Source organism: Amia ocellicauda, chromosome 22, assembly GCF_036373705.1.
Source record: "Amia ocellicauda isolate fAmiCal2 chromosome 22, fAmiCal2.hap1, whole genome shotgun sequence".
NCBI lineage: Eukaryota > Metazoa > Chordata > Actinopteri > Amiiformes > Amiidae > Amia > Amia ocellicauda.
In genome coordinates, this window is record NC_089871.1 from 3,846,913 (window position 1) to 3,919,001 (window position 72,089).

At 43.0% G+C, this 72,089-nt stretch overlaps 3 protein-coding genes across 9 annotated transcripts in view; 1 reads left to right on the plus strand and 2 right to left on the minus strand.

The window, feature by feature from the left end:
- The first annotated feature begins 4,117 nt into the window (after positions 1–4,117).
- On the plus strand, positions 4,118–11,929 carry LOC136717954 (galectin-9). 2 transcript variants are annotated; one of them, XM_066695535.1, is made up of 10 exons: positions 4,119–4,449; positions 5,668–5,756; positions 5,946–6,159; positions 6,378–6,497; positions 7,134–7,163; positions 7,836–7,871; positions 8,406–8,450; positions 9,963–10,051; positions 10,732–10,888; positions 11,530–11,929. In XM_066695535.1, exons 1-10 carry the CDS (start codon positions 4,411–4,413, stop codon positions 11,674–11,676), a joined length of 966 nt encoding a protein of 321 aa, XP_066551632.1. In that variant the 5' UTR covers positions 4,119–4,410; the 3' UTR covers positions 11,677–11,929. The 2 variants fall into 2 exon arrangements, with proteins under 2 accessions (XP_066551633.1, XP_066551632.1); XM_066695536.1 differs by lacking the exon at positions 7,836–7,871 and having other exon boundaries at positions 4,118–4,449.
- A 589-nt stretch (positions 11,930–12,518) lies between these two features.
- On the minus strand, positions 12,519–48,954 carry LOC136718406 (CUE domain-containing protein 1). Of its 5 annotated transcripts, none has more exons than XM_066696126.1 (12): positions 48,687–48,954; positions 34,050–34,227; positions 25,316–26,081; positions 23,792–23,919; positions 22,779–22,905; positions 22,405–22,636; positions 21,394–21,465; positions 19,475–19,564; positions 18,912–19,005; positions 18,762–18,820; positions 18,575–18,644; positions 12,519–18,200 (listed from the first exon to the last, which is right to left on the minus strand). In XM_066696126.1, coding segments are annotated over exons 3-12 (1,164 nt in total). In that variant the 5' UTR covers positions 25,607–26,081; positions 34,050–34,227; positions 48,687–48,954; the 3' UTR covers positions 12,519–18,199. The 5 variants fall into 5 exon arrangements, with proteins under 5 accessions (XP_066552223.1, XP_066552222.1, XP_066552220.1 ...); XM_066696125.1 differs by lacking the exon at positions 48,687–48,954 and adding an exon at positions 41,930–42,326; XM_066696123.1 differs by lacking the exon at positions 34,050–34,227.
- Positions 48,955–54,511: 5,557 nt separating this feature from the next.
- The window catches only part of vezf1a (vascular endothelial zinc finger 1a), a 19,123-nt gene continuing 1,545 nt past the window's right edge, over positions 54,512–72,089 (minus strand). Inside the window, exons 2-6 of one of the 2 annotated variants that reach the window (XM_066695109.1) lie at positions 63,601–64,436; positions 62,080–62,149; positions 61,686–61,851; positions 58,886–58,927; positions 54,512–57,892 (exon numbers count right to left, since the gene is read on the minus strand). In XM_066695109.1, the coding sequence (XP_066551206.1) occupies positions 57,519–57,892; positions 58,886–58,927; positions 61,686–61,851; positions 62,080–62,149; positions 63,601–64,436 (1,488 nt within the window). In that variant the 3' untranslated portion in view covers positions 54,512–57,518. The remainder of the gene's footprint in view (positions 57,893–58,885; positions 58,928–61,685; positions 61,852–62,079; positions 62,150–63,600; positions 64,437–72,089) is intronic. The other variant, XM_066695110.1, reaches the window with a different exon arrangement.

Below are 72,089 nucleotides of genomic sequence, written 5' to 3' on the forward strand. Positions count from 1 at the left end.
GTGAGGTGCGTTGTTAAGGTCCGCTCCGCCCTGTGTCCTACACAGTCAACAGTGTCAATCCAATCCAATCTGTAAACACAGACTCTTTCTGAGGTATACGCGTTGTATACAATTGCAAAAGATAGGGAAGACTTATGTGTTTCTTTTTAAAAGAAGGAAAAAAATGAAACGTTTTTCTTTTTAATTGGGGGGATGGGACGTTGTGTACAATTTGTATAGTATATGTGTGTGTGTGTGAGTATGTATATATATTTATATTATATTATACATATATATATATATATACTCACCTAAAGGATTATTAGGAACACCTGTTCAATTTCTCATTAATGCAATTATCTAACCAACCAATCACATGGCAGTTGCTTCAATGCATTTAGGGGTGTGGTCCTGGTCAAGACAATCTCCTGAACTCCAAACTGAATGTCTGAATGGGAAAGAAAGGTGATTTAAGCAATTTTGAGCGTGGCATGGTTGTTGGTGCCAGACGGGCCGGTCTGAGTATTTCACAATCTGCTCAGTTACTGGGATTTTCACGCACAACCATTTCTAGGGTTTACAAAGAATGGTGTGAAAAGGGAAAAACATCCAGTATGCGGCAGTCCTGTGGGCGAAAATGCCTTGTTGATGCTAGAGGTCAGAGGAGAATGGGCCGACTGATTCAAGCTGATAGAAGAGCAACTTTGACTGAAATAACCACTCGTTACAACCGAGGTATGCAGCAAAGCATTTGTGAAGCCACAACACGTACAACCTTGAGGCGGATGGGCTACAACAGCAGAAGACCCCACCGGGTACCACTCATCTCCACTACAAATAGGAAAAAGATGCTTCAATTTGCACAAGCTCACCAAAATTGGACAGTTGAAGACTGGAAAAATGTTGCCTGGTCTGATGAGTCTCGATTTCTGTTGAGACATTCAGATGGTAGAGTTAGAATTTGGCGTAAACAGAATGAGAACATGGATCCATCATGCCTTGTTACCACTGTGCAGGCTGGTGGTGGTGGTGTAATGGTGTGGGTGATGTTTTCTTGGCACACTTTAGGCCCCTTAGTGCCAATTGGGCATCGTTTAAATGCCACGGCCTACCTGAGCATTGTTTCTGACCATGTCCATCCCTTTATGACCACCATGTACCCATCCTCTGATGGCTACTTCCAGCAGGATAATGCACCATGTCACAAAGGTCGAATCATTTCAAATTGGTTTCTTGAACATGACAATGAGTTCACTGTACTAAACTGGCCCCCACAGTCACCAGATCTCAACCCAATAGAGCATCTTTGGGATGTGGTGGAACGGGAGCTTCGTGCCCTGGATGTGCATCCCACAAATCTCCATCAACTGCAAGATGCTATCCTATCAATATGGGCCAACATTTCTAAAGAATGCTTTCAGCACCTTGTTGAATCAATGCCACGCAGAATTAAGGCAGTTCTGAAGGCGAAAGGGGGTCAAACACAGTATTAGTATGGTGTTCCTAATAATCCTTTAGGTGAGTGTATATATATACGAAGCTCCCGTTCCACCACATCCCAAAGATGCTCTATTGGGTTGAGATCTGGTGACTGTGGGGGCCAGTTTAGTACAGTGAACTCATTGTCATGTTCAAGAAACCAATTTGAAATGATTCGACCTTTGTGACATGGTGCATTATCCTGCTGGAAGTAGCCATCAGAGGATGGGTACATGGTGGTCATAAAGGGATGGACATGGTCAGAAACAATGCTCAGGTAGGCCGTGGCATTTAAACGATGCCCAATTGGCACTAAGGGGCCTAAAGTGTGCCAAGAAAACATCCCCCACACCATTACACCACCACCAGCAGCCTGCACAGTGGTAACAAGGCATGATGGATCCATGTTCTCATTCTGTTTACGCCAAATTCTGACTCTACCATCTGAATGTCTCAACAGAAATCGAGACTCATCAGACCAGGCAACATTTTTCCAGTCTTCAACTGTCCAATTGTGGTGAGCTTGTGCAAATTGAAGCATCTTTTTCCTATTTGTAGTGGAGATGAGTGGTACCCGGTGGGGTCTTCTGCTGTTGTAGCCCATCCGCCTCAAGGTTGTACGTGTTGTGGCTTCACAAATGCTTTGCTGCATACCTCGGTTGTAACGAGTGGTTATTTCAGTCAAAGTTGCTCTTCTATCAGCTTGAATCAGTCGGCCCATTCTCCTCTGACCTCTAGCATCAACAAGGCATTTTCGCCCACAGGACTGCCGCATACTGGATGTTTTTCCCTTTTCACACCATTCTTTGTAAACCCTAGAAATGGTTGTGCGTGAAAATCCCAGTAACTGAGCAGATTGTGAAATACTCAGACCGGCCCGTCTGGCACCAACAACCATGCCACGCTCAAAATTGCTTAAATCACCTTTCTTTCCCATTCAGACATTCAGTTTGGAGTTCAGGAGATTGTCTTGACCAGGACCACACCCCTAAATGCATTGAAGCAACTGCCATGTGATTGGTTGGTTAGATAATTGCATTAATGAGAAATTGAACAGGTGTTCCTAATAATCATTTAGGTGAGTGTATATAATACTGATATTGGTTCATTAATATGATTCTTCATGAGAATTATCAAAGGATTATCTGTCTGTTTGTGCAGTCTTTTAGATGCACTGTAATGCCTACGGTAGGGCTGTTGGCCTGGGCTCGAGCACCTGTGTATTTGTTCAGGCCGTCCCTCCAATCCCCCCCACACCAATAAAAGTCATCACTTGATATCTGGTTAATTGTTGTTTGTGTTCATTATTTATTCTTGGAACTTTTCCTGCTTTGGGCTTTTATCTTATCAGCAGGTCAGTTGTAATCTAATATAAATTGATTACCAACCACGGGAAATGTCACACCTGGGAGTCCTGTCTCCAGGAGGCACATGGGATTATTTGTCCTTTTCCCCTGCAGAAACCAAGAAACGAAACCGAAAGTGTTTCAGCATGGGCCAGCTGAAATGTTCTCTTGATCATGTGGTAGATTTCATAAGTATTCACTCCCAAGGACTTTTGGACGGTTACGATCTGGAACTAAAATGGATGCAATTGGGATTTTGTGTCACTGATCTACACAAAGTATTACATATTGTTGATGTTGGAAAAAAACTGTTTAATTAACTACAAATAAAAAAACTGAAAAGCTTTGATTCCATAAGTATTTACTATGACACTTAAATAAGCTGCCCCCAATTGCCTGATCAATGCAGTGACTTCTTCTTTACCAGACTCTCTGAAACTCTTCATAACACAATGTGAAAGTCCTGGGGGTGTGAAAACTTCTGCAATCCACCGTTTCTGCTTTTCTTATATTGTATATGTCTCCACTGAACAGTACATGGTTTCTTTGAGCACACTAAGTATGAGCACATGCTTTTTACAGTGCCTCAGCAGATTTCACAACCCCAGCTAATGTTAGTGGTAACTCTGAAGGTCACGTCTCCAAAGTTTCAGCAAAGTGGATTAAGTTAAGATAGTGATAGAGCTACAGTAAGTTTTAACAGTGACAAAGAGTGTAACACCAACCTATAATCTATAACAGGACAAGGTCCCCATCAGAAAAATAACCAACACACAACAGATACAAAAAAACTAAAAGGTTTTGACTGCTTTATATAATGAAGTTGCCTGTTTTGTTTTAGTTTGGGGGGACTTTTAACTAGTGATACAGGAGCCGTGAAATGAGGACTTGAGAAACTAGAGGTAATATTTTAGGTGTAGCTGGGCTTTCATGACACCCCACCGCACCTTAGAAATAACCCCAACTTCATTCTTCCACTTCAGTGTTTGTAATTGAGAGTGCAAATATAAATCAAACACAAAATGACCACAAATTAAGAGATGTCCCATTCATCTTGGGCAGGAATACACCAGCAATGGGGAAGATGGTGGCAGACAACACTTACGGACATGAACCCTGCTGGAGCCATGAGTGACCCTGTTGACCTTGGGTCAGCTGGGACAGAGCCTGACCTGTCACAGTGCTACATTGTATGCCAGTCAGAGTTCAAACGGTGACCGCAGTGCGCCACATGTGTATTAATACCGTTTATGTTCATGTATGTATTTTTACTTGATGACACGTCTTCCCCATTCATTGCGATTAAGACACGGGTAGGAAGCAGCTGGTAGGCATGAGAAAGGAGAACAGAAAAGAAAGAAACGGAAAAGTTGGTTAGCAATAATGACACGGTGCCCGATTGCAGGTGACAACTGTAAAGAGCAAGACCTGATAGCGTGTGTTGTTGTTTTAAATCCCATATACCTCCAAGTGCTTGTGTGGGAAAACGAAACTTAAACGACTAGGATGTTGTTCCTGTTCCCACCCATTGACAAACTTCCTCCGTGTGAAATACCCGAGAGTGAGTGTCTCTGTGCTGCTGGAGCCACGGACAGGTCCGGACGCCATGGCTTTCTACAACCAGCAACAGCCCTTCTTCAGCCCGGTAAGTGCAGCGGTCTCATCGACCACTTCATTTGCGCTGGCTGGCATCAGTGTATCCACCGATGATGATGATGATGATGATGATTCTTAACGGAGTGGATGCCTTTTCACACGTCGATATGTGCGAGTATCTCCATGCGCGAATTCAGGGTGTAGTTTAATTCGACCTAAAGTAATAAAGTGTGCATTTCTTGTCGGCTGTCCAGTGGAAATGTTTCTATAGGGTTTTAATTTTAAAGATGTATGCATGCTATGTGTGTATTAGTTATCGCATTTGCCAAAGCGGTTTAAAAAGGCACAGCCTGGGGCTAAAACTAAGCGAAACGGCGGGCTCTGTTTGTTACTAATGTACACATCTGAAAACGTTTCTTTTTCTTTAAGGTTATAGCTAACTATTATGTGTAAAATAACAGTAACTATTTGAGTATTTACTTGGTTGATGTGCTCCACTTTGGGCGCAGGTGAAATTCAAATAAATTGCGAAGATTGTAGCTGATTTTCCTCTGGGATTTCCTACTTTTCGACTGAAGGAAAATATATTCCATGTTATTTGAAGCGGTTTTTCACTTTTTAGAGGCTGCAGGTGATACATTATTACAAGTAATTTATTCAAATCGTTACCTCTTTTTCTTCCCTTTATTTTTCACGACCGACTTCCTCTTCTGAACGACTTGTCTGCGGCTTCACAGGGTTTCTGTGTTTTGCAATGTGGGCACCTATGCATATATAATGTGTTTTTAATTGACAAGAACTTGAATTGGCATTTTTTGTGTATTTCTAATATCACATGAAAGGAAAGAAGATAAAATCGTCTAACAAAAACTAATACAGACCTTTATTAATCGCATTATAATTGTTCGTTCTACCGTGTAAGTCCAGGAAGAAAAATATATATTTTCACAGTTGTAGTATCATTTGATTGCATTAGCATTGTATCAGGATGAATGCGCGTACTAGGATATGGAAAGTCGAATGGGAATATTGCTTTTGCATTTTAATTTTGACCCAAATAATGCGTACATGAAGGGGAAATGAATGTGCAATTGTGGGGAAATGTATTTGCAATTCAATTGCGATCCCAAGAAAATCATAATGACATTCACATGAAAGTTGGGTAATTAGTACCCAAAATAAATAGTTGCAATATAACGTGAGGTCTGTGCATTGCTCACATGGAAAGATGGTCAGGTGACTGATCCTCAGGTGTCTGTTTCCCCAGCCTGTCCCCTTCACTGGCTGTATTCATGGCGGCCTGCTGGAGGGCAAGGTGATCACCATCTCAGGCCGGGTCCTTCCTGGCACCGAAAGGTGGGTCTTGTGGGCTGTGTTTGAGATTATTATAGATCACTTATATTATAAACCATCCATTCTTAAAGATAATACATACATCAGGTACTGATTGATTAGAGGGATCTGTGACCGTGGCAGGACGAGCAGGCCAGTCTGATTTGTGCCCCTCGGCTGTGGCAGTGACCCCCGTTCCTCTGTCGCCCTCAGGTTCCACATCAACCTGCAGTGCGGCTCGAGGCCGTATCCGAGCCCCGACATCGCCTTCCACTTCAACCCGCGCTATGAGCTCTTCCAGGAGTACGTGGTGTGTAACACCTACCAAGGCCAACAGTGGGGCTCAGAGGAGCGCAAGTACGAGATGCCCATCTCTCGGGGCTGCCCCTTCACCCTCACGATCATGGTCAACAGGGACAACTACATGGTGAGGGAAATTGTGATCTGAGATTCTGTTATCTATTAGGATCTGATTGGTACTTGATTACATCTTTACATTCCTGTCTTATCTGTCTGTCTGTTGTTGTGTGAATCATCAATCAGTCGTTTTTGAAATATTTTTTTCCACAAGGGTTTAATTATTATTTTGTTCTTCTTGTTAGTCTACATCCTGTTCTCAATGCACCACTCATTCTCCTTCGCCAGGTGTCCGTCAATGGGAGTCCCTTTCTGGATTACAAGCACCGCATCTCCATCTCCAGAGTGGACACCATCTCGGTGGACGGAGGCGTGGAGCTGAACTCCATCGCATTCCAAGACCCCACAGTGAGTCCAGACGCACGTCGCCCTGCTACACGGACACGCGTGTCTCAGCTGAACTCTCCTCATTGGAAGATGTGGAGCTAGGGTTTGTTTCCCACTGCTGGTCAGTCTGTTAGTTCACTTTCTGAGCTCCTCCAGCAGATCGGTGCAGCAACACAGGACACCGGACATCTCTGAGCAGGAATTTGTAATTAGCAAAGGGAAAGTGGATGCCATTGCAGTGATTTTCAATTCAAGTCCCCGTTTCCTGTGGCAGGATGTAAACCGTTTCCGTTCCTGGCTCCAGCACCCTCCCTGCACAGTGCAGCTGAGACACTCATCCCAGTAGCTTACGCAGACTTACAGTGCTGTACGATAAACAGGAGGTATTAGGTTATATCATATTTGATGTTGTTTGTACCTTACTAGAGAAGAATTGTATTTATTCTCCATCCTGCTCTCTCTGAGGGACATTTCCTATTGAAATAAATCAAAGATAATTAAAAGAATAGTGTGAGCTGGTGAACGCTGGAAAGCTTTCTGTTTGTTTAAGGCGACTGTTAGGAAGTTAAATAGAGCTTGATGTTTGAACCAATGTGATCACACCAAACGGAGCCGGGGCAGATTAACATTTTTGTTTGTTTGGTCTTTTACCTTCAGCCTCAATTTGCTGTGCAGCCAACATTCGCAGTGAGTATCTAAAAACACACACACACACACACACACACACACACACAGAGACTTGGCTAAATTAACATTCACCTTATCTCATGATCACGCTACAGAAGAAATGTCCAAACCTGGTCCTGCGGTGTTTCAAAATCTTCTGTTTTCATTCCAGACTAATTCTACCGATTCCAGATGTCCACACTAGCCATAGTTACTATGTCACAAGTTGTATTATCTGCAGAACTAATGTTGACTGTACTGTTTTAAAATGTATAAAACTGCAGCATTGGACCCTGCATGATCTGCATGACTATACAGCCATCCATAAAACGCAAAGTCTCTCTAAACAAAATCTCCATTGTTGATGGCGCAATCGAAATCCTTAACCGTGACTGTTGTGGAGGTAATGCGATACTGATGTATTTTACTTCAGAACTCCAAATAAAAAAAAAATACATATTGTTTATATAATTAGCTTCTTATATAAACTTCAACAAGTCTGAGCAGGAGTTATGATTATGGCTCACACGTGTCGGACGGACAGAGCAAAAATTGCTGTATGATGATCAAAATCATTAAACACCTTGATTGCAAGTGGACTCTGACTGGGACATTCATAATAAGTCATACCTATTAAGTAATTATTAACTGGCTCTCTATTTTAGTTCAGTTCTTTATTTTCCTGTTTTTAAGGCTCCCCCAGTGTTTGCTGTGCCAGGGTATGGAATTGTAAGTATAGATTTGTAGGTGTGTAGTTTCTTGGTGCAGTTTTACCCATCTTCTTCCTATATTTAACATAAGCAGTCTACTGTGTTTACAGCCAGTAACTTCCGTTGCCAAAAGTCCCTGCATCTACGCACTCTAGTTCAAGAGCGGAGTCAGTTTAGGGCGTTGTTGATGCAGAACATGGGCTTTATCTGATGTTTTGTGGTTTGTTAAAGGCAGAATCCGAGAGAATGCAGCTTTTTATATTTTTGTGTATCTTCGTGGCTCACCTCTGTGGGTATGTGTGAAGACCTGGGGTTAAAATAGGTGAAACCGTAGTTAAAGCACAATCATTATCCAGACGTCACAGCAGGTTAACCCTTGTGCTCTTCAGCCTGATATCAATTACATCATACATTTCAGCCACTGCTGCTGCTCTTGGTTTGATTAGTGTGCTTATGATAAGGAGCGAAGTTGTATAGTTTTACACAATTACAATATATATTAGTGTGTTGTTGAGCTTTTAAAAAAAATAACTGTCTTCTTTGCCTTTTTCAGCCCCCACCTGCCTACACTCCAGCCTATACTCCTCCACCATCTTATGTGAGAACCATTTATTAACTACATCCATGTGCGAGTGTGTGGAAATCACTCGACACTCGAGCTACACTTCCAAATCCAAGTGTCATGTCAATGCAGTTTAGAGATCGAGAGGACAAAAAATAGAATGTGTGTCAGCAGAAATCCAGTGGATAATGGTGATTTCCATTTAATTAACTCAACTGTGGCGGCCTGCCAAACTTTAATTTGTCCCGCCACAGTTTCAGAATGAAGAAAAAAAAAAAAATACTCTCATAATAAATATAAAAGATCACTATGTGCTGCACCGGCGCTTCAGCAATAAGCAGCTCTCACTCGCAGTAAAAACACCTTCCTGTTAGAAGACGCAGGGAAATGGTATGATAACAGCGATAAGCAGACCTGTCCGCTCTCTTGCATCTTATCAGACTCGTCGTATTATTATTGTTTGCCGATATTGTCACAATTTTTTGTGGTCGTCACAATTTCAAATTATCTATAAAGGTTGTGACTGTTTTTGATAAAGGTATATTTTACAATTACAGTTGTAACTGACCGACCAAAATGTTTTTTTTTTTTCAATTTTTATTTAATTTTCATTCAATAATAGTTTAGCAATGTGAGCTACAAGGGAAATGCCTTAACATTAGTGTCCTTTTGGCAACGTTTTCCAGTCATAACAGTGAAATACAAAATGTATTAGACTATCTATCTAGCTCATTTATACAATCTAGTTAATCTAGTTACTTTTCCATGTTTGCAAACCACACTCACCACACAGACTGCCAGTCTACTTTCGGAAACACACCTGTGTGTTTGGGTTCCAGTTAATACAAAATAAATACCACAAGCTGCTGTGTGTGTAGCTTAATAAATATTAGTGTGTTTGTTGCTCCTCTTTCCTTTTCTGTCATTGCTAGTGTCACAGAACAGTGTTTGTCTTTTATGTGGCTTTTAATGGCTTTTAATTGCACTGCACATATTATAGACTTAACGATGTTTTAATTTACTTTGTCAAAGTATTTCCATGCGGAACTTAAGGAAGCCATTGTTAGCGTTCTTGTAGCGCAGATGTCCACAGATCTGCGCAGATCTGCAGAATTGCCGCACAGATCTGCGCAGATCTGCAGAAAGCTGCACTACACAAAGGTACATTTTAGGGTACTGCATTACATGGCCCTCCTGTTCCTTATAATAGGGAGCTCATGGACTGTGTTTGGCTCTCGGGCCAGTCCTGCCAATCCATTCCAGTGCAGCTCCTGTTCTCATGTTATTGAATGGATTATATATTAGATTTAACACTTCAGATGGTTTCAAAATCCTACACTGGAATAGGAGTTTGGAGAGGCTGCTATTTAACCTTTCTTGTTGTAAAGAATGGGATATAAGTAGAGATTTAATTTGCATTTATAAAATAAAATCATTGTCTGTTGTTTTCAACCAATTCCAGCAAGTAGAAAATGGAAACTTATTTAAAGTACTAGAAAACTTGACCTCGCCGTAAAATGTTTCTCTCTTCTCTGCCCCCCTGTCAAGGCGGTGCCTTACAAAACGGTCATTCCCGGAGGAATGTATCATAACCGGACCATCACCATCCAGGGAAATCCCAACATATCCGCCACTAGGTAAACAAAAAATCAAGTATTTACCGCATTCAATTGTGATGTCTAGTCGGTAATTGGTGCTACTTTTTTCTGCCTCCCCCTGCACTTGCTGTGCCAGGGTGTGGAATTGTAACTTTAGTTTTGTTGATCTGTAGCTTCTTGGTATAGCTGAACCCATCTTGTTCCAGTGCAACATCCATTGTTTAACCTAACCAGTCTACTGTGTTTACAGCCGGTGACTTCCTTTTTAAAAGTCCCCGCAGTGGCAGTTGCGCTGTTTAGGGTGATGTCGATGCAGAACATGGGCTTTGAAGGTTTGTGGTTTGTTAAATGCAGAAACGGAGAGAATGCAGGTTTTTCATCCACGTGTATCTCAGTGGTTCACCTCTGTGGGTATGTGTGACATGGAGTTAAAATAATTGAACCAACAGTTAAAGCTCGATCATTATCCTGACTTCACAGCAGGTTAACCCTTGTGCTCTTCAGCCTGTCATCAATAATTACACCTGCTGCTCCTGTTCGACTAGTTTTGCTTATCGTAATGATGTGAAAGATTGCTCGTTTCATGCAGTTAAAAACACCAAAGAAAACCACCAATCCTAGCATTCTGATGGAGACCTACAGAAGTCCAGAAGCTGTAGTTGATTAAAGCATCTGGAGCTGGGCTGAGGTTCGAGTCACCCTGTTCCCATTCTCCGTAGGTTCCACTTCAATCTGAGGTGCACCTTGGGCATTGCCTTCCAATTCAACCCCCGGTTCGACGAGAACTTAGTGGTGCGCAACAGCTTCCTGAATGGTAAATGGGGGCAGGAGGAGCGTGGAGGGGGAATGCCCTTTCACCGCGGCCAGCCATTCATGGTAAGACCCCTGAACCTGGAAGTGCCCTCACCCTGGGAGCTCGGCTATCTCTGTGGGGGGGGGGGGGGGGGGGTGGAGAAGCATGCAATTCATCTGCTTTTATGATGTTCACATGATGTTTAGAAACCACACAAGACTAGTCATGTCTAATTACACGAATGACATGGTCTTCCCTGCTTCAGCCCAGTTTGTGTTTGAGACATATTTGATCACACTGGATCACACTACAAAGCTAAAACCTGAACACAAATATCCTGACCTTCTTTCAGATGATTTCCTTTAAACTTGGAAACCATAAGATACAATAGACTCTCCTTGGATTTCAAAGTGTCAGGTTGGCTTTGCAAATGTATCATCTTAAGGAGTACAATATTACAAATGTCATATTAGTGTTTCTCTGTGAATTAAACAGTGACAAAGGAAAAGGTGTTTCTATTTCAGCAGCTCAGTGTTTATTCACAGATCACTAGGGAGAGGTTAGGCTGGGCATCTTTGACACGTGATTAGCATCTGCACGCACTAGAAGAGCATCACAGCTTCTCCACTTCATTAACAACTTGCAGCCTTTATTTTAAAATATTTCTGGCTTGGGGGGGTGGCCGTGAAGCTCAGTGCTGAGGTGGGTGTTACTGCCCTTTCAGATCACGCTGATTTGTGAAAAGCAGCGCTTGAAGGTGATGGTGAATGGCGTCCTGGTGTTCCACTTCAGTCACCGTGTCCAACAGATACAGAAGATCGACATCCTGGAGGTGGCCGGGGACGTGAACCTGAGCTCCGTGTCCATCTGACGGCAGAGCCCGTGAGCTCTGCTGAGGGAGGGACACTGACACTGGGACCGCTGGGTTCCCCGACTCGGCCCGCGCTGCTTCTTTGCAAGTTCAAAATGCAAACCCTGCAACGATCCTCCACAGGGTTGCATGCAGTATTGTAACACATCTGTTTTGCCTCTAGCTTTTGTTAGTTTTGTTTTCAAGATTACTTTTACTAGTGCATTTATGTTTTTTTAACAACAACAACATAATTAAAACCAATCTTTTAAGACCAGCTGTCCTGTGTTTTGGGTTTCCAGGGTCAGTCTTTTGAATTTTGCCTTCAGTTTCATTTTTAGAGACTAAGCATTTAAGTGTAGTAAATGCCTTTTTATAAATATATCTCTAACACGTAGACTTGGACATGGACATCAATTAAAACTATTTATTTTTAATAGTTTAAACCCAGAGAAAGAGGATCTGCCCCATTTAGCAGATTTCACAGTTAGCTCATGAGTAATGAGAAATAAACCACAGAAGAGGTTAACAATATACTGTTCCATATCTAGGCACTGCAGAGAAGTTCAATTGTAGGGCACTTGTGTGTAATTAAGTAGGGCTGCAGTGCCACCTTTTGGTTTCTCTATGTAAGTATTTTCTATTGATTTCTTCCAACATATAAACTTGTATAAATTCCTGGTGTCTAAATGACTCTCTCTCCATTTTATTTAGCACAGGGGTTTGTAAGGTGTGAATGCTTCATCTCATTCTTACCTCCAGAGATTGTCTCCTTAGCCAGCATTATGGTCACAACATCTCAGACCGGGTGAATGTGTGAGCCAGAGACCCTGCTGCTCAGAATGAACCAGCACCGCATCAGAGAGGATACAACAAAACTTTATTATATCAATAGCTAATAAACATCTTCAAAGTGTAAGAAAGATCCGATCTGGAAATAATCTTGAAAGTACAACAATCACATACAGAACCTTCACACAGTTTGTGGAGATGGAAGTTGAAGCAAGTTAAAAAGTAGTTTTTCAAATTTGTATTTATAGATATAATTTATATATATATATATATATGAAATGTTTCTCCTCCAGGAAAATCCAAAACAGATTTAGTTGCCATGAGCTCTCCGATTTGTAAAAACATCTAATTGAAACTTCAGTACTGTACAAACATAACTTCCCAATTTTTTTTCTTGGGTGTAACCTGTCAGTCCTTGAGTAAATTAGTTACAAATACTAACAAAAGTAAAGAAACAAAAAAAAAAAAAAAACACTTACCAGGAAATATAGAATACATTCTTTCTTATGAATCATTCTAGACACCAGGCACGCACGTTTAGGCAGTAAACAAGCATTCTGGCTGTGAAGTAAGCTGTTGAACTGGCCTGGCCTCCCGTCAGTACATTCAGAATCCACACACACCGGCAAGAGACTTGAAACGGGACAATTTTACAAGCGTGTCAGAGAGCAAATCGATTATTGAGACCTTTAGCTATTAGGTTCCCCACAAAACATGCTATCCCGAGGCCCCCCTGGGACTTGGCCTGAGAGATCATTGATTTTAAGACTCCTCACTCCTCAGATGTGTCCAGACCCAATACCCATGACCGAATATCGTTACTTAACAGCCACATTCACTATTATCGAACGTAGTGGGACAAACCCCAAAGCACCAGTATTGGATTGCATCAGAGCTGCTCAGAATATTTTTAAGGGCACCATAAACTGACAGACCATCTGGTTATATTTTGGATAACCGCACACAAGCAGCACCGATGGTATTTTATGGCGAGAGCTGATACACAGACCAACTTCTCACTCTGTGGAAGGAAGAGCGCAGTACCCCAAACGCCACCTAGCAAGATGATACGACAACAGGATAAGAGTGATGGATATCAATTAAAAAATGGTCCCAGGTCATATTTCCACATTAAATTCATGCCTCATCTCCTGACCAAAGCACTAACCTTGTAATGATATGTATATTTTATCTAACTTAATCACTGTGATATTTTAGGTAATTGTGCTTATACTCCAGGGGGGAATATAAAATAATTAAATCAAACAAAGAAGGGATGGAGGTGTTTCCCTGAGAGGATTCAGTTTTGATCTATACCCATCATTCTATGGTAGCTAATGGTTTCCCATCATCCCATTTCCATTCAAATAACTGGATAAATTACCCATGCAGGAAAATGCTTCCCCAAAATGCCTCATTCTCAGACTGCCTTTAATGGGACCCATGTGGGGTGGTGTTCAAATTAAGCCTCTTCTGTACAACTGCATACCAGCCATAAATGAGTAAGGCTCGGCTTTCATCTTCCACATGACGCCGCCTTGGAACAGACATCATTTAATAATCCAGGCCGGACTCGAGATAGCGACGCAAATCGATAAAAGCTGGGTGTGTGTGACGTCAGGGGATAAAAATGTACTGAAGTGTTAATGCCATCTGCAGCACAACTACCCTGGAGTGTAAGGGAAGGGATCAGGATAAGCAAAGCGTTTGTGTGTTGATTTATTTTGTATCGGTGGGCATCAGCCACCCCCTCCCCCACCAAAGATAAAAAGCTATGGATTTTTGTTTTCCTCAGGGAATTGAAATAATAGAGCTAAATGCGTCTGTCAACAGTGCGGGGCGGGAGTGTTTTGTGCATTCTTCCTGCAGCAGTGACTAAGCTGTGCGATACACCCACTGCGACACAGCAAAATGGTTCCACTAACACAATCCAATCTACAATAACGTGCTCCCATACACTATAAGAGATATTACTGTCAGCACCTTATGTTTTGCACCAGTTTAGCTAGCATCCAGAATGGTTTTCCCAGAAAGACAACATCTGCAATTAGCAAGGAGAGTTGCATCGTTATCAGCAATCTCCAGGAACACACACACCCCATCAACCCAAATCTACAATTGTGTCCCCCTTTTCACTTGCCACGGGGTTTGGGCTGAAGCCAGTCCCATGTACAGCAGAGTTCTGGCCACAGCGAGGTTCGGGAATCAATAAGCACATGACACACGTAGTACAAACCGCAGGTACAGTACAGAAACCAACAAACACACATTTTGTTCCATTTGCCTCTATATCGACATTAGCAGAAGAAATGTGTTAGGATTCATTTCCAGATAATCATCATATTTTGTTGTTTTATTGAATTAAAACCACCCCCTACTTCTTACGCCTTACATGTTCTATATAAAAATATTTAAGTTTAAAAGCATACACTGTTTTTTTGTTGTTCTTTGCCTTTTGTTTTTGTAAGAGGAAATCTAGCCTAGTAAAATACATTAAATATGCATCCCTTAGTAAAACACCCAGGAAAGATAAATAAATAATCCTAAATTATCATTTATTTCTGTATTTTATTTTATCCATGAATACAAAAAGTAATGAGTGAAAAGTCCCAGCTGGAGTTACTTTATCTTAGTTACAGGGCAGGTGGAAACAGGACCCCGTCTATCAAATAACAATTGTGGCTAAAAACAAACCAGGGGAATATACCAAAATACTTAAGGGCTTCGGAGTAGCCCAACTAGTAGGCCTCTATTCCGAGTGCATATAAGATCTTACAGCCTGGCCAGCTCTGACGTGAGCTTCATCATTCATGGATTATGAAAACTATTTCCCATAGCAGTGGAGCACAACTGGCTCAGAGCCCGAGTTGGATGGGTTTGAAGTTTTCCTCCGCTCACCTCACAACAGTAAACCGTGTCTTTCTGGATGTTTGCTAAGCTTTCGACATCGCCAGCAGGACCTGTGGACAAGCGATGTGTGAGAAGACTGAAAGCACCTTTCAGAGCACACTCATACTCTGCCCCGCTCTCCTGCGCGGAGCCAAGATCTGAGGCCAATTCCCCAACTTTATATAAACTCAAAACTACAATCCAGCGATTTTAAAAACGCAAGAGAAAAATCACGTCAGACAGTATTCAAACCAATTGCATCTTCACAGCCACCGAGCAAATACAGACACGCCACGAGACGGAACAGATAATCACTGAAGCTCGACTTCACAGGCACCGCTGCGCAGAGGACCGTCACTGGGATCAAGCGCTACACTGCGTCGACCTGCAATGCCATGGCCGGACAGGCAAATGTCTTTGATATGGAAGAAATTGTCCCTGTCATCTGAAGCTACAGTAGGTGGCTAAAGACCGACCTAGATTTCTGATACCAGCACCATGAAGGATTTTCCTGGGTTGATAGAACCATTCTGGAATTCAAGGAGTATTGTCAGAAGATTCATAAATATGTGAATTACTTTGTCATTTGGTAACCCTTCAGCGCACCAGAAGGGTAATTCAACATTTTGATACTTTGTACTTTGGGGAAACGGAAATAAAATTAAATCAGTTGATGTGAAATACCCAGGGAAAGAGAAAATCGACAAACTGATATGTACAGCTGACCCGGTCTCCCAATGGAGCGCACACGTTTGTTCGCTGAAACCAGAACCTCTCCAAGATCACTCAAAGCCTCGCTCTCTGTGTGAATGCCAGGCAGATCAGAGGAGGTAGACGTGCTGCCAAGATATCGACTGTGATAAGTGTGAAGGCAGCTCTTCTGACTGGCCCGATTTCCTCTCTTCGTCCATTAGTGGTATGATGGGCAAGAAAATAGCCGGCCACAGGGACGCCATAAGGGTGCTGACATCGGCATTTGCCAGACGATATTCTCTAGCGTGCACTCCGAGAGGGGCCGAATGGGCTCAGGTCACGGCCCTCTGTGCCCAGGAGTGGCACAAGCCTCTGCAGTATGATTACCGAGCCCCTAACGAAGTTAAAACTGAGGAGGTCAGTGCATTATACCTCTAAGCAGAACGGTGCCTGCCAGTGGGGCGAGACAGAGTCAGCTGCGAATATAAGGCAGCAGTAAATCGCTTTTTTTTTTTTTGCCTTCGCTTCTCTTTCAGCAAGGATGCGTTTGGCCGAGGGAAAAATCATACAATTTCTCCACAAAACCTTTTTTTTTCTTCTTCAGATCAAGTTTTGCTGATACACCAGACAATCTCTTACTAAGATTCATACGACAGTCCTCACGGAGGCACGCTCAAACATATAAAATATGTTTCCCCTCTTTTTCTCTCTCTGGGATTATGTTTCTTTTTTCTTTCTTCTTTTACTTCAGATTAATGCACAGCCTTCAGTTACCGGGTCAATAGTATTGGCTCTGCTCTAACAAATATAACTAATAATTACAATTATTATAACAACAAATAACTGTTAATAACAATACTGGTTTCTACCCATAGCGACACCTCTTCCAGGTGATGTATGCTGTGGGGATACGACTGCTGTCTGTGGACAGTGCAGAGCTGAAAGCCGAGTCTTTTCAACCGGGTGTCAGCTGACTAAACTTTCCACGGTTATCGATTGAAAGCTGTGGCCACAGAACAAGGTAACAGTTTACTAAAGGCAATGCGATGCCTACTGCGAAAATGGAGACGGCCGCCAAGAAACCATGAGTAGATCCTTCGAAAGCCGCCTTACTGAAACGGGGGTAACTTGAGCCCTGCTGGGGTCCTTTGTGCATTCCAGCTGGGAAACCCTAGAGGGGCAGAGTGTCTTAATCCCACCTAGAGATATGCACTGGATATTTCTACACAGATTTAGGACTGCACGGTCAGATGACCTACTGGCAACACAGCGGTGGGGCTACGTGCTACGATGGGAGGGTCGTGTCTGTGGCCACTTGCTGGCTCGGGCTCAGATGACGGATTCCCAGCAGCCTTTGGGACAATGTGAATCCACGGTCAGACAGATCACTGACTGCTCTCTGAGTGGAAGCCAAGTACAGTCAGCAACAGGACTCGGGCTGTGTGCGTCCTTAAGCTCAGAAAATAATAATTCTCATAATAAAACTCATAATTCTGGATCTACGGGGTTAAAAACATTAAGACCATCAGGCCAAGCATAAGGGAGGGGAGCTACATCCCCTTCAGCTCTCCCGAGAGGCTCGGTATTGGCTAAGTGACTAAATGGATTTCCATATCTTACGTAAAATGAATTCAGTAAGTGTACCTCCCCATTAACAGGCCATTTGGAAAGGATTCAACCACATCCAGGCAGCAATCCGAGCAGAATGGGATAGTGTGTGAATTATCACGGCATTCGTAGCTCCTGTAATACCGCCTAGTATCCCAATCTCTACACATTGTGTGCCTAACTTTAGTCTGTCATCACCAGTTTGTGAACAAATCATAACACGACAACCAATTCTGCACTGTAAAAACACCACCGTCATCACAACGCTTTCCGTATTCTTAATTTTAGGGTAATTATAATGCTAAAGAAAAAAATCTTCCATAAAAATCTTGCTTGATTTACATTCAAAATCAAAATTAAAATAAACAAATAAAAAAAGAGGTCGTTTCCACTCGGCCGGTGCACAGGGCTGTGGTGTCCCTCCCTGTGGGCGTGGCCAAAGGTGCGGCCCAGGATCGGCTGGTCAGGGTCGGGGCAGTATACAGAGGGAGAGCTGCCAAACCATCCCCTCCAGGGTTGTTCGACTGTCGCCTGGAAACCCTGAACTGGCGAGGTCTGGAGATCTGAGAGCGAAAGGTAGCAGTTCACATTACACAGAAACTAGACCATCGGGACCTACTGCTGGACACGGTCACATACAGCGTTAATCTCCTCGACCCGCTGACTAGCCCAGCACAATGACATTCTTTTCCTAGGAGAGGTTTCATACAACTTACACAACATCATTTAATGCAGTATTGAGGCGCACTTTCAAGAATACTTGTTTTTTTTTCCAAATGAAGAGAGACATCTACTGCAGTTTTAAATACTACACTTTGCAAAGAACTTTCAAAAGCCCTCTGTAGCTACAATAAACTAGTGTAATTCCTCCCGTTGAGGGGGTGCGTGATGGGCCTGAACAGAGAAACGGGGAAAACCGTGTCGTCGTCCCACTCACCATGACAATGCTTCCTTGTGGAGCTCCTCTTCTTCCTGAGCCGTGTGTCGTCTGTTCAGGCCTTCTTCATCTGAGAGAGACAGAGACGAGCGCACTGAACCTTAAAGCTGCTATTCTGGGTTTATGTCAGGTAAATGCATTTCTGTGCCATTTCCTATTGATCTATTCACTAAAAGAAGGTTTTTACCGCATGAGTTTCCTTCCACGTCGTCAAGCAGGTTGGCTGTGGAAGCTGCGGTGCCCAGTCTGAGAGAATCAGTTAAGGAGAATTTAAGTCGGGTGTCTTTATGCATTTTTTTCCCGCCCCACCGTTCAATATGAAGACAATTAAGGATACGCCTGATGCTTCAGAAGAGCTCTCCGCTTTGTCTTTCTCCGTTTCGTCTTTTCAGAGAAAGCGCGGGCGATTTCAAACAGCTTCTTCCTTGTGGCTGCAGGATACGGAATAAGGTCAGGTGACTTTGCCTTAACGAAGCAATTCTACCAGTGTCATACGTATCCCACCACTATGAAAACGTCTAATATCCCCCCGTGAAACATGATTCTGAAAAAAAGTGTTGTTTTCAGTAACTAACATTTAGTTTAAATCACATACAAGAAACCTAGTATGATACCAAGAAGCACAGAGGATCTGGATTTAAAAACACACCCGTCTCCCTCACTGTGATCTATGCCCTCCCTGCCCATCCAGCTCAAATTCTCCCAGCTGTCTGACTCACGTTAGCCTATGTGAATCACACAAGAGAAAAGCAAGCAACCACAACTGAGGACAATAAAGGAAACGATGAACGTCTCATTAGCTGATGCTTACAAAAATCGAAATACCGAAATAGTGTGGAAAAACAAAACAAGGACATAAAAGGGATTCATCATTCATTAGTCACAACGCAGGTCGCTTACATTTCCCCATGTGCTTGAGTTTGTCTCGGAACATGGCATCGTCCGAGACGGCAGTGCAGGCCTCCCCGGACCCTGAGGCACAATGATCTCCTGGAATAAAAACACCACCGTGACAAACTCGCAGCGAGTGGACTGAGCCAGCCCTACTTAACACCATGTTTGCTTCAATGTATCTTTAATTATCGGATCTCTGAGGGCTGGCACAGGCAGCAGCACACACGCGCGCGCGCGCAAACGTCCTGGATATCGTGACCTTGCAATAGCTACTTCAGACCTGCCGATTGGCTAAAATCATCAAGTTGCCCGAGCGCTAAATAGAATACGGATCTCCCTTTTAATTTTCAATTTGCAAAGAATTCAAAATAGGAACATGACGCAAAAATGTTGTACAAACTTCTCCTAATGGCATCAGTCCCCCCCAGTTGAAGAAGTCTAAAATGTAGTTGGTAGAGAGAGGGCTTCAGATAAATGTCATGATTAGCTTTGCAAAATTGAATATGTTGCAAGTGCTGGCAGCAACTGAATGGCAAACATGGAAGCACATAAATACATGTGAACACCCAGACAAGTTGCGTTTATATGCGTGTTCCTCACAGATCTTTGGAGTTGCAGATGTATTTATTTATACTGGCCATGGGGGTTGAGAGATGATAGAGGCAGAGCCCAATTTACAGCTATATGGAAACACTACTAATTATCCACGTATTGAGCTGGTAATGACCTATGTAGCATGTGTTGTTGGGGAAACTCATAAGGGTGAAAAATAAACCAATATGGGAACAGTAGATAACGGAAGAAAATGTGAAATTACAAAAAAGCTAAACAGATGGAGAATATAAAACACGTTAAACTGTGAGTATTATAAATCATTGTTGGCCGTCTTTTGGGAAACCATGCGTTTATTAGCTTGATAGCTATGGGCATTTGTTTTTATGATATTTTAATAACGTGAAACATTATAATTACCATATGAACTGGTGATGGTTTCGTATACGAGAGCATAACTTATTTAATTTCCAATAAAACCTCAACCTGAGGCTACATTTTCTGAGGTATAAAATACATAACATAATTTGGCTGAACATCTTTGATGCAACGTTTTGCATAAACCAATCAAGGCAAAAGTCATCCCCGGGTCAAATTTAACTATGACAAACGGACAGAGAAATGGGAATCTGTAAACTTGATATGCATCGTTAAGAATAATGCCTAATACACCACAGCTTTGAGTCTAGTGAAATGTAGGTAATTGTTTGCACTGCAACGGATCATAACATTGAGACAATTTAATATAAAGTTTACGGTGTTGCTGGGGTAATAAAACTTTTAACAATATCATACTTAATTCCCAGTAAGGTCTTTTCCACTGTAACTATAATGTTTTATTTAACATACTATCATAACCCATAGAACATCTCTCTGTCCCTTGGTATGGCAAGACATCTAGAAAGTAGAACAGGGTGAAGAAGTGGGATTAACAAAATTAAATGGAGAAAATGTGACGAAAACAACAAATGTGTATTGAACTGTCCTTTGAGGTGTTTTGTAAAAGATATTCTCTTAGTCATCACAAGAGGAATAAATGTATGTTGGGCTGTTCTGAGCAGAAACACAGAAACAGTCTGATTGTGCAAGCAAGATGTAAAAGTACCTTTTCGGGGGCATAGACCAGCCGTACACAGAAGCAAAAAAACAAAATATAAAAATCACTATACATACTATGATATTCATTTTAATAAGTGAAAGCACGGCCGCTTACTTTCTCTGCGGCCCTCAGAGGTTGTGTCACGATCGATCAATCGGTGTGGACAGTTTCACCGCACTTTGCCTTCACAGATGCTGGCGTATGAAAACCCACGTGTTTGAAATATACAGCTGCTGTGTGGCCTGCACTGCGGCATTAAATGAATGATATGTACCTGCTGGGGAATTCTCCATGCTAGCTGATGAATGATTGGACTTGGATTTCTTTGATTCATACTTCAGCCGATCTAAAACAGAGAAAGCCGATGTTATGATGGCAATGACAGAAACAAGACAGTTGGCGGCAGCAATTTCGTTTTTCGGTAGCTTGTGTGGGGGGTGAGCGGGCTTTATACCCCGTGAGCACAATGGTATCTCCATGTTCAACAGACACAATGAAGGTACAGTGCCGACTAAAATGACCCGGAAGCAGTAATCTGTGGGCCGGCGGCTCCTTAAGGCCCAAGCTATGGAGGAAACGCAGAAATTAAGCAGAAGACCCCTACTGGAGATGTCTCCATTGGCTCTGTGGTGCAGGTTTGAGAGTTCTTCTGCCATGTTGGATGGTGAGGTGTTCAGGGGAAGATGGACGGACAGACAGACAGACTTGTGGAGTCAGCACCGAAGCAATACAAGATGATTTCATTTCTTCCGTACACAGTGTGTTACCCTAATATGGACCATCAAGGTCAACGTGTCAGTATCACAATGACCTCGATTTGGTTATTTTCTCCTGAACTTCACATTAACTTTGGAAATCTCTCCCAAGATCTCTTTCTCCTATCAATCTAGTTTTGCTTTACTGGTTTTAACCACAAGTTGTCCATTTCGGTTGTTTACATAAAGCACGGTTCAGCTTTTCCCCGTATTCCACTCAGACACAGAAAGCACATTGAAATGGTAATCCTCACTTAAGACTTCAGAAACACTTTGAAATCCTGCGTTTGCCACATTTGGCTTCAGTCACTGAAGGCTTTGTGATAAGCCCTTTGAAATCATGAAAGCACTACATAACTGAATTCAGATGATCTGGTGGTGCTGGATAAGCATTGCGTTTCAGGTCTGGCCTCTTTCTCTGGTAGACAGGCCAGCGTCTAAATTCTTGGCCTCATTCACACACACACACACACACACACACACACACACACACACACACACACACACACACCACCTCCGCGGTGCCGTACCTCTCTCCAGCGCGATGAGGAACTCGCGGTTGCGCTGCAGCTCCCTCATGAACTCCTCGTTCTGCAGGAACAGGGCGATGCGCTCGTCTTCCAGGTACTGCTTCAGCTTGCGCTCCTGCTCCGTGCCCACTGCCACCTGCGCCCCCCCGCCCCCCGGCGCCAGGCTCTGCGTCGCTGAGGACAGCGAGGAGGACGAAGACGAGGACGGCTGAGGAAGACTGCCCTGAGTGCTCTGCAGGGACGGAGAAATGGCTCACATCAGTGGGATTTTCATATGCGTCAATGAAACCACAAAGAAGGGAGGCACTGACCGTGTTCTGCTTGTAAACCAAAAAACTAAAATCAGTCTGAGTGGCATGGGTGGGGGAAGTTACCTGCACACTGTCCAGCTGCTGAGGAAGGATTCTCAGGAAGTCGTCCGGGAGGTTACCAAGCAAAGGAGGGTTCCAGTTCCTGTAGCTACGCTGGACCCAGGGGCCTGTGGGGCCCTGAGCCTCAAACCTGCAAGGGATGGGGTGGTAGGATATCACACTAAGATCTAAATGCCCCTCCCAACAAGATTGGGCTACTGATGCACATTTATTATAAATTGAAGAATGCACACGTGACCTCCATCTTCCCGAAACTCTTTGAAAATCAACCCCACCTTCCCCAATATTGCTAACAGATGAGTGCCAGAGTCAAAAATAGCCAGACGTGTTGTCACGTCCACACACACACACACTTTCACAGTTTAAATCTGGTCGTCTGTCGTCTCTCGCTCTCTCCTGCTAATGCATTCGTACACACCGTAATCGAGACCCGGTCAGCACTCCATTACCACCATAATTACAGGATTTGCAAGCCTCGGGCCATACCATCAATTACATTATCTAAAGGTTCATTACCAATCGGGGCTGGTGACACGGTAATTATATCAGTCTCTGTCAGGCCCCTGGATATATAAGCCGGCGCTGCAGTTGCTCCAGGCTGACACCAGGTGGCGACTTAAAAATAATTCACCGCTATCCTTTGGAATGTCTATACAAGAACAGCAGAAAACGTCTGTAGTTCATAGATCTTTAAAGTTGTTACTGTAACGTAAAATAATCATTATATCATCTATATCTCCAACTTTTATTTAACTTGACCAATTAGCCATTGATCTACTTCAATTTAACTGTTCAAAGCTTTATTAAAATTTCACGTACACAATGCACAGACTCCACAATGCAATAGAGTGGATACCTTTGCCACACAAACTAAAAATTAAAACCCATGACTTGACATGACTTACACTTGTATATAACCCCCACCCCTCAGAGTGTATTAACCTTTCCTTGTCTGTTAATTTTAAAACTCCCTCCTTGACAAGTTACACTCCTTGGACGGCCCCCTCCTGCTTTACCTGGGTGGAGGAGTGGGCGGGGCCTCAGGGTACTTCCTGTCATAGATATGCATGTCATAGGTGGGTGGGGAGTAAACGGGAGGGGGCTCCTCATCAGAGCTGTCTGGCTCTAGCGTGCGCTCCAGGATCTAGACAGACGGACAAGTCAATGTTAGAAAAGGCATTCAGAAATCAGACCCGAGTGAGCAGGAGAGCATATCAAAGATGAAATGAAAACCAGGGCGATACTGAAAAATCAGTGGGACTGGGTTACTTTGGATTAGCAAACGGACTTAATTTTGTACATTTTGTTCCTAAACTGTTCTCCCCCTGAAAGGCCCAGGGGTAAGGAAATGTGCCAGGTGTAGCGACTTGCACTAATGTGCATTTTACTGTAACACACCGAAACAAATTAATCCAAGGATGTTTAAGGGCGGTTAGTTAAGTCAGCGAAATGATTAAACTCGTACAACGCTACATAAATATTACATTCCAGACAAACATTCAAAGAGGGATTCACTGAATAGCAGTTAATATTTTCAAAATGTGTCGCCCACATGTATAAAAGAAAGATCCTTGAAGTGTATTTGAACTGAATGCAATTTCTGTACCAAATGATTTAACATTACTGATTTAATTAAACTGAATTATTACATTTAAGCAACCTTGAGTGGTATAAGCACAGGGTTGGATTTCAAAAGGTTACATTATTAAAAGGCTGGGTATGTTATCTATCCCTTTTGTATTTTCAAATACCGGTCTTTCAAATCATACCAAATCTATCTTGCATTGCGTTTCATTTTGATTCAGCGTGTAGTGAGACTTGCTGGGGGATCCTTGACAAAAGCTTTCAGACGGGTTCTCTCCAGTTAAAACTAACATCAACTCATATTCATAATGAAATACTAGACCTGTCCCGATATATCCGAGTAAGCTTGAGACATTTAGATTTATGGAAGGGGAAGAGATTACAGACTTGTTTTGATTTGATGATCTGATCCTAAAGTGGACCATCTCCCGGTCTCTCAGGACCACAAGGGCTCCCCGACCAGGTTTCTGAAGATCCTGACTTGGGTCTTGGTGAAGCCAAAATACCCTAGCACTCCCAAATATGAAACACTACACCTCTCTCTGCATGCGTCGCCTTGTGAGATGAAGTGAAGACGCAAGAGAGTTAAGGATGCTATTTGTGAGCAGCATCTCAGAAATTAGTCAACTACACAAATTGCACTGAAGACCGTAAAACTGGAGGCCCAGAGACGAAAGTATAATCTGTTATGTAGCAGTGGAAGCAGCGCATTAAGTCTTCCGCTTGACTTGTGATCGAATCAAATTCATTGCAAGGAGCACAGTGTCTCCATTCAGATTCCCAAAGAAACTCAAGAATAATGCTCTGCCTTAGAGTGACGTTCGGTCGTTTGGCTCCGAAAATATCACTGGAATAATAAATCGAACCCAATAACAGAGTCGAGGACTGTGCCCTGTGAATAAAGACAACCCTCCATCCCTGGAGTTGACAACAGTGACCCATGACCCCAGCCTAACCTCGGGGGGGATGCTGTCCTCGGAGTCCGAGCTGTCCGTTGACCCCGGCCCGTCGATGCTCATCTGCAACAGCTGGTCAATGGTAGCATCCACGGCCCCGTTGTTGGCCCGCAGCACGCACTCGATCACCTCATAGTCCATGCTGGGGAACATGGTCTTGAAGTCCTCCATGGCCTGGTTGAACTCCAGCCGGCGCACCTGTCTGTTAGGCCGGCTGTTGTTGAGCTCCCCGGCTCCGGAGCCGCCCCTAGAGCCGCCATTGCTGCTGCTCCGCCGGAACAGGCTGGTCATCCTCCTCAGAGACTTCCTCACAACGGCCCTCCTCTCCCTCCTCTCGGCTGGCAATGCCTCCTGAGAAAACGTGGCTCCACACTGTGGCCCGTTCACTCTCTCCCTCCCCTCCCTCTCGTTCGTCTTTTCTCTGTGTGCTCCTCTCCTCTCCTTCCCCCCACCACCCTTACCCTGTTATCATCCCTGCAACATGAGTCTGTACAATCGCTTTCAATTTATTCTCTGCTCTCGATTAATTTAAATCACCCCTGTATTCTCTCTTTTTCCTTCTGCTGGTTATTATGATATATTAGCAGGTAAGCATCCTATTCCATCATGTGAAACCAATCGATTTATTCCACAGCTGGCTCCAAGAAGTCTGTGCGTCTTTCTTTGTGCCCTTGGAACGCCCCGGGGAACGAATCTTCAGTCCTGAGGAAGGGTTTCTGTCCGCCACCAGCAATTGTCCACCTTCATCAGCCCATCATCTCAGCACCTGCACGAAAGATACAAATACAAAGATCACAGTTAAGACTTGCAAAACAACTTAAATTATGTAAGCTGAACATCATGATTTAAGGTGTCAAATCTTTATGATCAACAATCTAATATACAGTGAGGGAAAAAAGTATTTGATCCCCTGCTGATTTTGTACGTTTGCCCACTGACAAATAAATGAAAAGTCTATAATTTTAATGGTAGGTGTATTGGGGTCATTCCTCCTCCTCCAAACACGGCGAGTTGAGTTGATGCCAAAGAGCTTGATTTTGGTCTCATCTGACCACAACACTTTCACCCAGTTCTCCTCTGAATCATTCAGATGTTCATTGGCAAACTTCAGATGGGCCTGTACATGTGCTTTCTTGAGCAGGGGGACCTTGCGGGCGCTGCAGGATTTCAGTCCTTCATGGCGTAGTGTGTTACCAATTGTTTTCTTGGTGACTATGGTCCCAGCTGCCTTGAGATCATTAACAAGATCCTCCCGTGTAGTTCTGGGCTGATTCCTCACCGTTCTCATGATCATTGAAACTCCACGAGGTGAGATCTTGCATGGAGCCCCAGACCGAGGGAGACTGACAGTAATTTTGCGTTTCTTCCATTTGCGAATAATCGCACCAACTGTTGTCACCTTCTCACCAAGCTGCTTGGCGATGGTCTTGTAGCCCATTCCAGCCTTGTGTAGGTCTACAATCTTGTCCCTGACATCCTTGGACAGCTCTTTGGTCTTGGCCATGGTGGAGAGTTTGGAATCTGATTGATTGATTGCTTCTGTGGACAGGTGTCTTTTATACAGGTATCGAGCTGAGATTAGGAGCACTCCCTTTAAGAGACACCTGGGAGCCAGAAATCTTGCTGATTGATAGGGGATCAAATACTTATTTCACTCATTAACATGCAAATCAATTTATAAATTTTTTGAAATGCTTTTTTCTGGATTTTGCTGTTGTTATTCTGTCTCTCACTGTTAAAATACACCTACCATTAAAATTATAGACTGATCATTTCTTTGTCAGTGGGTAAACATACAAAATCAGCAGGGGATCAAATACATTTTTCCCTCACTGTAAAGCATCCACAGAGGAACAAGGAGCCATGGACAATCAAGAGGACAATCAATGAAAATGAGTGGCACAGAATCTGGAACAAGCTACCCAGTTAGATTACTTTTTTTACTGTCTAGCAATGGACTGTTCTATGAAAGCTTGGATGAAGAAAAAAGAAATTGATTGCGACTTGTTCATGGGTGGATTTTAGGGCGTAAACACACCTGGATAGCTTATGGTGTATAAAACAACATGTGGATGATACGCTTTAGGATTTCTGTTCGGGGCTGTGGCAAGCTCCAAGCCCTGTCCATTCAGTGCATCGTCGCAGCCTCTCGCCACTCTCACCGCCCAGCTCCGCTTCTTGGTTTCTATAGAGATGCTTCCATCTCTGGGCACAACAAATCCGCTGCCAGAGCCAGGCGGGCAGAGCGGAGACCGGGAGAGGGGCAGTGCCAATCGCATAGTGCTGGCCAGAGGGGCTGAAACATGCTGATCTTAAGTAGGTTAAGAGAGCTGCAGGGTTGCATTCATTAGACGCTACTTATAGACAGGAGAAAACTAAATATTAACAAGCAGAGCACAGAGCTGCATTTAAATGTCGGAAACCGAGTCCTTTAAGTGATCTTGGCCATATCTTTACACAGACTGTAAAGGACTTTGGTTCCTTATTATTGCTGTGGGTCGGTTTTAAGTAGGTTATGGAGTGTGATTCCATAATTATTGGTTTTGTGCATGAGAATGAGAAAAGATAAATCAAACTAATTTCCTTGAAGAGTCCTGTCTCAGAGCAGGTATATCAAAATAAGGTTGCAACTGATGAATATATAGCTATTTCAAATCAAAATGTAGTGCTTGCAAATTGAGAATTCAGGGAATGCTATTTGACCTGTGTATATCCAAGCTGACTTCATCTCCCAGATATTTCCAAAAACTGCAACGCATCTGCTTCCATGAACACGGCCATTTTAAATTAGTATCGCATATCATGTGAATCGTCTTCGAAGAACATGGCAGACCCTCCGAAGAGGTGCAAGAAGTATCGTTTTCCTCAACCGCCATTGAGGAGCGCGTTTGCTGTGGATAAGCACACAATCTTTCAAGTTCTTCCTCTACAGTTGAGGAGATGTACTGGAAGTGCACCACAATGATTATACAACAACAAAAAACATCATGTTTACATGCTGGAGAACCACAATCCAGCAGGGGCTGTAGTTTAGTTTTTTTTTTTTAATTAGCAGCAGCTTAAGAGGAAAATGGTAACAGTTGAATTATGTAATTAAGAGCTCAGGTGGAATGAAACCCAGAATATACAACCACCCTCTAGGATCAGAGATATTCAGCACAGATTGATATGAACAGCAGAGTCTGCAAGTGCATTCCCTGTTCTGCTCATAATGTTCCTTTTGATAACAATGAAGCAACAACAATAGCAATAAAAAGACTGTCTGCTGCATTCAAAAACACCCCCTACTTCACCCTCTCTCCGGCTCTGTTCCACTTTGTTTTGTATTACTACTACAAACCATAATAGAAAAATAAAAGGTTCAAAGTACAGAGTCAAATTGATATAGCAAAACAAAAAACATTGTCTACATCCTTACAGTTGCAGTGAGCTTGACAGATCCGTTTGTTTCACCCACAGCATCTGAATGTGGTGGAGCACATTAGTAAGTGTGCAAGTGGCGTTTTCTTTCCTCCTCTTCTATCGATTGCATTTTCTGTCTTGCTTGCGGATTCCACAAATAAGATCCGTTTGCTCAATTGCCCTGTCTATTGATTACAGGGTCAATAGAACCCTGCCACACAGACACACAAATTGAGTTTGACGGTCTGGAATGGGTTCTGATGGCATCTATACTTTTTTTTTATTTTTTATATACAATTGTTTTTTTCATACTTAAGTTGTTTTTTTGTGCGTTAGCCAACTTATTCTAGTACACTCGCCTGTTCACACCTCCTCCTTGCTTCAGAGGTCATATACAAAGGGTACTGTAGCAGCTCTTGTTTTTATGATGATTGCAGAGCCGAGGATGTGAAAAATCAAAAGGCGCGGTAACCTATAAAAGAGAATATAAATCCCTAAACCAACTGTTAAGCCTTGATAACACTAGAAAAACTTTGACTGTTCAAGTACTTGGTCGATCGCATGCCTCTCACTGGGAAATGAAACGTTTAAAACTGCATCAGGGACCATAGTTTTACTCTGGAAAAATTCTGTAGATCCTCTGCAAGTCAGTCAGCGAATTCGGCAGGATCAATACACGATACAATATCCTATGACACTAAACTGGCCCATGGTCCAAAGCTATTAAAGTAAATGGTGCACATGTTATTTAAACAAGCTCTTAAAAGATATAGATAGCTTACAGAAGCATTCAGATGATTCTTTTGGTAATTTTCATGAATAATTCAGTGTGTCTGAAGCTGCCAAAGTAGATTTATCACCGAGGTCCCATCACAGACTATAAGAAACATATTGTCTGCCGTGTGCATCGTCCTTTGCAGAGAGAGATTCAGGTGGCAATTTCAGCGCAGTCGTAAACTGTATGAGCCGATTAACTAAGAAGGCTTATACCGGTTGGGAAATAACATTTCTGTTGTAACCAGGACAGGGTGTACTTCTCTCAGAGATGGAATTGCATTAAAACATCTAGATGTCAAATTGCCTCTTCAGATTTCACTTGTGGAATAACAATATTTAAAAGAAAAAAACATTCAGATCATTTAACATTAAATCCCTTAATTTAATGCAATGTACAAAATGCCAACTAAAACAAACCAATATTACATTATTTCATGTCCTGGGTCTTTATTTGGCTTTACAAAACTCTAGCAAGAGCTTAATTTAATTCAGACAAAATCAATACTGATACTAACCAACTAATTAGTCATATTATGGAATCAACCAGGCTCTCTACAGCTCTAATTATTTGTCAATAACTTCAGTGGTTTTATTTGATTTAAATGGACACACTTTTCGTGAAACTTGCCATCAGAACAGGATTTGATTTAATGATGTTGAAAGGTCTACAGCCAGTCAGTTAGCCCACTCACCCACAGAGGGTAACATTTTCCACAAGATGAATTACCGCTCTGGCCAAAGATAAAGGAACGGGAGTGCAGGGTTAGAGAAGGAGAGGGAAGGCAGAGCCGTCTTCTGAGTTACAGCGCCAAGATTCATGACTTCTGGTTTCCATTTAAAAAAAAGGTTGCCAGAAAAGAAAAAACTAAAACCTCAAGGAATGCAAAAAATGTGTCCTCCGCTCAACAGCCTCAAGGCCGCCGGTCGGAAGACAACTCTGTACCAGGGCATGGTGCCCTCGTTTGTGCTGGGAAGAGAAACCACTGTTACAGGAACAAAGCAGCTCCGAGCCGCCCCACATGGCACTGCCAGGGTCCAGCTGACTATACAGGGAGCAGTGATCCTGCATCCGATTTGCATAAAATGAATTTCTGCCACAAACAAAGTGCTGTATCCTAAACTGGTTCGATACAAAAGGCTGCCTGGCGTCTTCTAGATATTAACTATTTGCAGGAAGTTGCGTTTAAAAAAAAAACTATGTATGATCCACTTATATTTATTCTGGTATCCTCCTTAATTGAAAGCTATTTTGATTTAATTATCATATCACCTCTCTGTACAGCAGAAATAGTGTCTGCTCCAACACCAATGGGAATTGCTCATTATCCCCCCTTGGATCTGCTAATGACATCTGCTCTGGGGGTGGTTTGACCATTTTTTACAGTAGTAGTTTGCACCTGTAAACTGTGAGACTGAAATCCTTTTCTTCATATTATTTCCCTAAATCGAGCATGTAAAAGAGCCAGCTCAGCCAGCAGGTCTTCAATTCATTCAGACCAAAGCCAAGCCAATGCGCAGAGAATGGATCCTCTAGTATTATCTCTATCAGCCTCGGACCCCGTGGCCCCGATTGGATCAGGTTTGGGACGCCTCTGACCAACCTGCTTTCCTGCCATTGGCCCCTCTCTGCCCACTATGGGTGTCTGTGGCTGGCGTGCTCTGGCAGCCATGGGTAATCGCTTTCATGCTCGGCTAGATCCAGGCAGCAGGGCCCCGTGATACTCGCGTGGGGAGCTGTCACCTCGGACTAGCCCGGCTGGGTGCTTTATCGGTTTGGAGCACCGTGTTCGCTCCAGCAGCAGCTGCAAAAACGTCGTGGCTTTTGTTTCTTCATTGCGCATGCCAATCATACCCACGCAAAGAGACGAGCACCACGTACTAATTCAAGGCTTCTGCAAGAAATCAAGAGAGAGGGACATCTTTGCATCATCACTTCTTAATTATATTATTGCATTGATCAAAGTTATGCTTCTAAGCAAATGCATAATCCTAAGGGACTCTTATTTATCTACATAATCAGACTAGTTTCACATGGGATTTGCTTCCCCCCTCAACAATTAACAAGCACCACTTAACCTACATACCATTTTGAGATATTCACCCAGATTTTTTGATCTTCACTCACTCCAATTAAACGTTGACTTTGAAGCGGTTGAAAACTTCATGTTTGATGTCGATTCTGAAAGAGACTTTTTGGTTTGCCGTCTCTGAATGCCAGCACATCGTACACCGTACATCATTCTGCATTTCGAAAAGCAAGCGCACATGCGGGGATTTCTGCCACAGAATCGCTCTCTGCATTATCTATGTCCCTCTTAGAGAAAGGGGAAGAGCATTTCCAGGAAATCACAGATCAAGGCCAGGAAAAGCAGTTGTCTCCTACATAATTGCAGAGTGAAGTTTTATAGATGCGGACACCAGAGGGGCCTTCAATATTTAATTTGCACCTCTTGATGCAATCCGCACTTCATCTCTCCATGTTCTCCAGGAATTTGCTGGCATGCCTGCCTCCTTTCCATGACAGTACTAAATCTGCCCCCCACATGTAACATTAGTGTGCATTACATTACAATTCAGGCTAACTACTCTGCTGTGGCAGCATCGGCATTCTGCGGGGAGGGGGGGAATAAATACAATGCACCAAATAGCAGTGGCTCCAAGGGGGACCTTTAAAGTGAGGAGATGAAGGCCTTCACAGCCCTTAATGACTTTTAGATGCCTCCTAGTTTAGCAGGAGTAATTGATAAACATATTCTTCTTTCCTTTCCCTGTGGAATATCACAACTGTCTGCAATATAACTTTACTATGCATCAAGTTAACCCTTTGCTGTAAAAGAAGAGTGCACAACCTTTGCATCCACCAGCATTTGATTATACATACATGTATATAAACATATTAGATGTATATAAACATGTTTGCATCAGGGCAATTTAAACCAGAGAACTTTACAACGTACCGTTTCAATTATAAAATCTGCATTGTATCGTGCATCTACTCCTGCACTGATAAGAGTCTCTTGATCGGGTCGTGGCTGTAAATGGGGAATTTGGTCTCGATTGATTCATCTGATGTAATTAAAGCACTTTACAATGAGTAATTTTCCAGGAGAGGGGATGGTGAGTGAGGGAAGGAATTCCAAGTCATATAGAAGGTATATATCAAGCCAATCAGTTCAGGACAGTTAAAAATTACATGAAGATCAGGACTCGGATCGGAGTTCAAGCAAGTTGCGTAACAATGTAGATTTACAAGATGTTAGCCAGATTTCAGTAATAGTTCTTACTAAGTGATTCAAGTGATTCCAGGGCAGCTGTCCCCTTGCAGTGGTGGGGCCACTGTGCTGTAATTCGTGATCTCTGAACACTAATTTCTGAGCCAGTGGGACGCCTCTCTCTCTCTCTCACACTGTGAATCAGCAACGGCAGCCAGTGTGCAGTGGGCCCCCTGAACAAGTACCCTTTAGCATCACGATATCACCACATCATCAGGGACATCACAGTCTGATCCAACGCCTTCACAGAGTGGGTGATTCTGGGAGAGCTCCAGGCAGAAACCAAACAAAGCATAACCAAGAAGCATCTTAAAAGCCAGTCACCACCAGCTTTTCCTTCGACCGGGCACAAAAGCTCCCGTGGATCACTCTGCTTTAGACGTGCAGCCTTTCACGAATACTTCTTGCCAAGGTGTCACATGTAGCTATATGCACTATGTGACCCCCAGCCGAAACTGTTTTGTATTGTCAGCCTTGAGAGCTTTGATGCATTTGTTATGTTCACAAAGAACACAAGGTGTGCCACGCCTCTTCAGATACAGTTACAAAGCCGTTAAGGAGCCCATTTCCTGCCTGCCTGGCAACGCCGAGGGAACAGGTGTTCGTGGGGAGATTGGATTCCTGGCTGTTCAGCTGGAGGTGACCTGGTTAAGCCAGGCTTCTCTGTGACATGATGAAACGCTGCATTAGTGCGCCTCGGCCTCTCTATTACAGTGCTTCATGCATCATTTTCAGATCTACCACTTCCTTGGGAAAATTGACCTGGAGCTCTCATTACCCTAGATAACGCTCTGAAACGGGAGCCTGTGTGGAATAGATGCAGAAATTAGGGACGGCTGCTTACGATTCGACACTGGACGCCGACGGATGAGCGTGCGTGCGTGTTGTCAGTGCCGAGTCCGCGCTAAGCCAGGTCAACCTCTTGCGTAGGTCACTCCTCGATGGACAATTTGTCATTTCTAGAGTTTTTAATTTCGTCTTGTGACTTGGATGTAGTGGAGGGAGAAATAACATAAGGTAACATAACAAGACAGTGTTTGTCTTCAAAAACACATCTCCCTCCACGGCTCTATCAATAATATAAGGGTTACCAATCCAGTTTGCCAACCCACGATATATACTTACAGGTTTAATTTCAAGAGCTCCTGACATGCCCACACTGGCCCCACAGTGGGCCTTCACACCAATTCTCACAATGCCATATTAATCTGTACCTATGATCCTGCTATATATAGCATCAGAATCTGCAGCTTTTTGTCCCAGGGATATGACTAGCCGCTTACCTGCACACAGTAACAGGAGGCCTGGCTGCCCTTGTTTCGAGCGCGGTGCGGAGGGTTACATCATTGCGAGTCGCTGCTGAAACCCCACTCAGGAAAGAGTACAGGGCACAGGACTGCGGGGCCAGCCTGAACCCCTACCGTCACTACTCTCCAGGTGATGCCCGTCTTCCTTCTATATCTATTACGGTTAGAAAGAGAATAATTATATCAAATTCCCTGCAGTAAAAGGGAAATATTTGTGAAAATAAAACTCATCATGAAAAGAAATTGATACTGAAGATACATTTTTCCTTTAGAATATGTTCAGAGTTCTGCATTCATCACCGTTCTCTTAGAGTTGCATAAATAAATATAAAATAATAGTAATTCAAAAAGAAAATACATGGATTTACTGCCAAAGAGTAGCGTTTCCTTCTAAGAGAAACTCATTACCAGAGCATTATGGTGCTCCCCGCCGTTTGTTTCTGGTTATTTTGTTGTTTCTGAATTGATTATAATTCCCGACTTTATCCCCATGGCAGCCTGCTGCAGCGGATCGCATCTTATGTCATCATAGATGCCATCCTCTAATCTCCTGCCCCCCATCCCCTTCCAGCAGCAGTGCCACACAGCCTTAACACCAATACCACACCGCCAGCTCAAGCCGGGGGTGGTGAGTGGACACTACCTCCCAGAGACACTTCGTCTGAGCCCCAGGTATCAGACAGCAGGGAGACCGAGACACTCATGCCCCCCTTCTCAGTTGACAGCGACTATTACAGTGAGTCGAGAGATAAAGGTCAACGTATTTTTATGACTGCCGCGGATCTATATGCTCAGCTTGCGGCTTCCGGGCTCCTCGTGGAAATAAATGGGTTTGGAAAAGCTGGGTTTAACTCGTTACTGTAATTTCACAGACTGGTGTTGACGTGGGCATGTGCTGCCACTTCACGGCAGCTCAATCCATTTCGGGTTTTGTGAGCCGCAAGCCGTCGTAGAAGAATTGTAGTGCAAACACAGAAAAGCACATTGTTTTCAAATCTCCTGATATCTGTATTAATACAGCAACGAGCATAGCCTTTTCTGTGCTAATAAACAAGAGCTTGAAGCACCTACAGGGGTTCACATGCATTGGGAGTCATTTATTCCATCTCTGGATAATGCCCTGAACTGAAGATGTGCTGCTAATTCCTCAATGAAAAACACACAAACAGTGCAGCCCTTCAAATTACTCATCTGCATGCATTTCAGACATTTCTTTAATCTTTTTTCGTTCCCAAACATGGAATTTATAGATGTAAGCAAATCACTTACGACTGGAGCATCACAAAAACCCAAACACACTTCAAACACCATGTGGTAGCTTTATCTAGCCCTCTTAGGGTTAATGTGCTCTCATCCTGAAGAGCTTTATTATTCTCCAGCAAGCTGACTCGGTGCCAAAGTGCAACAGACACACACGGCTGCAAAAACATCCAGGCACCCAGAGGAAATGGCCTGGGCTCTGTCTCCTGTTAACGCCGAAATGAAACCCATACAAGACGAACCATACAACAACAAACAGCTGCCTACTTCCGAGACCTTCTGAAGAATACATTTAAAGGCTCTCTCTCTTTGCAGGTTACTTTAATCTCGATGCTTTGGGGTTCTTGTCCCATTTTGAAGGCATTTTCCCAGTGTACAGAAATGGCAAATACCACAGCCCGTCTCACAGTATGACCACAGGATTATAGAAAGAGATATTTACTACATACTTAATTAAATGGGAGATAAGCCGGGTTGCATGCCTCCAGGTAAAAGATGAACCTCGTTCACACTTCGCAATGCCAGATGGGATCCTAAAGCAACAGATTGGCTCCATACAGTCAAAAGCAGTCACATTTTCACAGCAAAAATTTCCTCTGCAGTGTGGTTAGACAGTGCCCTACATTTTCCCTTGCAGGCAATCTGCCCACTCTGTAATAAACTAATGATGTGGGAAGTCTGCCCGACGTTATATCAAACCTAATGGAAAGGTCTCCATCCAATATGACACTGGGCGATTGCTAAGAAAACAAAGACATATTTTACAATCTGAAATAAAAGGATTTAGAATGACTTAATTCCCCCACCGCACCTGCCACTGGCTTGGAAAAAAAAAAAAAAATCACCAGTGCGAGCATCTGAATAATTGCATGGAGATAGAACTGTATCCTAGTTTCATGTTTTAGGCAGTGGTAGAATGTCTTCCAGATAGACAGAGGGGGAGAGAGAGAGAGGGGAGATTTCAGCAGTCGCATATCAGCCTTTTCCGTGATCATAACAGCTGCACTTGACAGGCTTTGGGGAAGTCATGGTAATTAGGACCATCATTAGCATGCAGGGACCAGACCCTCCATCTTTGTCCAGAGCGTGATGTAACCTTTGATATTCATCTGCCATCATACAGAGCATAAAGGCTGTTTTCTTCTCTATATTGTAGCCAGTGTGGAGAAATGAAACAGCCGAACGCTACCGCACATGACGTGATTTAAAATTATAATAAAACAAAAAATCATAATGGCCCACATTGGCTGCAAGCCAGAAGAGGGCTAATGGACAGGATCACCAAGCCAAATGTTACAGCCGTTTAACATGAGCATTAAAGCAGTGTTTGAAGGCACTGTACAGTTAGGATCATTGTCAATAGGGCCATACCAGCAGTGGATGAAATAGAAAGGTTTTTTGACTGTAATTTAGGCCCGTCTACTGAATATACATACACACACATATTAGACAACCGAGAAGAGAAGCTTTTGCCATTTCCTTGATACAAAAGAAATGTGTGCACTTTGAGAAGATGAGAATAAAACAAAAATGAAGTCAATTCCACGATTCCAGCAAATTAAACAATTGGACTGCTGACCCCTGCACTAAATCACTTGCCTTGTGCACTATACTTCCATGCAAAGCTTACCGAAAGCCTCATCTTCCAATTAAATTAACCCATGACCCCGAACGAAGCAAGCTGCGGGGTGGAAAGTGCGATCCCTTGTTGAACGATACTGTTGGTACAGCTGCTGCCCAGACACAGGCCGAACAGCACAGGCTGCGCACAACTCACTGCTCCATGTGCATCACCTGGGGAAGATTCGTACCCTGCAATGTGATGGCGACGAATGCCCATCCCTCGCTGCTGGGCACTGTAATCCCAATGGCACAGCAGAGGGGGTTGTTCAAATAGGAGAGGGGCAGCTTGGCAACACCAAAAAGACACACAGACTCATCCCAACACCTGACATGTCGCAGTGTTTAGACTCATCACCCACAAGCTCCTGGATTCGTGTCTCCAGTGATGTTATATCCTTGAAAATCCAGCCCTGATTCTCCCAGTCAGCTCTCAAATGCCAGTGAATTAGCCACAATGTCATACCCAAGTAGAAGTCTTATTCTCCCAGCTCATTTTGTGTTACAGAAACCAGGATAAGCTTCAGCACGGTGAGTTATCGGTGGTTTGGGTGACTTTGCCTAATGGAGACCTCTTTAATAGGACCAAGACCTCAAAATAGAAGGAGTCACTGTACTAACCAGCCACGAATCAGCTTTACCTGCTACCTTCTACCCTTAAAGCCACACTGTCATTGGTCAGGAATTACTCCAAGCCTTTCAAAAATCCTTGTGTGGATCTAAGATGGGGACAAAGGCTTGAGCTGGCGGATTTCAGTGTCGCCTGCCACCGAAGACAAGCCATTTCAAATCAGCTCTTGTTTTGACAGCCGTCGAAGGTCAGGGGAGGCCTTGGGGGTTCAATTTAACGCAGTCGGACAAAGGCGTTTTTTATTCCATGTTTCCAGAACGCGGTGTCACTTTGGGTTACAAGACAGTTTTCCGCACCGGGAGTTGCCAGCGATTGAACAAGCAAACAAATGGATCAATTCTGCTGGGCAGTAAGGTTGGAGGAAGGGAAAGCGCGAACTGCAGCATCATGGATAGCGCTGGATATTCACTGATAATTGCACTGCTTAAGAGCCCAATCTGAATTCAGAGTGCTCAGGACAAGCAAGGGTTCAAGCTTAGTTCTATTCTAAGGGTTATAAGGTTTGAAAGCTTATATGCAACTAATATTAATCCTGAGCAGAAATTCACTAGGCAAGGTGTTACAATTATATACGTTTGGGAGTTGGTATACACTGGGATATGAATGACCATGCATACGATTTCACTGCCAAAATAAATACTTCAAACCACATATTTTTCTACTTTAAATTAGGAAGTACATTGACAAGCAGTTCTGTTTTCCCATTTCCCCTTTGTGAAGCAACGCAGTACAGTTCAAAGACATCTCTGTCCAATGTCACTATGTAAACTGATTTCATTCCCAAGCAGAGATAGCTAATTATTCAAAACAGAGGTCATATTTCATAAATTAACTCCCCTTTCTGTAGCCAGATTAAGAGCACAAAGAATAATGAAGATTTAATGGTGAGTGAACCAATATCTCCTACTCTAATTGGGGCCTAAAAGAGCCTGTTTCGGTGTAAAAGAACACCAACCCTGCCCAGCAAACACAAATTAATTATACAAAGGATAATGTAAAGCAGAATCCGTGTGAAAACTAGGGTCTTCTGCTTGTTGTTTTGGCTACGGTGATGCTGCCTGGCTTCTTTAATCTGCCGCCGGCTACACGCGCTTCCTGGAGAGAACCTTGATTATGCTGGAAGTGACGTAGCAAGGCGTCTGCCCCGAGCATCCTGCAATTCCACACAATGCCTTAGATCTGGCTCTAAATCCTTATCCTTTACTTGCTGATCCTCTGCAAGCAAAAGCACCCGTTTACGAAAGACAATTAAAATGAGCCAAATCCCTCCTAGTAGGGTGTGAAATCGTGCACGGTTGCAGTATGAATCTCGGGGAGGAAAGCATCGAGGACTTTTAATCGCAAGCCAGAGCAGCAACCTGGACGGGCTGAGCTGGACCAGCAGATTTCTCTGTACGGTTTCAATACATCTCTACTTGAACAGCACAGTCTCCAAGGCTACACATATAAAGCGGTGGTTAATGACATTTGCTTTCATTTGTTTTTGTCTCATTGTTTCTGTAATGACCTCCAATGCTTGTTATTTCAACGGAGCCAGTTGTTTAAAAGACATTTCCTAGCGAACCTCAAAGAAGCAACACGGGGCGGAAAATAATTAATGTTGTGCATTGGTGTGAATGCCGTAAATAAAGCCCTGTTTGCCTTCAATCTGTGCATAGTCATAGACTTCCCCATTTTTGATGTGCTCTCACAGGGCTGGTTGCATAAGACTTTAAGAGCTGTGCTATTTTCGCAGATGTTTTTTGTTAATGCAAAAACAAGCTTATCATTTTCATAAACTAGAAAAGAGACGGCAGATATGAATGAATAAGCTGCTGATTTACCCACCCGGAGGTTTGTTTTAATGAGAAGCTGTCAGAAAGAAAAAAAAAAAAAAAAATTATTTTCACAACAAAAATATAAAATAAAAACATGGATAGAAAAACAAAAAAACATTTTTTCTCCCAGACCCATTATGCAGAGAACAGTCGAACAAAGTGCCAAGCTCTCTCGGCCAAAACAACTACAGAGGATCCGTAAGATCACACACCATGCGAAAGGAATTTAGCAAGTAATGGGAGTAACAGGAAACCAAATCTGTTACAAAATACAGCATGCCTTCATCTTGGCAGAGTACAACAGAATGCCCAGTGAAGGATGATTGCAAACCACTGGGAGAATACAGCAATGGGCATCCTGTAGAAACAGAAAGGAAGTGTTCTCATGAATGGTTTTCCGTCACACAGGTGGAACGGGTTCTTCAACAAGGAAGAAAACATGCTAGGCCTTCCAGTGCTAGATAATGGTTCCTCGTTCAGTTGCACGATCTGGACATGATTCTTGGCATCTTTGGGTCATCCAAGACCACTGTTCATGTCTCTGAAAAAGATTACGTCCTGGAGATGGCAGTGTGACTTTCTCCTAAGCACATGTTTGGAAATATGGTCCATTCTACTTACTTGCTCTTCACTGCCTAAAAAATAAAGCTGTTGAAATATGTGATCTATAAAACTGAGAACCCTACTTTTCAGTTGCTCATGTCTTGCAGGCGCTCTAAGGTTGTTAAAGATTTAACACGGTCATGTGGCAGCTCCGCCAGAGCCAAGCAAATGCAAACAGATCTGTACTCCAATATGGAGATGAAACATACTGATAAGTCTCCCAGCACTGTTCCTAACAGAAGGAGAGATGCCGACAAACAACCGTAAACAACCACATTTGGGTGAAAACTGACAATCTGTCCGCCAAGACACAGATTTCACATCTCTGATCAGCCAAGCCAACTACTATCCTTGGCACCGAAAAAAAACGACAGCAAAGTGATAGAGGACAAGAGCCAGGATAACAGTGTAATCAATCAATACAGGCTGTGAAGTCTGGCTGCGAGATGCGAGAGACTCTCAAAGCATTTTGTGCAGGGCCTGAGCTCAGGACAGGGATGACCCTGTTGCCTATGGAGGTTCAGAGGACTGTGGTCAGGATGCACGGATGTGAAGGCACTGGGCTGGGGGATTCCACTATTACTTCGTTTAACCCAGTGATTCTCAACCCTTGTCCTGGAAGACCCCTCACCCTGCGTTATTTTGTTCTAACCAAGCTCTCAATTACTTAAGTTTTGAGTGTAGTTCACATCAAGTCTTTTGAGGACTAACTAAACTTGCTTATTTCTATGCTACTAGGAAAGACGGGTATCGATCTATACTTTGGACTAAAGGAATCATCTGTCCAACCAGGATACACAGAAAAACATCAAAGCTCTGACTAATATAGAATGTCTGGGGGAAGTTATAAATAAAGTGAAGAAAATATCCTTAAGGTCAAGTATGCCTTTTCCTCGAAGATCCCTGCTTTGACTGTAGCAAACAAGTCTCACATTATCTCCAGAAAAAGCTAACACCAGAAACACATACTGGTCTTCTATATTTATAAATTCATAGATATACACATTTTAAATAAATGCTGACATTACAAGATGGTTTGAAAGTGACACTCAATTCCCTATGTTCTACCACACAGACTGTGAGAAAGGAAAACCAAAGAGCAATGCATGCACTGAGGCAAACATCTGACGGTTCTTCTCGCTCATAACAATGCTGTATTTCTTTGGTTATTTTAAAAAAGAAATAGGAAGCTGGTTGCTGCAGTAATACTGGAAACCCCCTCCTAACTGCATCCCTCCTTGTACTAAATCCCAGAGCCATAAGGCAGCCGAGCTAAAGAGAAGAATAACAGAAAAAGAAGAAGTGTGGGGAGTGGAAAAGTCTTCAGAGGGAAGAGAAAGGAGGATGCAAAAGTAGATCCGATACAAGAGAAAATTAAACAACCGGCAACCCTGCGATTTCTCGGGGAAAGGAATGATCAAAACGTGATCTATATCCAATTGCTTTACTTTAACAGTAACAAAGGGATCCCAGGACATGTGCCAGTAATTCCCCAGTCAGCAGACTGTGAAGATTGAAAAATCAATGTGTTGAATACCTTCTCTACACCTATAAGTTACATTTTGTGCTTACTGTGCAGTTTTGTTTTTTTTGGTGTGTGTGTGTGTGTGTGTGTGTATATATATATATATATATACACACACACACACACACACACACACACACACACACACACACACACACACACACACACACCACATTCAGAAAGTTAAACTACTATTCTGAAATTGTGTACCAATAAAAAAAAAAAAAAAAACATAAAACACAAATGAATGCGATGAATAGCCTATGGTGATACCAGAGTGAAATGAACTGAAATGTGAAAGCATTTAAAACTTCATACCTTCAGGGCCCTTTTCCAATAAACCCAAAGTCAATAAAAACACCACATTAGAAGTGGAACAGAGAAATGAAACTTCACTAACCTACAGACGGTCTCAGACTCAGGTGATGGTCCAAAACCACTTTAGAGGCTCCCCAAAAATGCAAACTCAAACTGGCACGTATTCCAGTACAGGCACAGGAGGAGAAAAAAAATGTACTTAAAAAACAAAAGGTAAACCTCGGTTAAAAGCGTAGAAGAGAGAAAAGACTTTCAGGTGGCCTGTAGTTCAGACAGCAGGCACTGAAAAGAAAGTGACAAACAGTCTGTGAAGACGACAGAAAGAAAAAAACTAACCGGAGACAAAAATAAATGCACAACACAAACGACGACAACAACAGAAAGAGTCCAATGTGGTTGAGCAAAGGATCTGTGTTGTTGTGTCAATGTAGGACAGCTGCATCTGTGAAGGCCAGAGCAGCAGCCCCTTCCCCCCCCGCAGATAAAGGAAGGAGTTCCCGGGAGGTGTCACATGCCTGCTGATTACTGGGGGATGAGGGGAGGAGCGAGAGACGGAAGGGATGGAGGGGAAAATCCAGCCAGATGGGAGGCAGTGAGCCCGCCGCCTTCCCAGAATGCTCCTGGAGGACAGAATAGCAGGTCACTAAGCCATATGCAAATGAGAGCTTTAAAGGGGATGGGAGTAGCACCGGCTGTCTCGGACAAGCAACTGGAATTAAAGGGCTGGGGTCTCCCGTTTTCAGGCCTCCTATGTCAGCATTAATGGCATTATCCCAGTTATCGTTAATATCAGTTTATTTAAAATCCGACTGCTGCAATCCAGTCGTGCTCTTTGCATTTAGCATCAGGAGAACTACAGAATGTACTACTGTCACACACTTTACATTGACAAAGAGAAAGCCGATCACCTCCAGGCCAGTCAGGTTCTTTTAACCAACCAACCAACCAACCAACCAATCACATCGATCAATGAGTGAGTGAGTGAGTGACAATGGAATATTTGTCACCCGAGTCCCCTCTTACGGTTTGTGTATTTGCTTCAAAATGGATGCCTTCTGGGCTGTGTCAGCAACGTTAGGAGAAGGGAAAGGACTGAAGGGGTTGTGGACAACAGCAGTAGGCCGGCCCTCCTCGCACACAACCCCCAAGCTCTTTAACTTGCGCTGGCAGAAATCCATCACTCCAGAGAGCGACGGGGTGAACCATAGGGGAGCGGGGAGAGGGAGCCATCATTGCAGCATCTCCAGGCCGTGGTTACAACTGTGAGGTGAGGTTTCTTTGGTTTCTTAGATCCATTATCCAGACCACAATCAGCCTCAGGGCTCTGTATTTACAGTACATGCTGAAGATCATATTTATTTCCCTCACACCCCCCCCATCTACATGGAAAAGGAGAATTCTCCAGAGGGCTACCATCCTCTCCATATGGGGATAAACTTGTTACACACATACCCAGGCCTTGCTGGGCTAGTTTAGGCTCTGTAGTGGGCAATTTCATTAACTGGGGCAATGGCCTGCTTTAGGTAAGAACATTGCTATTATAAGCACAGAAAGTGTGCCCGACAGTGGAAGAAACGTTAAAGGGGGAAATCTCTCACAGGCTGAAAATAAAATCCCAGAGTAGGCACACTTTACACTAATAGGACTCACAGATTTCATGTCATGTATAGCGTTACAGCGCGTTTTCAGAATCCTTACTGACAGGGTCGTATATTGGGAAATCTTCACAGTTTTCAGCACTCATCTAAATCTACCTTTATAGCACTCTTGCCAATGCACCGTCAACACTTTCCTTTTTCTATAAAATGGGTTGTCATTTTTCAAAGGAAAAAGAATGCCAGGATTTTGCTCCAGAAAAACTGAGTTTGATAAATCAAAAGAAGAAAGCTCGCTCTCAGCTACTAATCTAAGACTCTTGAGTATTTTTAAAGCATCACCACAGTTGGTAAATAATACATTTTTTTTTTAAATCTAGGTGTTTATTAGTGTGCATCTGTAATGGCTCATCTCTTCATGATCCAAAAGTTAAAAAAAAATGTTCCATTTAATGAAATGAAACTCATTTATACACTACCTTTCAACACAGAGAAAAGAGCACAGAAACCGCAGAGGTTCAATTGCACTAGTAATACGTTCCCATTTACTGAAAAGTGCCAAAACCCTTTGCTGTTCTTCAAAAGTAATTCAGATGGTTTAAATAATCTAGACCTGTTTGGCTAACTGCTTTTACTATCCTCCAGTCCTCACAAACACACAAAAAAAAAAAAAATATATATATATATACACACACATTTTGTCTCTCCACATACTGAGCAAAGTGCTCCCCTCATTTTTAAAATAAATACCACAGAATGCAATTCTATGATTGTCTATTTTTATTATGATGAATTTAAACTGTTCAATGTTCTTCCTCCTTGTGTGTTACAGATTTGGAAACTAGGCTACATCCCACCTATACAACACAAAGACAGGTAATGGTTCTGTGAAATAACTAATCAGTGAGACTCTCATTCACACCATTTTTTATTTTTTTTTAACTGTTAATGCACTTCGTTTTATCCGGATTCCTTGTCTAAACTTTGCTCCGTAACAGGGGCTTTATTATGACAGTGTAACTATGCAAACACTTACCACAAAACAATGGCAAACAGCACTTCACCACTCTGTTATTCTTGAAGTATCCATATTCTACCATCCACAACAAAACACACTCTAAACAGAAATTGACGGAATTGTGATATTTTCATGTGAACCATTTTAAGCGAATACCATCCGTTGGAAAGAGCTTTTCAAGAGGAGATGCACAAAACAACTAGGTTGAAGTCAGTATGTGAGTGGTATCACATGATCTAAGATATAAACGCAATAAAAGACTGATGGACCAGTTAGCGTATATTGGCGGTGCTGGCGGATTCCGTTCCTTAATACGTAAATGGGCTGGAATACTGAGCTCTAGGAATCTCAAAGATGTCACTTTTGACTCGGTTAAAGGCCGTCTGACACTCCTGTCATTACTGGATGGCTGATCTCTGTCACAGATGGGGCAATGTCATCAAGGATTCCTGCGCTGCAAACCACAAACCACCAACAGCTGGGTGGGAGGCAGAGTGTCAGGGCGAGGCGAGTCTAGTCAAAGTGCATCCTTCCGCTAGCTCGTCTATAGCAGCAACAGCATTAATAACAATAATAATAATAATAATAATAATAATAGAATTAAATGCCTTAATGCAATCGGTTTGGTGCATCTGGGAAGACGGTCCCCTCCCTATAATAGAAGCCTGTTTTGCTGATTTTCCGCTCAGTCACTGGCCTACAGACATCGCTGAGAGAGGAACGGTTCTGAAGTTTATCCTGCAAATACCAGCGTCCCATCTCCCCTCACTGAACATCTTCCACGCACACAGACCTTTCCACAACAAAACAAGCTAAGCAAAATCTCTGCACAATTTGAACTGTAACATTACCTTTAACTGCCATCTCTTAACACAAGACCTACTCTAGGTGGTATTTCTATCAGCTCTACGCTTGTCATCCAGGATAAAACTATAAACAAAGCCAAAGGCTATATACACACACACACAAACAAATACATTGACATCACATCCTTTTCTTAAATCACCAGATCAGCAGTTTTTGTTTTTAAGGGAAACGAGTAAAGCTTCAGGTCTGACCAGCACCCTCCCCCAGACCCCATAAAATTGTTAAAAGGTCAATTTCAGCAAAGGACGGAAGCGAAACCTTTAAAAAGAAGAAACAGCCACTAGTACATCAGAAGTGTGTGTAGAAATGAATAAACACACATTGAAGTGATAAAATGTGGGTTAACAGTTTTAGTCTTAGCAGTGATTGGGTGTCTGGAATGAATTTGCTTAGTGTTGTGCGTTTGTGAAACATCTGCATTAGCAAAAGTAAATGGACAATCTTTGTTAATTCTAATCAAACTTAATATGAATATTTAACAAAGATTGTCCATTTACTTTTGCTAATGCAGATGTTTCACAAACACACAACACTAAGCAAACTGCTTCCGATTTACACCCATGTAATATTGTGAACATGTTTCTCACTGGCTGGAGGTATAAACTTTCATAATTTCAAGCAAACAGCCATTACAGTCGTCAATTATCGATATAATTCAGATATCTGTGGTTGCGAGGGATTCATGGAAAACAATCTACTGAAAATTAAAACATTCCTCAATTTTCAAGTAATCCCTTTCTAGTCACACTCACAAAAACATTATACTTTTACGGGTGACGAGGTGTGAAAGAGGCGTGTGATTTTGTATTAAAATCAATTATTAAAGTAGTTTCAGGTTGGGCGTTTTTGTTGGCTTCTCTAACATCGTGTAGACTACATATCCAAATCAATATAAATTAATATTAAATGTGAACAGAATGATTTTCAGAATCCTTGGAATGATGATCCTTTAAAAAAAAAAAATGTTATTCATGAATTAATTGTGTGATTTTTAAAGCACCCGATATGCCTTTTAAATTAAGATAGAAAAGGTAAGACTTTATATTAAATCATGCATCCATCCACTGGGTTTTATACAATGCTGTCATTAAGTTAAAGATACGACCCCTCCAGAAAGCAGTCTGTTTTTAAAAACAAACAAACAACCGTTTATTTACTTATTTGCGTAAATTACGCCATATAGAAACAACTTTACTGTGGAGAACAACTAATAGCTATACATTTTGTATAGTTTTCAATACAAATACAATTTTGTAACGGATTAATGAACATTTTAAGTACAGCCAGCTAAAGCAAAGGTCATGTATTGCTGTTAAGTATAGTACAACCTTTAGACAAAAAAAACCCACTAGGTTGCATCCTAGTAAAGACGTGAAACCATGACACTATTACCCACTCCCTGAGAAACACAGCTTTGTTATGGATCTTCAGATTAGTCACATAGCCACTCTATAATTATAATACATAGTAATAAATGTCAGCGGTCTAGCCCTCCTCAGAGCGCTGATGAGGCGTCACAGACATAATTGATGCGCTCTGTACTCCAGAGCTGATATGGACCAGTTCGATTAAACGCATCAATCAGTACATCCCCCCCCAGCATTGACAGGGGGGCGAAGACAGAGCCGCCCAATTAGAAAAAATACAATGTTTTTAAAAGCCTCCAGTAATACACAGGAGAACCTGGGTAAGATGGCGCTTATGGAAAACCATTATGTTGGCCACAGATGAGGGCTCTAATGTCTCGGAGTGCAAACAGCAAAGATAACACCCTGATATGAGGGTCATTTTGTTCACTTTACAGTGTTTGGCCAAAGTCACTGCAGATAAATTAATGTATTCTCTTCTCTTGTGGGAGGGGTGAACTGGAGGTGGACACTGCTACAAATGTCCTATAAAGGAGAAGAAAATGCCTTTTATCTATCTAGAAATTATGTCTATAGGCTTTATATACAGGGGTGGCTAACCCTGTTCCTGATGTTTTCCAGGTCTCTTTAAATCACCGATTACTGGATCTCTGTAACACAGGGATATTTTGCCTAATTAAGACCCACAATTGGCTCAATTAAGCAGTTAACCATCTGGATAAAACAAAAACCTGAAGGCCCTGTGGCCGTCCAGGACCAGGGTTGGCCACCCCTAATATATATGTAATCCCACCAAATGTAACTAAAAGGTCTCAAGACACACACACAGGTTGACATAAGGTAACAAAATACAAATGTTACAATATGACACACATATATTGTATACTATACATAATGAAATGCGTACATCTTCCTTCCTCGTCCGACTTCCTTCCATATGGAAGATAAAACAAGGCCAGCCCAGGGGTCATTGTTCACATTCAGATGTGTGCAACATAAATAACCACATTGTCCTCTCAGTTGTATTGCACTCCCATGTAATTTATGGCCTGGTCTCTCACATAATAGCCATTTTCCACTAACAATGCTACTCTGGTCCTGGCCAGCCTTTGTGATGCGACATAAATATTATTGCTATGAGAACTGATCCAGATGGAAGTGCTAATGAATTATTCTTATAAAAAAAATATCACCTTATGTTACAATAATTGTTAAATGCGCAAAACAGTAAATGAAAGACTCGGTGAAAGTTAAGGATCAATTACTACTGAAAACAAAAAAACAAGGGAAAGTTGTACAACTACTTAAAGAATGAAAGATGACGTCATAGCATGGACTTGCCATACGTAATCAATAATGCAATGAAGCTGGGCATGGCACTTTTAATACGAATTAAATTTAAATTTAAACCAGTATTGTACTGTTATTTTAGAGATCACTGTAAAGCAGTTACTAACATTCAATATACACTAACTCCACACAGAAACACCAATAATGCGAAGAAATAAAAAGGAAAGACGACGTTTAAATCGTCTTTTGTCAACTTCGCAATCGCATTGTAAGCAGCGACTTAAAGGCGATAATAATACAAACACGACCCAGAGTTGCGCGCTTATGCGCCCGCATGCAGCCCCTCCACAACCCGCCTCGGTCGGCTGCAGTCGTGCATTTACAGAAAGCCGTTTTCAGCCGATCCGTAAAATGTCCGGGGCATGCCTGGAGGACCCGGCCGACGAGGGGTCTCCGATCCCGGGACGCCGCTCGGCGCCCACACCGCCGGCACCGGACCGGACCGGAGGCCTGGCCGACCCCGCGCGTCCCGCCGTCACGACCCCGGGCAGCACACGTCCGATCCGGCGCCGGGGGGACGCGTCTCACCGTCTACCGTCGGAAAATCACATCTCGCCCAACGGATGGTGTTACCATGTCTGGCTCGCTTCACAGCCGTGCGCGTTTCAGAGCCTGAATGGAGGCAAAACCGGAGCGACTTACCGGGCGGCTTGCAAAACGCGACCCCTTCGCTCAACACGCCCCGCATCTCCGCCGGCTGCACCGGGGCAATGGGGTGGCTTCGGACGGCGGGGTGGTTGGTGAGCGGCTCCGGGAGAGGGCAGACCTGGCTTCCTCCGGGCTGAAGTTACAGCCTGGCAACTGTGCAAGCCCGGGGAGATGCACAGTCCTGTGAGGGGTTTCATTTACCAGGAAAAACAAAGAGCCAGACAGCTTCCTAGCGGAGGGATGGGGCAAATACAGCTGCAACTTGGGCAGAAGTGTAATACACCTCCCAGGAGCTGGATCAACTGCACCTAGACAAAGGCGCAGAGGGAGAAAGGGAGCTGGGGTCAGCAGCTGCTCTGTGGTTCATAATAAATACATTGTTCTTCATTTGTAATAGTTTAATTGAAGGACTTGGTGACAGTTTGCCAGGATTGACTGCCCACCTTCTACAATTGGTGATTGGAAAACAATTGCATTACTGAAACAATTATATTGGATATTGGATGTACAAGATTTTAGTTTTGCCATCATTCGTCAAACAAACTTCCTATGTGCAGTATATTTATTTGTCCATGTGTTTATCTATACATTATAAAAGCTACCTAAATAGGATACAGTTGTTTTTTTTGGTAAACAACATTAGTTTCACACATTAAACTGTTTAAAAACAGAAATGTAAAAAAAAAAAAAAAAACATGTTTGTGGTTGGTATTTATACACACAATTGTGTTTTTTCCTGCTTACACATTCAACTAATACAACTACTAATGGAAATCGTAACAGAAATGCTTAGTGTGGGTTAACAGATAAATACACAGAGACTGACACTCAAAGTACTGGTACAAATTAAAAAACAAATGTTTGCAGAAAGTCTCTAATGTTGCAAAGAGTCGCTAATGGTCTCTGTTCCTTGCACATTAATGTTTTCTGCACCTTCCCTCTCAGGAGTGATGCATATCAAGCACAACTATCATTTTGCATGCATATACAGTATATTTTAGATTAAGATGATTAGATATGTCAATTGGTTTATTCTGTGTATTTGTACTGTCATTTGTGAATGTTTTTTTTCCATTCAATGTAGTTATGTCAGTTTAAAATGTCTTTTTATAATATTCCCTACTTCCCCTGCAGTCCAACAATTCCTCCTGCCACAACATCACTTTGTTCTGCGTTCACTTTATTGCAGTGCAGACACAAGGTTATTTGGTTAGCTGGAGGGAGCAGCGGCGTTTGAAAACGGTTGTCCGATACGTAGGGCAGATGGCAGCAAAGTGAGGCAACATAGGTTTCAGATGTGGCAAAGCCCGTACGATTCCTTGCCTAATCCTTATTAGTTTGAAGAGAAGTGAACAAAGCAAACATGCAAAGCACCTGCGGGGAAAAGAAAAGCTAGTTCTGCCAACAGTTTGCAGCTGAACCCTAAGCGCAACCCACATCAATATCTGTATCTTTACCTCAGTTGTGTTACAGTAGATCAGCGTATTACCCTCTCTGATACTTCAGTACAGCTGTATTTTAGGCCATGGTGTGCAAAATATTACACTAAAATCTAAATCAGCTAAAGTGTTGTGTTTGTTTCGGTCTGGTTGAATAAATATCAGTTTTACTAAAGCGCTGCTCTCCTGCACAATAAAGTACAGACTGGAGATTTAAAACACACACCACACTGCAAGGCAGGCTGTAATTATTCTGCACACACCGTGACTCTATATACGTACTGTGCACTAGAGGTCACACAGATGGGCTCACCTGGATGGATTTCAAATGTTTCGGAGAACATAACAAGGAGAGGGAAACCACTTGAGAGGAAATTGGTTTGTACTTGTTTGAAAAGGAACGGTAGAAGAGCAGAGGTTATTGTTAGCTGGGTTTTTACTGCAAACATTTCTCAACCAATTGAGTGCCACAATATTCCCTTTGTGTCAAAGTCAAGGAACTGCAGAGAGCAATGTATCAGTTTCAACACCTGTTGTTTTTTTCTTCTTCAGTTCCTCCAATTTGGACGTGGGCCTAGTCCGCCTGGGCTGGGGCTGATCATCATGGCCAAAAGCACACCCTCCACCTTGCTGAGGGGACTGCATGACATGAAAGAGTAAAATAATGTGCTTTACGATTTCTCCCGTTTGTTCACCAAGCCAAATAATCCAAAACCTACACATTATTACTGCTATGTCTTACTCTAGGCAGTAGACAACATTTTGACAGTATCTCCCCTGCTTTTTCTTCCCATGGTATGCTTTCTCTGGGAGCAGGAAACTGAACAATTCTATCAGTGTTTCACAAATTTTCTTTCATCCATCGCTGTTGAATCTTCGTGGTTTGGGACCTGTCTTTGGTGTGTCAGATGTTTTTTCAGCTCAACGAGTTTTGAAGGATTTGAATTAGTCGTGAGTTGAATGCTAGTTAGGACTGGATCACTGTGGGATTTATACATCAGTCAGCCACTTTCTTTGGCTTTCTTTCCCAGAGCTATTCTTTTTTTCTGGATCTGTTGATTGTGTTCTGTACTCCATTGTATGAAAAAATGACTTCACAGAATGCTGTACCTTGTGAAGGTGAATTATGGACACACTGCCTTGAAAACTGTGAAATATTAAACTGACAGATACACTGGCCCACCATCCCACCAGCATATTTGATTTAAAAAATAATAATATATAGTCCTGGTCATTATTATAATTTTTATTTCTTGGCAGACGCCCTTATCCAGGGCAACTTACAACACCAGTCATCACTGGGTCCACTGAAACGTTTATATTTATTAAGTAAGTGCAAAATAACAACCAAAAGAGCCCACTTACCATGAGACATGTTATTCTCCATGTAGTGCTACCATACAAGCGCTCTTCAAACAGCGCACTCAGTGCCTGCACACGCAAACTACAAGGGTTTCAGTGGAGCTGACCTAGACGCAAACATATTAATGTTTTTAATGAAAAAGTGATATTTTAGGAAACTAGCCGCAAGCTTGACTCGGGGAAAGAAGCGTGGCTCAGCGGGCTCAGCTTAGCTTCCAACCCCAAGGACTCGCAGTTGGAGTCAATATGTACCGTGGCCCTTGACCCGTCTGTGAGAATCGTTCTCTACCACGTCGGCTGATTTTGGAGGATTGCCGTTTTCTGGCGGTTCCCCAAAAGCCGGGCTTCAAATGGGCTGGGGAAGTGGACGGCCGGGGTGAGAGACGTGCTACTGTGAGAAGATCAATCATTTGTAGACAGAAATGAGGACACAGATAGCGGGGAATGCTCCTGCGAACAAATAATAACCAGTGAGAATTGTATCGTTATAATACCATTTGACTAAAACACCTGCATGTCATCATAGCTGCGACTCGGGCCGATGCTCTTGGGCGCCGCTGCGGCCAGAGTGAAGAGGCACCAGACCCGCAGCGGCAGCAGGGCAGTGCTGCACCGGGAGCCAGGTGGACTAAAGGTATTATTTAATTGTATTTTTTGGCACAACAACACTATGAATTAAATAATATTCATGTTTTGAAAATGAACAATGAACTTGCACAGTTAGCACTTGTTAGTTGCAGAGTGTAGTTACCTGTATTTCTGTTGTGGCAGAGTTGAATTCTGATGCATCCAGAGTTGAAAATGTTCCAGTTGACTGAACAGTTAAAACAGCATGTATGTAAACCTTTGCCTGACACATCAAAATCAGTGCTGTGGCAGTAAAATCCAGTGTTCAACAAACTCTCAGAAGACAGCACTGATCATTAATTGTAGCATAATGAAGGATACATTTATTGAAGCATCACAGAATAACAGTTTCATGTGAAGGGTGTGAGTACTTGCAACTAAAACTATATATAAATGGGTTTCACCTGAATAAAATGTTTATTCGTCCCTAAGATTTTAACTTCACCTTAGAGACCCTACTTAAATGTGCTTAAGTCAGATAGGACTTGTTACGCGTCTAAATATACTCGATCAGTTCTGCGATTGATTTTTGGTCTACCACATTTAGTTCTAGTTGCTAAATAGCCCGTCACGTGTTTCACCCTACACTGAGGCTGAGGGGGCCACAGCCCTGTCAGTGGGCATCAATAAAACAGGATAAGTCGAAATGAATGGGAGCAGGTCAGTGGCCTTTGACCTGCAAAGTCCTGCAGTCTCGATGGTATTGTATGAAGCAGCTGGCCTGTGAAAAGGTCAGAGGTCAGCCACATGATTTACAATGATAATCAATATTGGGGAGGAACGACGACTTCAGAGCTCGAGCGCCACTGAAAATGCCACATAGACGGCAGACAAAGGCGAGAATCGATCAATCATACAGGCAGCGGAATGCAATTCGCCACCTAGTTGTTCCGTTTGTCCGTTTTTCCAACTACATGTCTGTTCCGCTTGGCGCGTGAAAAACAGGGTGCAACGTAGCAGCACTCTGAAGAACAGGACGGTGTTTTTATGTTGACCTTAAAACCTTGTTTTTGTCGGGCAACGTCTTCAAACGGACGGCCCGCGATTGAAAGGCCGGCATGTGTGCGGCGCTGGCTGCCCGTGAACGGCGCCATTCTTCTACATGTGCCAGTGCTGTTCCTCTGCGCCGAGGAGAGAGAGAGCAGCTGCCTCCCATTCACATTCCTGAGAGCAGTGCCGCCTGTTTGCAGCTGCCTGCTCCGACTGATACGATCTAGACCTAGGAAAACTTCAGTCAGACATGAATTGATGGTCGACCAACTCCCCTCAAGTGACTGTGAGATAGCAGGCAAAGAATCAAATGGGAGACAAATGGGAAAACGGGTGCCTGGAGGCTTAAACGGGAGCTACCTACTGTGTCCGTTTTTTCTTATTGTCGAATTGGATGTTTGATCCTTCTCTGCTACACTATGGTTTCCCTGCCCACCCTTAACGCCTATATCGACTACATCTAATTTGGATTATGTTGTTGTTATGTAGCACAACTATCCCAAAACCCTCTACAAAATCTCCCGATTTATCTATACCAAAAACAAAAAAACACTTAAACACTCACATCCTAGGAACAAATACACACTGAAGCGGATTGTTGTAGCCGCGTCACGGAAAAATGCTTTCAACATATCAACACACACATCACCCCGATATCGCGGACTAATGCACAGGGGGCCATTTTTAAACCACCGTTTCTGGCTGCTAGATGCATTTATATATTTTTTTGTTTTAGATTGTTCTTGAGTGCTAATCACGGTCTCGGAGGCTGTGCTCCAGTCCTGTTTTTTTTTTTTTGGTGGGTTTGTCTCACACTCTGGTCCGCTGTGTCACAACAAGGGAACAGGAATCGGAGAAGTTAAATTAAATTGAAGGGACATTTCACGGGCATCTTCCAGCCCACGTAATTCATAATTATCACACATTGAAAAAGGTTTTTTGGGTTTGTGGGTTCCCACTTATCGTGTATGAAAATGGCATCTAGTTGTCACTTTTCACAGAAGGAATATAGTGTCGTTTCTCCTTCCCAGTTTTCTTCTGGTTCATCCCAGATGTGTAGTACAGGACGGTGGTGAGGTCCGACACGTTTTCAACACTGTTCTCAAGTCCTTGGGTTATCCGCCCCTCATTTCCACTCCATTAATCACATAAAAGTCCACAATTGTTCCACTTTCCATCGTTAAATCATTCCTGGTCTACAAAAGTGAGGCTTGCATTAGGCCTATACACATATTCTGCAGCTCCAGACGTCACAAAAAGCTTTTAACGTCTTGGAAGAGTGGCAGTAATTCAAAGGGTGAATTCCTATGAAATTTAAAAAGAAACATAACATGTATTAATACCTCCAATTGCATCAATACATCATCCAAATTCGTCACCTGAATCATGAACAACACGCAGTCATGTTTTATAGTTTTCTTTTATTTAGACAACCCAAATAAAAGGCACATAAAACATTGGGCATATGTTTACATAATTATTTTTGACAAACATACATTTAAAAAAAATGTAGGAATGTTTTACCTTTCTGCTAATCAGAAAGCCTAGTCTTCATATATACAAAAAAATTACCATTGTTAATGTTCTAATACAAAAGATTTATAAAAGGTTATCTTACTTTTTTTTTTTCTTGCACATGTGTCTATCATAACTACCACGTCCTTAGAACTAAATGGTTTTGTACAAAGATATACATTCAACTGCCTTCACAGGGGGTCCAAGAAAAGCCAATTTGAAAAAAAAAACAGAAACCAAAAGTCCTAGACACGTAGGATGTGGAAGAGTACAGGATAGAAGTGTTTGTTTTTTCTTCCGATCCATGGTTAAGATCCGGATTAATTATCGGAACCAGTCTCTAAAATAATCATAATAGTAATAAGTGGCGTTTGTTTTTAAAATCAGGAGATCAAACCAGCGACTCTCTCTCCAAAGCAAGACCAGATAAATTAGCTCCCCATTGTATTTAGATTGAGCCTTCATGATCAGAACAACTTAGCTCTACAAATGGCTAGAGATTCACCCTTATGGATTGATTTTGCACCATGGCAAGTAAGACCAACTCTGCATTCTTACATTTTCAGTTCTGGTGCAAATGCTGCTATATTGTTATTTGTTTGCATTGATTATATATATTTTTACACAAATTTCCATGCAGGAAAAACCCACCTGAAAGCTTAAGAGAATAGTAAGGAAGCCCCCGACTGCCATAAGGTGCTCTTGGGAACCTTGTAACCCCTAATAGAGTGCATTATCAATTCCTATAAAGTGTTTCATGCAGTTAATAATTACTTCACTGCACTGGGGTGACTTGTATAGGCGGTAAGAGTTGTTTAATAGTTCTACACTTGTTCTCCTTGATTCCCGACTGAAGCAGGTTAGTGTTTCATATTTTTTTCCTGTTGTTATTGTTGTTGATCCCCCCCACCTCCCCGACTCCCACTATTCTACCGACTCGCTCTCATGTTAGTTTCGTCTTAGTTTGTTTTTCAAGGGGGTCGGTTTTCAGGTTCTTTCCAAAGCTACACTGAAACGCATCGGCTGTCCATCGGCCACCAGTACCAATGCACTGCTTGGTACGAATCTTGGTCTGTACAGGTTTGAGCCACGCCAACGCCTATTTGTGCCATTTCGCCAAACACTGCCCTCGTTCTCCTCAGGACAGGTATACAATGCAAACTGTGGGGCCAAACCGGACCCCGTTCTGGCGTCCCCTCCAGCTCTGTGCGCACAAGACAAGTGCTTTAAAAACTGCCATTTGCAGAAAGGGTTAGATTAGTAACAATTGAATTAGTACAAAAACTAAGATGGAAGAGTGACCTTAAATTCCTTTTAAGCGGTTAATCAGTCAACCTAAGCTGGCAATTCAGATTTCTCCGGCAGGTAGAGCCCTGGTTTTAATCCGACACCAAAAGAGGGTAAAGACAAGCCAACAATTTTGAACCCTAAAGCACAGACACGGTTTTGGTTCAGTGTGATCTCTGCAAGTCATTCGGTTTGGATAACCAACGAGAAGAGCAGTCAAAAAAGCATTTTTTTTTTTCTTGGACGGTGATAATAATAATAATAATAATAATAATAATAATAATAATAATAATAATAAGGTTCTTGGATCCCTGTCCTGTGAAGGGCTTCTATGTTTATTTCAATTCAGCAAAAAGTATATGTTGTGTTAAATATTTACAAAGTAACGTTAAAAAGTCCAGGATAAAGTTACGTGTTAGACATGAATTCATCTTTTACACAACCAGATTACTGGGCTACTCTCAGCAAAGTTCCTGAGTGTAAGGTCCATACTAACAGGGTCCTCAACTTAAAACAAATAAAATTAAAACAAAACAAGGGTATAAAATTATTCTAATAAAAACTCTACAATCCGTCACCGACAAGATGATGATTATTATAATAAAAATTGGTGAACTTTGGGACCAATCTCTCAGCAAGTTTGTCTTTTCGCCACTAGATGGCACTGTATTCTACTGTAAAGGCTTGTAACCTAACAAATCAACACTCACAATTTTTGATCTTTGATAATACTGCTGTTGTCAGAACATTACACAAGGGATATGCATTCAGTGCAAGACTCTCATTCCACTTTGAACTCCTGTAAAATGACCAAAAGTCTGTTTACAGCTATGTATACGAAGCACATCCCAGCTATCCCTACAGAAACATAAAATAAAATCCATTTTGTAGTCTAGACAAGTCTCAAAAACGACCACAAGGGCCCGTTTCCAGAAATGGACTGCTTAAAAAAAAAAAAAAAAAAACTACAGTTGGTGGTGGTGTGACTGGACAAGGGTTAACATACTCCAGTAATAGGCAACTGCCAATCGATACATTTCTCTCATTCGTAAATGTAAAACGAAGTTTACATGCGTGACAGTTAATCTCTTCCCTCCCAGTGGAAGCTTTATGTCCCTTTTTTCTTTTCTTAAAAATGCTTAAAAATTATTAAATACTGATTAGCAGGCTATAGTTAAAAAAACAAAACTGAAAGAAAAAAAAGTCTCCAAAGTAAACGTCTGAGAACCTTCGACACCTTAAAACCAGCGATGCACACTTATTGCATTCCACTCGCTCGTCTTCAATAAGTTTCTCCCGTTGTCCCCAAACCGCTCCGGTCGCTGCGATTCCTAAAGCGCCAAACGTCAGATGCTGTCTTATGCACGCAAACTGCAGCGCTGCAGTGATCACTCCCGACCTCTGGGGCCAAATGTTCTTCAGAGGGGAAAAGAAAAATCGTACGGAAACAAAAATAAAGCCCTAGCTAACTCCTACAGGATTTCATTGTATTCTTTTATGCTTTAAATGCCGCTGTGCCAAGCAAAGGGACCGCTTCCCTCCCTGTCCTCTGCACTACGTAAACTTAATATCTGGGTGGAGGAAGGTGGGGACGGGAGGCGGCGTTTTACCACGGAGGGGAAGAAGGCAGGACTTGGGACAGAAAAGGCATGCTCTCCATAGGCCGCATGGCGATGTTTAGAGGGCCCGTTATATTCATGGCAGTGGAGATGGGCATGGGAGTGGTTATAGCCACCGGGTGGGCGATATTCATGGGCGCCGTGGCCGGGATGTTGACTGAGGCGATGTTGACCGGCGCCGTGATGGTCACCGGGTGCGGGAGGTTGACCGGCGAGGTGATGTTGACCGTGTTGGTGGTAATGTTCATTTGCGCCGCGATGGTGACGGGGTTGCTGATGTTGCCGCGGTTCATGGTGGTGGTGATGGGCGCCGAGACCGTGACGGGGGTCACCGAGCCCGAGTTGCAGACGTCGTTAGTGTCTGGAAGAGAGGAGAATCAAAGGGGGACGGGGGAAGAAGGAAAAAAAAAAAAAAAAAAAAAAAAAAAAAACAAGACGAGACACCGTGAGCTTGTTGATCTGCACTTCCCTGATGCTTTCAATCAGCTGCGTTACAAAAGCGGGGCTCCAGTACACTTGGGACTCTGAAGCAGTGTCGTCTACAACGGGTCAGAGGTACTAGAGGAACCGCGGCCCTTTTAAATGGTGCTGCTGCAATTTCAACCACTGGGCTGCCTCAATAACTCTAAACTCCTTGAGTGTTTGTGCGAGAGCAATACAAGATCTTAATTCACCGCCAAACTGACATCACTAACATTTCAGAGCTCGAACCCACAGCAGAGGTTACAGATGGAATGACTGGGTTATGAGTTTTGGGTTTGATTTACATCCAAGTTATCATCCCATTAAAAAAAAAAAAAAACTAATCTTCATGGCACAGTTGAAGGAAGAACCCCACTGTTAACGTAATGATCTTGACCTCGAAGGAAAATCAAGAGGTGGAAGAAGTTAAACTCCAGCTTTAGTGTCTCTATGAAACCATAACGCAGTATCAATCTTTAAATAAAACATTGTAAAACAGGTTCAGTCACCTGCATCTTGATCAATTCTGATGTACTGAACAGGGAGAATGCATGTTGCTTCTCTAACAGAGCAAAACAAAACAAAAAACAAAAGGGCACCAACTGCAATAATAATAATAATAGAGATGCTTTTCGCATTTTATCCAGAGCCACTTACACAAACTAGAGGGTGAGCTGGTACTACAGATTACGACAGCACAAGTTTTTGCTCGGGGGGGAAAATCAGATAGCGGGACAGTGGCGGAGTCGGGGCTCGAACCAGGAATCTAGTACCTAGCCCTTCTCCCTCGACCACTGGCCCACCCCGCCCGATCTCGGACACTGTAGCTCACGGTTTTGGTTTTGGTTTTGGGGTTTTTTGTTTTGTTTTTCACTTTAAGCTACAATATTACCTTTTCTTCCCCCTGTGGAGTTCCACTGCCAGTCCCCTAGGCCTATTCAGAAATACAGACACACACGGTTATAAGGCCTGCTCCCCGGTCAGGCAAAGCTGTAGTGCCCAACGCTGGGCGAGTGGCAGCTGGGGAGGTGAGGCAGGCTGTTGCTTTAAAGGTGATTTCCCAGGATATGGAATTGGTTCTGCTTTTAACCAGTGAAATAGAGATTGAATCGGCTGCCTCTGGCTTCATTTTCCATCTGTGCGTTTTCAGTTTGTGGATCTGATCCAAACCAAACACCTTCTCGGCTAATTTTTCTGCCGATCTGCTTACAGGTTTACCGTGCTAGCACTGGATCGGATATGACGGTTTGGATGGAAAATGGAGGAACAGGCGGGGGAATCTAATTTTGGAATCAACAGGTTTTAAATCTGCAGATTTCGCTGGCGTTTGAAAGAGTCGGGACAGTTCCTTTAAAGCAAAGCGCATCTCACGGTCCGAGCCGCCACTCAGCTGGACACCACGGGGCCCCACTGTCCAGGGCGTCATCTTTCAGGGACTTGGGGCAATGGGATTGCAATGGACAGTGAAAGATAACTTTTGGGGAAAAATGTTGCTTTGAGGATCAGAAATTGCACACAGACACACAACAGGGTTCAGGGACACTCGCCTCTTTTTGCTGCAAGAGGTCAAATTGTAGGGAAGAATGCTGTTTTTGAAATGCTGTCCGTATTCAAATTCAGTGTTTGCGCTGAACGAATGTGTTGATCTGTTTTTAGAAGGCAATACTGCGCCTCTCAGGGCAATTGACATAATTAGGAGGAAAAAGCCTTTTTCAGATTAATGGAGGGGTTGCTTGGTTGGTGAAAATGAAACAGGATAACAGACAGGGTTAGGGGTGCACTTTTTTGTGTTTTTTTTTCCTCCACAGCTTCAGAAACAAGGCTGGATTTTCACTCAATTGAATTAATGACATTTTTCATTAAACAACACACACACAAACATTCAGGAAAGGAGCATTTATGAGAGAAGCATTTTCTGGGAGATTACATGTGTAGAGATCAATCTGTTAAATCCCAGAGAAAGGAATCAAAGAGACCACAGATGGAATCGTTAAAAACATTTTCTTGCATAAACACACACGGTACACAAATACCATTTTCACACCAGAAGATGTGAGTGATGGACTTTGCAGAAGGAAAGCTCTCTAAAGAGAAAACATTAATAAATCATTAAAAAAAGCCTTGGGTAATTTTATCCCCAGGTAAAACAAGTTCATTATGAAATTGAGGATTAGAGCAATTAAAATAACAAAATAAAGACAAAATGAAGCTCAGAGTTGCTAGCAATCAACACAGAAGGGATAAAAGCAAGCATTATCCCCATCACAACTCCTCTGCGCCGCACTTCGTATACCACGTTGAAGAGGGTGGAGCCGAATCGTTTTACTTTTTGAAAACGCTTTTCCCACTTTGCGCACTACAACGAAATTAATTGCACACACCACTTTAAATTTAGACGCATCTCGGTGCAGAATTGTGCTACAGGCCATCCGCCTCTGTCAGCAGGAATACATGTCACCCGAATCGGCACATGAACCGACAGTGATGGGGAGACGGCAGCGCTGTGAAAATATCCAGCTGCAGCGGATTCGCGTTCAATACTCCTCAGTGTAATTTAGCTTTTAACAATCCTTAAATACTTACATGCACTTCTCCCAACTCACATTTACTAAATTGTTTACAGACCTACCCACCCCCCAGAAAAAAAAAAACTAGTCCCCTTTCCCTTTACTGCAAATTGTGTCGAACATAATAAGCGTCTGCCCCGCTCACGTCAAATCAAAAGGAGAAAAGGAAGTAGCGTGGCCTGGCGTGATTTTTGGTTTGTTATTTTTTTCGTTGGATCTGCGAAGCATGTAAGCTGAAGGATTTCTCTATCACCTTATATAAACCTCCCAAAAAGAAATCATGTCCCTGAGGGCATTTGTCAGTATTCTAGACATCATGAGACACTGAACAACACTTCCTTTCACTTTTTGCTGGCTCCCATGAATAAAATAAGAAACATAAAATAAGACGCTGTATCCTGGGGGAGAACGACTCCCACAGAGATCACTGCTGCTGACCGCGCAAGCTCTTTGTCATACAAACGGATTCACTTTTCGATGTAGTGCGATAAATTGAAATCAATCGATTCAAAAGGTTTTTTAATTTGTAATTGTCGTGGTTGATGATGTTCGACTTTACAGGGAGAATGCAAGGCTGAGATGCTCAAGCACACCCACACCCTGCCATTGCATCCAGCCTGCACCCACAAAGGCTTATTTCTGAAGCAGCACGACATAGGACCAGAGGAGGCGATCAACAGAGTGGGACACGCTCCGATGCGACTAGGAATTTAAGAAATGCTGCGGCAAAAGCAGGTACCCAAAGTAAATGCGTCTTTCTTTAACCCCCACTCCGATTCCATTGCATTTTCGCCTCCCCATCTGCGTTTCATATAATGTAGAGAAATTACGATTGATAAACACATGCATTAATGCAAATAATGACTCCTCTCCTTTGGAAGAGGGATGTTTATTCTATACAAACACACATAACCAACTGCTGCTAAAACAGGCCTCCGTTCGCAACGCATTCTGCAGCTATTTGGGAGATTTTCCTTTTCTGTCAGTGTCCGTTTGTCTTAATCGCAAGCAGGCCACCCACCCTTCTCCGTGAATGCGGACTGTTCAACTAAAAAGCCGACTCAAGTCAGGAGGATAAAGCAGGGGAGAGAAGACAAAAAGGAGAGACCCACTGGGCGCACGTACCTTTGTTACAGGAAGTGTTGAAGTTGGTCTGCCCGTGCGTCTTTAGATGGCTGGTGATGTACGCCGCGCTGAGCATCTTGCCACAGATATTGCAGGTCACCTTCCCTTCGTGCCGGATCATGTGCGAGCGCAGTCTGTCTTTGGTAGCAAAAGCAGCTGTGCAGGCCTACAACACCAGAGGCACAGAAGCACACGTTTTTCCAAGTGCGGCAATAGAGCGCCCGCACTACGCACAACGCGCCGCGATGCGCTACCGAGAGGAGAGCGTGCGTCCTGAATTCCTCGACAGTCCAATCGTAATCTTTAAAGAACCGGCTGGAAAATCTCAAGTCCTCCTCCTTATCTCTACACAATCCTCAACCCCAGTGCTATCAGGATTAGGAAGTGTGCTTACCGTTACTTGGCATTTGAAGGGTCTTTCTGTGGAATGAACATGTTTCACGTGACAGCTTAGATGATCAGGTCTGCAAGAGAGAATAAAAACAGTTAACAACGATGTGGATAATATTATGCCACAGCGGTGCACATTTTAACAGCTGTAAATCCTGCGCTGCCGTATGAAAGCAGCTACAGTGCCTTGCCATTATTGACAGGTTCCGCCACTCAAACATTCCACAAACAAAGGAGCGTTTTCTCTGAGGATCCATTCATAATGCCAGGCATTCCTCTGGCAGTGCCACAAACCTGAAATACTTGTAGACATTTTTACAGACCACAGCAGTGATTTTTTCCCCCCTACCAAATTCTTCCATTCTGGTGGCCGAGAGAGACATGTCTTTTCGCAATTACACGACTGGTTCATACCGACCACAGAGGGAAAGCTCGATCAAATCAATTCAAGGAAGCATTGCATAAAAAAAAATATTTTTAAACAAGCCTTAGTGCGAAAGATAAACCCTTTAACTAAAACGACTTTCCAAACTGATCATGGAAAAATCTCTCTGGCATACACTGCGCTACCACACCCATTTCATTCACCTTAAACGGGCGGTGTGCTGCAATTACTTCTGCCACAGTTCAAACACAAACACAGCGATAATCTTAAAACACTCGCCGTTTTCAAGCCCTGCTCCGTTTCGGAAATGGCTGTTCTGAAAAAAACAGCTCTCTGGCAATGGCGGAAATGTTCCTAACGGAGGCTGTTTACTTTATTATTCAAGCTGAAATCAATTTACAAAAAGAATCCATTCACATCCACACGCCACAGATTTTGTGCATGCTGGGGATTTAGAGGAATAGCTCCAATCTGATATATAATAGAAAGGTCTATATAACTAGATGTTTCAGGGGTATTGGTTTCAAACGTGACATGTCACCGTTCCCCAGGATATTTCAGATTTGGCCTACCAGCGCCGATCACATTAATCGTGCGTCTTCAAGCCTGGCCTCTCCCAGGACAGGCGGCCGTCGCAGCCTGCCGACTCCCACATTTGCCAGAGGAAAGCCCCTTTTGAGACTGGTACGTTTCCACTGGTTAATCTTGCACTTCTAATAGAATTCCTCACGGGAGGGATGAGTGCCCGCTCACCGCACTGTGACATACAGATCAAAGCAGTCGACTGCGGAGCTCTCCGGAGCTACTGCCTCTCTTGGCAAGATGGGGAGAATACAAATTCAAATAATTTTGTCATCAACTTATACCGTGTAACCATTGCGGTCTATTTTTTGTGTAAAGCACCGAAATAGCCGGCACCAAAGCGTGCATCCTGTAGAAGGAGCTTATAGAACACGGCATCAGCTTTTTGTCGTGGTTGTACGTCATCCTGGTACTTCATGGGATTACAAAAGCCCGAGTACAAAATGTTATGGTCTTCAATAGAAACCAATCCGGATTCTTAAAATTGCAAATGCTATTCTCCAGTAACGGACTATTCAGGCACATGCCCACATGCCCAAGGCACGCCTGGACTCCCACCTGGAGAAGCCCTTCCCGCAGACGGAGCAGATGTAGGGCTTGTTGATGCCTCCTTCATGGGAGCGCACGTGGTAGGTCATGCGGTCCTTCCTCTTGAAGCGCTGCTGGCAGATGGGGCATTCGAAGGGCTTCTCATCTGAGTGGGAGAGCTTGTGCCGGTTCAGGTGGTAGACGTCGCGGAAGGCCTTGCCACACATCTCGCAGCCGTGGTTCTTCTTCACCGGCTTGGCGGGCTTCTTGGGGGCAGCCTGCTGCTGCTGCTGCTGTTGCTGCTGCTGCTGCTGCTGCTGTTGGGCCTGCTGCTGCTGCTGCACGGTGGGCATGGAGGAGGGCGACATGATGCTCGAGCCCGTAGACACCGAGGTGGTGGCGGTGGTCAGGATGCCCGCGATGGTGGAGACGTAGGAGGCGTTGCTGTTCTCCCGCGGCACGGTGGAAATGAGGGGCACCATGGTGGGCGCCGTCTGGGTGGTCTTCTTCGGCCGCGACACCATCTTGACGCCCGTGTGGCACGACTCATGCCTTCGTAGGTGGTAGCTGTCCCTGAAGGCCTTGTTGCAGTAGCCGCAGATGAAGGGCGTTTTGGTTTTCTGCTCCTTCTTCACCACTGGCACAGGCCCGCCCCCTCCGCCTCCACCCCCGCCCCCACCACCAGTTCCTCCGCCCGTCCCGCTGGCAACATTGTCCTTGAGGAGCTCGGCAGCGCTCGCCGGCGGCTTCTGGTCCAGAGGGATTGGCAGCACTGGCTTCTGGTCCTGCTGGTCCGACCCGGAGTTCAGGAGAGGCAGCAGGCTGTTCTGAGCCACCTGGTGCTGGTGATGCAATGCTTCATTTGCCTGCGGGAGAGAGAGGAGATGAAATTCATTCATTAAAATTAGATCGTTGAGAAAAAAAAAAAAAATCTAAAAATCAAACGGTATACCAGTTTTTTTCCCCACTGAAAATGAAAGCTTCGCCAGCTGCGGTTTCTGTGTACCGTTACACCTTGAACACTGCAAAAGCGGCCGTGTGAAACAGCAAGACAAACTGTTCCTCTCTTTCATCGCTGCAAAAGGAATTTATTTGCACAATGAATACACTGGAAAGAGCAGATTTCCTCCCACATTTCTATAGGGCTGGTTGCTTTAGTAGGTGGTTTAGAAAGTGTTTAATTCAGCTCTACACATAACCTTCAGCGAGTTAATCACTGTCCTTATTATGAATATTATGAAACTCCTTTGCTCATTCAGGCTTTTTAATATTGTTTTATTGTGGCGTGCAAAGTAATTTTGTGCTGCTCATTCAAACATGTACGGAAAGCACGAACGCACGCAAGAAAAATAACTGCACATCAAACAAAACCAAAAAAAGTTTCATCAGTTCCAGCACAGGATAACCAATTCAGTCCTCACCGTTCGAGGCACTGAAAAGGGTTTCACGGACCTCAGGCCTCTAAGCTTGTAAAATGCTTCAAGATGAAACACTACCAGCTCTGTGCATCACCCACAGCCCTCTCTTTACAGTTTATTTTTTTGCATTTGTGCATCACAAACTATTTAGATCACAGTTCTATCTGCAAGACTCTGCTGAACACTTAAAAGGGAAACTGAGGGTTTTACCAAAGTGACAGTGCTATAATTGATCAAAAATAGAAAATGACTCATTTTCAGTGCGTTCATGCTCTCTAAGATGACGACGACAACAGGAGCTGAATGCAGCTCAAAAGCATATTAGCAGAGGCTTAAGTCAGCTGTTTATTGTGAGGCGCCGTATGAGTAATAAGACTAGGAGGAGGTGGAGGGCAAATTTCCCATTTGACAGTTTTTCGGAGGGGGGGGTGTAAATGTATGTTACAGTGGGCATTTCACTCGGCAGACTTAAATTAGTCATGAAACTTTTAAGATCTGAGACAAATAAGAACGGGGGAAGTTACAAAAAGCACAACAGACCTGGGGACAGTCACCTCACACTTTACCAGGCCGTCAGACGGTAACTGTAGCACCTTTTTTACTGAAACATCCGACGGCATTACAGCCCTGGTCAACTGCCGAGTCACAGTTCTGTTAGCAGTGCGTACCCGGCAGAAAGGGAGGCGAGCTAGATGTTCTGCAAATCGCACCACCAGACATTTCAGTCCCCCCCAGAGACAGGGAAGAGAACACAGGAGACGGACACGCACACAGCGCGCTGCCACTCAAGGATCTAAATCTGCTGTGTGTAAAACGATCTCTCCCGATGATGAAGAGGATTCCTCATGCGACTGCATGGCCACGAACACCGAGGCTCTTTTTTTTTTTTTTTTTTTTAAACCTTCTCTTAAGAACGGTGCAGAGAGAGAAAGAATAAGACCCCGGATTTGTAAATCGAAACCTTTAGATTGTTCCAACTCCATAACTCAAGTGATGATTAGGTATTCAAGATTTTTGGGAAGTGGTTCGTGGGAAGGGTGTGGAGCGGTGACACATTTGAAACCAAGGTATCGGAGCGAACCTAGAATCAAGGAAAAAGGGGAAACGACAGGACGAGATTTAGGTGCATTCGGGCTGATCAACAGTGTGGAAAAGCCAGCCACATGAGGTCAGAAGAGATGCAGGCCATTCTCAAAGTGTCTCTTGTTCACTAAACCCAATCTAATGCCAACCCAAGCAGGCGGCACAGATCGGGCAGTTACTATCACAGAGTGTCCTCCGAGAGCCACAAAACCACTGCAGATTAACACCTCGCAACACAACAGAGGAATACTCCTAATGCACAAACTGCCTCGGCCAGATTGCCATGATTTTATTGGAGCTGGGGGCTGTAAATGACATGGCTGTCGCTGTGCATTAACGCACACTGAGACAGACCAGTCGCAGAAGGTGAAGCGGCTCACAGCTAAACATCTTAGCACTTAGACTAACAGTGCTTTTAATGGATTGCCATCACAAACCTCACCTGTGTGGGGACACATCTGCTCATTTTTAACAGTTCAAGAGCATTTTATTTAAGCCAGTTTGCCACAGACAAAGTGCCACGATACAACGAGAGATCCGTACCTTTTATTAGCAGATTCTCTTGTTTTGTTTTTAAAGAAACTACAGAAGAAATAGACAGGCTACACAAAATGCTTTGCAAACAACTGGAAAGACCCACTCGGGCGGTGGCATGCACAGAGAGCAGGGTGGAAAGAGGGCAGTTTGCCAGCAGGTTTGCAACTTTTAACAGGAAAGGAAACTACATCAACCATGGTAACGGACTCGATTATAATATATTATTATATATACATCTCCCTCACAATACGGCAGGGCTGCTCAATCGCCAGGAGCAGAGGGTTCAAGCAGATATAATTAAAATGATCTTCTGTAACAGGGCCAACGTATCCAAAAGGATTTAAAGCTTCGTTCTCCGGGGTTTAACCTTCTTAGGAACCGACTTTTAAGAAAGGGGCAATAAGGAAATTTGTACAATAGAGTAAGTGATTTTTTTTTTTATGCCACAATAAATCTTTCATGTGGCTGTCAATAGTAGCGTCTTTTTTTTTAGCTGCTTTATAAGGCAGGCGTTTTTTAAAATTCAAGATAAATAACACTGCTGCACATTCCACTCACAACAGACAAGAAAAATCCTTTGCCAAAAAGCAAACTAAACAAAAAAATATATATACTTTTCATTCAGCATTCCTGAAGCTCTAGTCCCAAGGTCTGGAAATGCAGTAATCTGTCCCTGAAATGAATAAGCACCCTGCCATTTCTAGTTTTCATATAAACTGGTAACATTACCTCCCTGCACAGAGTGAAATGCAACTCCTGTTGCTTCTTAAGATGGCTCGTGGCACATCTTACACCACTGCTAAAAATATCCCTTTCAAAACAATTTTGCACTTCTTTCATTCGAGAGGGAGTGGGGGGGGGGGGGGGTGGGCAACAGACAAACTGTTTTTGCACTAATTTCAAAGTCCGAGCCCATCACTATTAATCAAATCTGGTCGGATTTAACCCTACCACCCCCTCCAATCCTGATTTGTCTGCCTGGAAGTATAAAAAGTTAAAATGAACACATTGAAAATGACGAAATGTCACATGGGAACTCAATTACTAGATCCCACCGACAGTCAGATTTAGAATACTTCCCAAACACATTTGAAACAAACAAGGCATCCCTGGCTGTCATTAAAATAGTAACTGTGTGTGACGTCAGCCCACTGTAACAGAAACAGCTGCACTTCAGTAATAAAATGGCCTTTTTTTTCCATTCAGAAGCTGAAGTAAAGTTACAGTAAAGACTGGAGCTGCTCAAATTACCACCCCAGTGTTTTCTACCTTTGCAAAACACCACCATGCAGGATCATAGTATATACTGAGAAATAATATACAATAGAAGAAAACAAGGACAAATTAAAAAAAAATACTACAACTGGATTTTATATAGGAAAATAATGGAAAAAAAGTAACTGGACAAAGCTGTCAAATCTTCAGTTCATTTCAATGCATAATCTAGAGGATACATCAATATTTTTAGATATCAGCCTACTGAAAACACTTCCTCCGCCCCTACCCAAAATGCAACTCAACCGACTGGCCATTCTATTTGGATGTCAAACAAAAAGCTGGAATTTCAATCAAGACATTTCTGCATTGTTCACAAATGGATAATTGCACTGGGGGTGGGCTGTTCAACACCACAAAAAACTTGTAGAAGAGAGGTTACAATGAAAAAAGTAATAGTAATTTCATTTTCTTCCGCAAAAATGCAGCAGAGGGTTAAATAGCTGACCTTTTCTTTTCAGGATCAGCCACCCATGTAGCTAGCCTGCAGTATACTTTTTATACATTATATATATATATATATATATATATATATATTTAAAAAAAAAAAAAATCAATTCCGCTTCTATTCCTCATTTTATCTGCTCCATTATAGTAGACACAAATCCCAAGCCGTGATGCACTTAAGTCCCTACAGGAGGTCTTTGTGAGACGCTGCTCATTGATCCCCCTACACTATTCACTGGCCTGTCCTTGCTCCAGACTCCCTACAGCAGAACAGTTTGCCGCCCGAGACGAGGGAAACCTGGGGATAACCCTGCCTGGATGTTAATCTCCACCCTCCCTTCCCTATTTTTGTCAAAGCACCTGCTTTTCATCGCTCTCCTGGTTACAGTAAACACGGGACAAAAAAATGCCCTCGCTTTTTGCCAGTCGAAAAAAGCCACACACCCGTTAGTGCGAGCGAGCCTGCAGTTAGCCATTTGTGACAGCCAGGGCTACAGTCTGGGGCTGAGGGACTGTAGCCCGCTGTGCTTTCACGCTGCTCTGATGATTTTGATACAAATCTGCTCTGAAAGCTGAGGTCATTCCAAGATAAATAACAACGAAACGGAGGATAGGGAGAGAGGAGAAAAAACTAAAAAAACTCCTTAAGGATAGAGCTCAAGGCTTGGGTCTGACTAGTTCAGGGAAAAAAACTAAAAAACAATTAGCGCACACTGCAGTTATTTGTTCAATTCAGCGTGGACTCGTACAAATTTAAAAACATTGAATAATTCTGATAAGACTGCAACTTTAAGACCGGTGGCACTGCACAGCCAGGCTAGATCAGACCATTTCAGCAGCAGGAGCAGTCTGTGTCCCGCATTAAGATCCAGGAGATGTTTAGTGACTCGATTTATAAAGATCTGTTCGAGGGGAAAAACAAAAATAGGAACTTGCCATTAATGAATATTAAAATGGCTTAATTTCCCTGCACAGTACCGGTCGGTGTACAAGATTCTCAATGATCTATCCCCCTCAGGACCACGAGGGTCAGGGAACGTGTGACGCAGCACCTTTCGATTGTTATAAATCACCTGGTATTTGTAGAGTCCTATTCATAAAGAAACCTGTTCAGTGGTTCCTTCTTTTCACGATTTCCAGCAGCTGATATCCTAACACAAACACCCAGCACCGCAAGTATGGCACAGCATAAAGATTGGGGGTGAAATGAGTATTCGAGTTAGCTGGCAAACAGGCCCCGTGTACGAGGGTTTAGCTTTTCAATCTCTCATTATCATACCACTCTAATGCCAGTGCCCTAAAGACAATTCAATGAGTAAGGGCCCAGACTAGTGGGAATCCATCCTACGGAAATGTGCATGAGTCATGTGAATATATAACGGTGCCGTTTTACACAGGACATGCTGTAATGGCCAGGGTTCTGCTGCTCACACTAAAACAGCTGAGTAATAAGAAATTACACGTGTCTTTACTTTCACACTGCTTGGGCTGTGCAAATTCCGAATGTGCCTTGGCAAAAACACAAAAACAAAGACATTCTGGGCGATTTATGTACTGCGCACACAGCGTCGCCGACTCTTTAGGGGGGATTTTATTAGATATTTGCCCTTGACGTTATTTCAGTTGCAGGATAGCCACAGAAGTCCAGGGACTTGGCGTGGCGGGCCCAACACCGACCGGCTCCTGTAACATTCCACTACATTTTACATCTGTGACGCATGACCTCATCGGGTTTATTGTTTTGGGTCTCCATTTTTTACGCTTTATTATTTCTTGATAGCGTTAAAACTGTCAAGACTTCATTTTGAGGACACTTGATACCAATAGCAATATACACGACGCCACTTTTTAAAATCGGCTTCCAAGAGACCGATGACGACGTAATCTAGAAATATTCGAATGAAAGCAGATTTTCATCACCTTTTGATAGATGGCTAAATCTAAAGCACATCAAAGGTTTCTGTACATACGCAACTGAAACAAGACCAGAATTTCCTGATGGCCTCAACAAGTGCAAATGTTTTAAGAGCAAATAGAGCAATTTCAATAGCACAGGACTGTACGAGATCTTAAGTTTACATTTTAATTTGCCTGTTGATAATGTTTTCAGAAAGCTGTGCCTCTTACCACCTCAACTTTTCCCATGCATTAGCATAGACGCCTACAGAACAAAAATAAGGTAACAACGGCACTGGTGTCTCATTAGAAACTATGCTATTGATTCGTCACGCACAACAAAAACAAGTGCATATATGACATTTTTCACTCTCTCTCCGTTTTATTCACATGGCTTTGAACATTTCCGCCTGGATAGTTATGAAATGAAAGTATCACGGGCACTTAGCGAGTGCCAATTAGCTGATAACAGCTGCATTTCTTCAACACACTGGGAATAGTTTTACCTGCCACCGTTACTGCAGTCTGTAAATACAATTTCAAAAGAACAAAAAGAGAGAGAATCTCACCCCGAGGACACTGGCTCGAACCACTGTTCAGCTCGGTATAATTTGATCTGCTATTCAAATAGATGAGAAGCATGGAAAATTGTGAAAGATACTGCAGGGTACTAAACCCCAGAAAAAAGGGGCTGGGAACAGAACTGGTATTTATCTTGCTGTGATGTTTCAGGCCTACTTCACATTTGAATCATAACTTCCCAAAAGACTACTACTTTACCCTCATTTGATGACTGAATCACCTTTTTAAAATCTGCTTCAGGTGCTGGAGAAGGAGGGTTGATATGAAAGCTGTAATTGAAGCAGGTAATAGCATTTCAGTCACAACATTTGCCCCCTGCCAGCTTCTATAGAGACATCAAACTGCCACTAGTGATATTTCTACTGGTCTCCTTTCTTAATTTGAAATACCGCATGAATAAAAGATTTTTTTTTTCCCTTTTTAACAATAACATTCAGACACAGAGCATGACGGAGTGCACTTAAAATTAAATCCCCCGACTACATTTCACAGAATGTAATTCAGTTACGATATTAAACAGCTTCCTTCGGCAAGAGAATAAAATCCCAAATCTTTGCAGGACGGTTCTTGTGCCCGAAAATCTATCTGCGGTGATGGATGGTGCTTTGTTTGATTGAAAACCGAGGTCGTGTAAAATTAATAATTTCATGCTCAGCTGCTCTTGCGACAAACCACAATGAGGATGTACATAAATAGAATGAATGTTTTTCTGATCCATCTCCTAGGGTTTTCTAAGGGTCGAGCACTACTTAAACAGAATATTGATCTAAATATATATCACAATTAAGCTTTGGCTAGCTTCATTAACTGTAACCTGAGGTCTCCGATTGCATAGATCAGGTAGGCGCATAGAGCACTGCGAATGTACAGCCGTCGTACTTGATCAAGTATAAAGTTCAAAAGCATAACACTTTCATTTTGAGATTTGTCATGAGGCACACCATTGTAAATCGCAATGTGACGAGATTGCTGGCTCAGAACCACAGTCACCCATCAACTATAAAAATCTAATTTCTACATCGCACTTTCTCCACAGAGGCCTGATTTCATAGTTCAAGCATCTACTTGCAGACGCAACTTGGAGATGCCATATCGGTGTCACAACTGCGAGATCTACAGGTTTGGTTTTTTTAGGCCTATTCTTTATAAATCCACATTTTGAGGTTGAATTTAACGCTCCGGTTGAAAGAGAGATGGGGTGAGACATGCAAAGACCCTGCACACCTATATAGTCCATTCTTTCCACCTGTGTGTTGTACAACTGCGAATACATGTGCAATG

Excerpts from the sequence above, each read along its gene's own strand:
- LOC136718406 (XM_066696123.1), bottom strand. The coding sequence starts at position 25,606 with ATGACCAGCCTGTTCCGGCGGAGCAGCAGCAATGGCGGCTCTAGGGGC. Across the intron at positions 23,920-25,315 it reads AGGACAGCATCCCCCCCGAG|ATCCTGGAGCGCACGCTAGA; the intron begins GTTAGGCTGGGG and ends CCGTCTGTCTAG. Across the intron at positions 22,906-23,791 it reads CCGCCCACTCCTCCACCCAG|GTTTGAGGCTCAGGGCCCCA; the intron begins GTAAAGCAGGAG and ends CATCCCTTGCAG.
- LOC136717954 (XM_066695535.1), top strand. The coding sequence starts at position 4,411 with ATGGCTTTCTACAACCAGCAACAGCCCTTCTTCAGCCCG. Across the intron at positions 7,164-7,835 it reads CTGTGCAGCCAACATTCGCA|GCTCCCCCAGTGTTTGCTGT; the intron begins GTGAGTATCTAA and ends CCTGTTTTTAAG. Across the intron at positions 10,052-10,731 it reads CCCAACATATCCGCCACTAG|GTTCCACTTCAATCTGAGGT; the intron begins GTAAACAAAAAA and ends CATTCTCCGTAG.